This window comes from Cryptomeria japonica, chromosome 9 (genome assembly GCF_030272615.1).
Source record: "Cryptomeria japonica chromosome 9, Sugi_1.0, whole genome shotgun sequence".
Taxonomy (NCBI): Eukaryota; Viridiplantae; Streptophyta; class Pinopsida; order Cupressales; family Cupressaceae; genus Cryptomeria; species Cryptomeria japonica.
Window position 1 is genome coordinate 127,084,062 of NC_081413.1, and position 72,089 is coordinate 127,156,150.

General features: G+C 36.9%; 1 protein-coding gene across 2 annotated transcripts; it reads right to left on the minus strand.

Annotated features, from left to right (window-relative positions):
• Nucleotides 1-2,994: 2,994 nt before the first annotated feature.
• Nucleotides 2,995-32,254, minus strand: LOC131031397 (ubiquinone biosynthesis protein COQ4 homolog, mitochondrial). Of its 2 annotated transcripts, none has more exons than XM_057962514.2 (3): nucleotides 32,077-32,254; nucleotides 15,571-15,773; nucleotides 2,995-3,667 (listed from the first exon to the last, which is right to left on the minus strand). In XM_057962514.2, exons 1-3 carry the CDS (start codon nucleotides 32,102-32,104, stop codon nucleotides 3,170-3,172), a joined length of 729 nt encoding a protein of 242 aa, XP_057818497.1. In that variant the 5' UTR covers nucleotides 32,105-32,254; the 3' UTR covers nucleotides 2,995-3,169. The 2 variants fall into 2 exon arrangements, with proteins under 2 accessions (XP_057818497.1, XP_057818498.1); XM_057962515.2 differs by lacking the exon at nucleotides 32,077-32,254 and adding an exon at nucleotides 31,820-32,068 and having other exon boundaries at nucleotides 15,571-15,854.
• Between the last annotated feature and the right edge of the window lie 39,835 nt (nucleotides 32,255-72,089).

Below are 72,089 nucleotides of genomic sequence, written 5' to 3' on the forward strand. Positions count from 1 at the left end.
CTCATAATATGCATACTAATATGATATACAAGACTTGTACTTTTTTAATCCTTGTAATACATATACTATCCTCATTGAGAATATTTTAAAACTACATGAGTATCGTGACTTGACCATGTTTGACTTTTGTCAAGTGCTCTCATTCCCTTTGTCCTCTCACTATAAGACCTTGTGATTTGGTAACAAAAGAGGAAAGCTATATTTGATAGAACATAGTATTATTAAGGGTCTTTTCCCTTGTGCTAAAGGTTTTTTGGTTGCTTCTTTTGTTTCTTTTGATGACCATAATTTGGCTCTAAGCAAGTTGTGGGCTTGGGGTGTACATTCTCTCTTCCCAACTTTCCCCTCCATTTTTGGGAGAATTCTCATTTTGAGGCCATTAGCAATTATATCAACTGCTTCTTGAAGGTTGATGATACCACTTCCTCCATGGGTCTTTCTACATTCGCACACATTTGGATCGATATTGACATCATATATCTTCCTATGGATGTGGTTCTTAAGGTTGGGGATAGGCTATGTACTTGGTCGCTAGATTATAAGGGCCTCTCCTTCCATTGTCTTTGTTGATTCTCTACTTGCCACTTAGCCACAGATTATTCTTTTTCACGCTGTACAGGGGTTGCCACTTGATGGAAGGACGCTCATGATGATCACTTATTTGTCATGGCTTTTGATTCTTCCTTTGATGACTCTTCACGAGATTGTGATGATTCCTCGAAAGATTATTCTCTTGCTACTAGTATGGCCTCCTCAAGCCCCGTGGATCCTCCTTCGCCTCATGCTACTGGTGTGTTCTTGTCTATACTTGTGGACCCTTCTCCACCTATTGCTCCTATTTTGCTCCAACCTTTAGTAGTAGATTTGTTGCTTGGTCAACATCCTACACTTGGTGCTAGCAGTCCCACTAAGGGGATTCCTCTCCCTTGTGTGGGTGTTCCAAATGAAAGTGTTGCATGGATTGTTGTTCATTGATAGAGGAAAGATTGTTCTTCCTCTTCTTCCCAAACTTTTCCCCAAGTCATGGGTGAAACTTCTGCCCACCATTGATTTGGGTACTAACATTTTGGTAAGGGGTTTTTTGGCCTTTGTTGCTAGAGGTTTGTTCTTGATCAATTGTATGTAGCCTTTTTGGTTTGTCTTTGTATAGGGTTGACACCCTTGTTTTTGCTTTATTAATACTCTAACATTTTTTATATTATTTTAAGATAAGATTATAAAATTGTTGCAAATTGAATACTTTATAAAGCATACATTATTTATACGATTAATAACTTAATAAATTATTAAATTATTTATAATGATTGTTTTGAATAAGTGTGAATAATACATTTATGGGTATTTTGCCACCCCATCTATATTTAAGGAGCTTCTTTCTCAAGAGAATTTTTAAATCAACAATGAATTATATAACTATGCACAATAAGTATTATTGTTCATGTGAAAGTAAAGAGAAATATTTCCCCAAGTTCAACCTATATTTTGACAGACTATTCAGTTAGTGTTTTATAATAGAATGATACTTTATGAGACATTTACTTTGAAGAGTTCTCGCCATGCATATATAATATAACAAGTTTAATTTGTGTATCTTGTAACCATCCATTTTATTTATTTGTAAAGATTAGCAACCTAAGATTTTTTTATAACATATTGCAATTTCAATAGAACACGCTAAGCAATTGTATTTCTAGAAATAGAGGATGAGAAAGCACCATTTTGATCACTTTGATAAGCTAAAAGGTCAAGCATTAACCGTGCATAGCACAATTTGAAGAGAAAGATGCCCATAAAGAACATAGCATCACAAGTTGATTGCCTTATCAAGGATAACTGCTTGGCAAATGAACCATATCACGCAATGCCCAATTTTGAGCATTTTGTTGCACCAATTACTCAAAACATGCAATTAGTGAGTGACAACAAAATTATATATATAATTTCATCCAAGGCCCATTGAAATAACCTATGTTCCATAGTGCATTCAGTATAGGGACGGATATATTTATAGACATCCATAAAATGTATCAAATTCACTATTAAAGTTAAATAAAAATGTAATTGATGTAACTGATAACAGTATAGCAGCAAATCTCCTACCGAATCTGCTCCTAATGCCGCTATTGCTACTGTATCTGCTCCAGATGTTGTACCTTTGCAACAGGTGGTTGTTGTTTCACAGCACCCTGTTGAGGTTCTACAGCAACACACTGCCGCGACTTCTCACATCAACTCGATGGAGTCACTCCCGCTTGACCTCTCTCTTGATGGTCCTAATGATTGTATTGCCTGGACTGTGGTTCGTCGCAGGCAAAAGGGGAAGTCCTCCCCCCTTTCTCAAACCCCTCCTTGAGTTGGGACTGTTTAGTATGTTGGTCTGACAGGCTTTCCTGTTTGCCTGTTTGATCGTGTTGTTTGTGGGCTTGCCCCCATGGTTAGTTTTTTCACTGCCTGAGGGCTGTTGTAAGGGTCCGCACCCTAGTTTTTTGCTGCTCTAATAATAAAAAACAGTATAGCAGCAAATAAAATTATAATTTTTTTATTTCACTTTCAAATTTTTGCTAGGCATAACAGTATAAAAGTCTGCTACTAAACTTTTGGACAAACGATATGATTTTCATCCAGAGATTACATGCAAGGACTTTTAGGTCTAGAACCTTGATCCACTTTTTGTTTCCCTGCAACAGCCATCACAACCTCACTTCTTTCATTGATGCAGTTGCCTATACTCTGCCACTATTTAATTAAAAGAAGAGTCGAGGGGGTAAGAATTACCCCTCCTTCTACTCATCACAAAAATCAGGAGCACCCAGACAATTTCATGTTTTCCAAATATAAATTCAACTGATATTCAATTTAAAATGCCATAGTAAAAGTAATTAATTGTAATAATATTTAGAACAAGCCAGATTATAGTGTGGCCAATAGCAGTTATTTATATATATTATATACGAGTAAAACTGATGACCTCATTGAATAAGCCATAGACGCACATGACTAATGACTATATTTTTTGAAAGTTTTAAAATATCATAACATGTGGTAGAAGAATGCCCCATTTTATCCAAGCATAGGAAGTTCTTTACAGCCATCTAGAGGAATCGTGCCAGCTTTTCCTTCAAGTTAAAGCAATGATTCATTATATAGAAAACCAGAATTACAACAAAGATTACAAATTCTTCACATCAGGTGCAGGCAAGATACCCCATTTTTTTCGCACAACTTCCAAATCCTCATCAAAATGTTTTTCATAATATATTGACATAATATCTGTGCAATTCATCCCAGCTCTAATTGCCCATGGAAAATAATGCTTAAAAAAGATTTCCCGCCGCTTTCCCTTTAACCTTATTGAACCACCAATGATGGAAAGAAGGCACATAGGCAGATGCATTTGCTGAAATTCTACAACTTTAAGAGCTGATTCTCCTAACATATTCGTGGGCAGATTAAACAGCACATGCCAAAAGTCATGAATTTCCCTTGCTCGTGTTGCGATGTATGCAAGCTCTTCAGTGTCCATAAAACGAACAGGAGGACGATCATCAGGTGAGAAGTTTCGGGAACCCATGAATTTAGCATAAGCTGCACCAAATGTATTTTGTGGCAGATCCCATGCATGACCAACAGCTGAAGATATCACTCGAGGCCGTTCTGCAAGAATTAACTGCACACAAAAAATACAATAAGAATTAATGAAGTCTCAACCATGGCATCTATTAATTAGGCATTTTGGTCTGCAATTGCTATGCCGAAGAGATTTTAACAGTTAGTGGTCAAAATCCAAGTATATTGCATGAATGTGAATCTGTATTACAGCACTAGCTGATGGAATGTTATATATAAAACAAATCAAGCTACCCTTCAGGAGTACAGAGAAACAGAAGATGCAAGCACATGAATGATAGGAATTTTATCTGATATTCAAGTGATTTTAGTATCGAGGTTCATGTACGAATGGAAAAGGTTGCTGGCAATAGTCAACTTTTCAGCAATCATTTCCTTGACATTCTAATACTTAGTCAACAGCACGATTCATTTTTTTCTGATTCTGATTACAGAAATTTCTTTTATACTAGATCCCTTCAAAATTCAAAAGACTATAAAATATGAATACATGTGAGCAAGACTAAAATGCACAACCTTTATTAAAATCCTTCACTACCATGTTATAGAGGAAACACATGAGCTCGTATGAGCAGTTTAATAAGCTCATCAATCACTAAAAATTGGTTTTATAATTTTATTCAGATGAAGTGGTGCGACATAGTCTTCATTGTATCATACCCAGGATAAAAAATTTATCGTCAAACATTTTAAAAATATATAAATATCCTCTCTTGAATATGTCAGCGAAATAAATTTTCATTTTCTTTGCCTAGCCTGCAATTTTTATTTAAATAGAACTTTGTGAAAGAGAGCCATTGCTGGTCGGCATTGAAAAGCACATGCCACTAAATTGCATCCCGAATGCCCATATCTTTCTTTGTAGGAGAGAATTTCATAATCTCGTTAACATTCCTTGAAGAGCACATGCTTATAGTGAGGGAAGGTGGGGTGAATCCGTATAAGATGGGCTTTTTAATTATTTAAAATTTAACCACCACAACAACAGCAAGCACACAATCATCCACACAATTAAGAACACATGAATACAAGATTTACATGGTAACTCTTTTGGGGTAAAAGCTCAAAGGAGGACTGCTTGGATCTACTGTCCAAATCCAATCACAGCAAAAATAAAATGATTTTACAATATTTGCAGGAACCAACCTACTGGAGACGCCAATCCTCCACTTACAGAATTTGCATACACCAATCCCCACGACTAAGCAATAACTTGGCAAGAGACATAAATCTTTTTCATTAGGAGGCACCAACATCTTCTGCTTTCAGAGAATTACTTCTTCAGTGGATGATGAGGATTTAGCTTTGCTCCAACAATCTGTTCATTTGAATGATACCAATTTTTACTCCATACTCTGCATTTCGATCACATCTTCTTGCATCAAGTCAGCTCAGAACTAGATCTGCTCTGCATTAGTTCAACTTTGCTCTCAAAAGATAGAACATTCTCAAACTTAATCAATCATGACTCACAAAAAACGCTTCTTCTTTATATGCGTACCCCTTTGGGTGCCAAAGTTCAATGCTATAAAGTATAAACACATAGGTCAGCCACTCTTTTCAAAAATATGACCGTTAACATGCTGGCTTCTCTTTTTGCCTTAAAAAAATTCTAACTTAGACCAAAGCAGGTCAGCCAGTCAGGCATCAGGGGTTGCCACTACTGCATACCAAAAAAAAAATCACTTCTTCAACCACCGACAACCAAAGGCAAGGAGCTTTTGACCACTTAAAGAAATTTTTCCTGTTGGTCTATCAAGGTTCGAGGTTCATCCTGACCTTGTTCCAGATGAACTCAAACATGCTAAACCAAACCACCAATCGGCACAACCCGATAGCCTTAGCAGAATTTGCAAAAAAAAAAGATAACAAAAAGGATTGGTGTCAGCTTTCCCTCTTTCCACTTACCAAAAAAAATGCATTCAACAGAACATAAGCATAAAGTCCAAACAGAAATGAACATTGTGCTACCAAGGGTCAACATCCGAGGCTTCATCATACCATGTTCCATCAAATCTTGAAACAAGCTAAGGCAGATATCCAATCAGCGATGCCTGATTCAACATACAACAAACTACACATTGACACATGGTGGTCGGTGGTTGAGGATCCTCCCTACCGCTTTCCAAACATGAAATTCACAAGTGTTAAGTGCAATGTCTGAAGTTCTGAACAACAATGAACAAGAAGAGCAAATCAGTGGTCAGGGGATGGAGCTCCACCATGCCACTTTCATCAAACAAAAAGTTAGGAAGGAATCTTAAATGCTGAGGCCCTATAGACTACAAACGACTAAGCCAGGAGCCTAATAACATTTTGATGGTTATGAGTTGGCCATTCTCCTTCCACTTTCCAAAAAGATGAACTCGCAAGCATTAAACAACCACACTGAATGCTGATGAGAAGTTAGTGCATTTTGAGGGTCAGGGGTTGAGGGTCGGCCCTATCTTCTTACCATCTGTGAGAAAACGCAAGCACTGCTAAGTCAAAAGCCCAAATCTCTAGGCCCAACAGACTTAGAAACTTTGAAGCTATGTTTAGCAATCAAATCATCTTTGATATTTTGACATGCTTCCTGCAATCTCATTCTTGCTACTATCTCCCTCTTGCTTGATCATGCCCTAGTTTGACATAACAGCCTTTGATAACCTTTGACATCAATGACAACCTTTCCAACAATCTCTCCCTTTGTCAACCCTACAAAGAAATAATCATTAAATACAATCAAGAACATACAGTTCTTCACCTCTAGGGCACCATAAACTAAAATCCACAATGCCCTTTAGATACTTGAAAATTATCTTCACTACTTGCACTAGTCACCCTTGGTGCAACTTGAAAACGTGCTACCGTGCCTATTGCTTGCATGACGTTTGGCCTTGATGCCATTACATATAGTAGATTTGCTATAAAAGATTCATATATACCTTTGTTAGATTGAAAAATTTGTAAACGAAGAAAAAAAGACAACTCACCAAGCATGGACATTTCAAACTCCTTTTGCATGTCCTCAACAAACTGTTGACATATTTAGTCACTATTGCCTCCACAAATGATGACATATATATATCAGCAATTCCTCTCTCAAAACCTTCTTTTTGTAGGTATTTGTCTAGTCTTGAAGACAAGGCCCTAGGGGCTTGCTTTAACCCATAAAATGCTTTCTTAAACTTGCACACATAATCCTAATCTTCTAATAGTAGGGAACCCTTCTAGCTGTTCAATGTTAACTTCTTTCTCTAAATTGCCATTGGGAAAGCAGACTTGACATCCATTTAAGACTTTAAAATTATTGAAACAAGCAAATGCCAATAACATTCTAATGGCTTCTAATCATGCAATAGGAGAAAAAATTTATTCAAAGTCAATACCTTCGACTTGAGCATAACCTTAACAAACTAACCTTGCTTTATTTCTTATCACTTGACCTTCTTTATTTGTACAAATCACATTTTTATCCTTTGGTCTTGGAACAAGTTCCCATGTCTCATTATTTTCAATTTAATTCAATCCTTCTTCAATAGCATCAAGCCAATGCTTGTCTTCACTTGCTTCTGCAAAGTCCTTTAACTCTATTTGGATGGTAAGAAGAGATTTGCATGTTCAAATGTTCTTTGTGGTCTTCTTTTAGTCAGTATTCCAAAATCTAAATCACCAATAATTAGATCTTCATAATGATTCTTTTGGACAAATTTAGATGGCACCTTTCATCTCGTCTTTGTATCTTTTTGTTCTACTTCTACTTTTTCTTCTTATTCTTCTTCCATATAGTTTGATTCTTTTAATTGATTATCCTCTTGTGATTTCTCCTTTTGATGCCTCGCTTCATCCATTTTTACATTGGCACTCTCTAATATCTTTTGCAATTTTTTGTTGTAACATCTAAAAGTCTTTTTTCTAGAAGAATAACCAAGGAAGATGTCTTCATCAAATTTGGAATCAAATTTACCCAAATCCTCATCATCTCTTCTTCTGTGGCACTTACTCCCAAACAGTTTGAAGTATTTAATTGTTGCTGGTCTGCCCTTCCACAATTCACAAAGTGTTTTGTTGTTGTTTACTCTATTTGTCTTGTGTTCAAAATGTAAACAATTGTGTGAACAACTTCTCTCCAAAACATGTCTAATAGTTTGGATTCATTCAACATTGTATTGGCCATCTCTTGTACAATTCTATTCTTCCTTTCTACAACTCCATTCTGTTGTGGAGTCTTTGCAATTGAGTAATGTCTCTTTATTCCAAGATGCTCACAAAGTCTTCAAATTCATTTGAGGTAAACTCACTTACTCAATATGATCTCAAGCACTTAATCTTTAAACCAATTTAACTTTCGACTAGGGCTTTAACAATTTTCAATTTCTGAAATGCCTCAATTTTTTCTTTCAAGAAAGTAAACCATGTCATTCTAGAGTAATCATCAATAAGCAACATAAAGTACCTTTCACCTTGTAAATACTTCATTTGTAGGCCCAAAACAATCTGTATGAACAAGTTCAAATGGTTTTGTTGTTGAGTACTCCTTTGTCTTGAAGCTTGCTTGTCTATTTCCCATGCTGGCATTGCTCGTAGAGAGTATTTTAGGATTTAGCAATCCTTGGCATGTCTCTTACAGCTTTTTGGTGTTGATCTTCGATAGATTATTAAAATTTATATGGCCCATCGTTCTATGCCATAACCAACTTTCATATTTTTGTCCTATAAAATATTCTCTCTCCCTTGATCTTATTAAGGTTGTATAGATTATTTGTTCTATTTGCATTTACAATTAATTTTCCTATACTTGTCTTCCTGATTTCACAACCTTGAGCATGAAACGCAAGAGTATGTCCTTGATCACATATTTGATTAACACTAAGGAGATTATGCTTCCAACCTTTTAACATACAAGACATTTTCTGTTTTGTCTTTCCATTATCAAGGCTAAGAGTACGTTTACCAGCTATCCTTGTTGCAGCCTTATCACCAAATTTCACAATGACTGCATTTATTTCCTTCAAGGTGAGATACTTGCTTTTGTCCCTTGTCGCGTGGCTTGAGCATCCACTATCAATGTACCATTGACTTCCTTCATCTTAAGCATCAAATACAGTTTGCACAATCATAGACTTCCCCTTATTCTGTTTTTCTTACTCCTGCCTCCTTTTCCAAACTTTTGCTTGCTATTCCTTTTGTTTAGCAGGGACATCCACTCTAGTGTTCTGTCTAAAAGATCCCAAAAAGCTGCTTCTACAAAAATGTGCTATATGACCAAAGTTGTTGCACTTGTAGCATGGTGTAATTTAAGAAGCCTACAAATTTATGTTCTTGTTCATATAATTATTTCTTGCAATTTCCCTACAATCTACTACCTTATGACCAAATTGATTACAGAAAAAGCAATAACCAGAAAGAGTCTTAGAACCCGGTCATATGAGATTGTCTTGGAGGAACTAGTCTTCTGAAACCCTTGTTATCCTTGCTGGTTTTCTGAAGAATATCACCTTCTTCCTTCTTCTTGTTCTTATTGTTGACAGATCAATTAAGTGCATCCATATGGCTGTTAGGCTTTTCTGCATTCAACCACTTTCATGTTTCAATAGCTTTGGATTCTGATATTCTTTGATATTCCCTTGATAACCAAGACCAGTCATAATGAATGGTGACCTTTGGCAATTGACAATGTCATCTAGGATCTCAGCACTTTTCCTAAACTTCAAGCTTTTGATTAGCTGAGCATTAGTTTTCTCAAATTCCTTCTTCAAGAAAACAATTCCAGACTCTAACTTCTCACAATCTTCTTCCTTTGCCTTCAACTGAGATATCACCACCTCCTCTATCCTCTTTGCTTCTTCTAGCTGAGTCTTCAGGTTGATGATAACCTTTTCTAATTCCTCCAGGCTTCGTGACATTTTTGCCTTTGAATCACAGTCCTCTCCCCTTCAAATTTCTGAAGCTACAAATTTTGTTTCTGAATCTTTTTCTTAAGCTTCAAGATCCACTTCTCCTTCAATTTCAGCATCTTCATCCTCTTCTGAATCCATCTTTTTTTTCATGCAGCCATCTTCACCTTCCATGACATCAACCTTTGTTTTTGTGGCCATGAACAAAGTTTCTTCTCTATCACTTTCTGAAACACTTTCATTACTCATCTCAGATGAGCTTTTATGAAAGTTCTTTTTGTATTGATGTTGTTTGCTCCCTTTCTTCTTGTTATGATCTTCATCATTATCAATATCATCCTTTTTGGCATATGAACGCATAGCAGCAAAATGTCCTATTTTACCACAATTGAAACAATTAAAAGGTAACTTGCCTTTGTATTTGCCAAATCCTTTCTTTAGCGATCTCACAAAATGGGTTTCCTCTGCATTTGATCCATTACATGTTTTAGGCTTTGCATTGGAGGTGGGCATTCAGGGGTTCACCATAACATGTTCCATCAATCTTCAAACAGGGTAAGGTAGACATCCAATCAGCGATGCTTGATTCAACATATTTCAATGCACTACACTTCAACGCATGGGGGTCAGGGGTCAAGGATCCTCCCTACCACTTTCCAAACACAAAATTCACAAGTGTCCAAACAGGGATGAACACAAAGCGCAAATTGATGGTCGAGGGATGGGGCTCCACCATGCCACTTTCATCAGACAAAAATTTAGGAAGTGATCTTGAATGTTGATGCCCTATAGATTGAAAATGATTAAGCCAAGAGCTTGATATCATTTCAAGGATCAGGAGTCGGCCATTCTCCCTTCCACCTTCCAAAAAGATGAGCTCACAAGCATTAAACAAACACAATACCAATGAGAAGTTGGTGCATTTCGGTGGTCGGGCTCAATGTTCTGCCCTACCTCATACAATCTGCCATAAAACACAAACATTGCTAAGTCAAAAGCCTAAATCCTTAGGCTGGGTCCGACTTACAAATTTTGAAGCTATGTTTAACAATCAAATCATCTTTGACATTTTGACAAGTTTTCTAAAGAGTATCATTTCAAGTTGCACACACAATAAGCCAACAACCTACATGTGTACCCAATTCCGGGGATTCTCATCCATTGGGTCATCTCATTTTGAAGGGGAGACACTGTAGATATAAAGGATTGCAAGTAGCTAGGAAGCCACGCCGGTAGAGACACCCCAAGTAGGATCAGGAGGCCAGATAAAGGTAGTCATCTTGTGCTTATAGGCTGGGTGGAACGGCTTGAGGCGCTTTGTATGGTCTCCCAACTGGTGCTCCATAATGATGATGAGATGGTTGAATAGAATTTCTGAGGGAATTCCATATGTACATCTTGGATACTAACCTGATTGAAGGCCCTACATTAGGATACTGAGATAACTATTTCCATTTCCAAGCATTATTCAAACCCTAATTGAAGAATTTTAGAGCAAATTATGTTAGGTCCAAGTAGGGGACAATACAACCCTGTTCAAGGATCGTATGCACTTCAGCTATTATGTATATGAATAGTTACACTTAGCATGCATTGAGTGGTTACAAGTACCGGAAAGTTTTCCATCTAGCTTCACAAATTTGAGTTATTCCCCAATGGTGGTTATGAGATGTCACATTGGCCATACCCATGGTACTCGATTAGAGTACGGTTTTCCATTATTTTGTTCAGTAAATTACCCCAAATATTGTGGTTGGTATTATACCAGAAGCCTACGCCCTATGTGGATACCCAGAAAATGAGTGTTAGAATGTTTTATGGAAATTTGTGTTTTTTTCACAAGTTTAACTTGGAAATATCAAATAAGTTTTTACAATTTTAAACTGTAAATTAATGCTGAAAATGAAACATAATTTTAAGTGTATGGTTAACTTGCAGATTTTTGGAAAATGATGGTAAAGGAAATTATTATTTTCAAAAAGTGAAATTGGGTTTGGGTTAAAAAGGGTAAAGAGGATTCATTTTAGACTTAGCATGTTTTGGGGAGCAAAATTGGAAAGAGTGAGAACCCTCTTCAGCTAGAATCTTATTTTTGTGATTGGGAATTCGATTGAGCCCGAAATGACAAGAGATTAGTGGGCATTGGAATACAAATCATGAAGGGAAATTGTATTTATGATAGCTCATGCATTCATTGGTTGTGTTCTAAGATCTTTGAATTTAAAATTTTCACTAAAAATTGAGGTAATTTGTTGATTCTTTGTTTATGCTCATTTTTAATGTTTTGAAAGGTTAGTTTAGTATTGGTAGGACCTCACTATTCTCTCGCTTTTCATTCCATTCAATTTGAGCATATAGAATTAAATATGAGGATTTTTTATGAATTTTCCAAACAACAAGGTTGTCATGCCCCAAATTTTCAAGACATGCTTAAAACATAAATTTTATGTTAAAAAGTGGGTGTTGCGCCTTCCTTTCCAAAGGGGTATTCTTAGAATTTTGATTTCATGACTTTCAATTTTAATGGAATCCAATGGAAATTTATGGTTTTTTAGTTTTTGTGAAAATCATAGATCCGAGACTCGTATTCTTAGAATTTTGATTTTGTAGCTTTCAATTTTTAGTAAAATTTGAAGCTATTTTAACGGAGTCCAATGGAAATTTTTGGTTTTTGAATTTTTGTGAAAATCATAGATCCGAGACTCATTTGAACTCACCTAAGACTTGGCGAGTCCTGAGCCAAGTGACCCTTGGTGAGTCCCAAGGACTTAGACTCAGACGAGTTCCGATGAGACTCGCAAACTCGGTGAGTCCAAATGCCAAGACTCAGCTAAACTCAATATTTTTTATAATCTCAAAAAATAACAACAAACGTTTTTTGACCTTTTTTTGCATCCAAAAACTCTAAAATGTCCCTAAAAGCATCATTTCACCCAATACAAAGATCAATTTGCTCTCTTCGCTCTCTCTTTTCTCTTTTTTCTCACATCTAACCATAGAAACGGGACTCGGACTCGGCAAGGCCGACCTGGACTCAAACTCGAACTCGGGACTCGAAGTCAAACTCAGCTTCAAACTCGGCTGGACTCGGGAAAGTGAAAAACTCAAGAAATTTAGAGATTTTTAAAGATTTAAAACTTGTTTCATGCACCCTTTATTGAATACACCTTAAAGACGCAATAACATCATCAAACTCAGCTCATTTGATTACATACACAAGTATACATCAATCACATAAGCATAAACGCAAATTGTAGCTGAAGGAAATAACAAACATAGATATATAAATATTGTCAAATGTATACAATATTACAAAACTCATGGAATAAAAAATCCATGTCATCGTATGATCATCATCAAATGTTCCATACAAATACCAAAGGTAAATACAACTACAAGCCTATGGCTCAGAGGAGCCTGCACCCTCCGGCCCCGGCCCCCTGCGAAGGCATCTAAGGTTAGGTCCTGGATGATTCGACAACCATAGCCGCTCCCCGTGACCCCATGCCATGCTCACCAACATCAGGAACATCTATGTCACTATCTGCCTTTGAATCTCCTCTCTGCTCGTGCTCTTCGCTCCTCCTCTGCCATGGCTACAGTCTCAGCCTCTATATCTACTCGGTCGATCCAATCAGTGTCAGACTCGGAGGTTGAATTTTCCCTACTTCTATCAATGTAGTTTCCCCCCATATTTTTCAACGGGGGTTTGGGGGCAGCGCCCCCAAGGTGGGGTCAAGGGGCATCGCCCCATGCGGGGTCAAGACTTTTATTATTTAATAAACGTGTCGGGTGTTATTTTTCTATTGGTTGACATGTTGTAACCCTAATTTTTCTCATTCTCAGGTGGAGGTTGTAGTGAACAAAGACGAGATCATTCATTTAAAAAAAACTTTTTAAAATGTTTTTTTTTTGTCACTTTATTTAACCCAGCCGACGGCCGAGTTTCAAGCACTGGACTCGACAAGTTTGGCGATTTTAGGCCAAATTCGCCAACTCGGCGAGTCTGGCGATTTTGCCTCCTGGACTCGGCCAAGTCTGGCTCTGCAAACTCAGGAGGCATGACTCTGACCCGGACTCGTCGAGTTTGGGTGAGTTCGGGCGATTCTCGTTTCTCTGCATCTAACACCTTATGCAGCTTATCATTGCTACCCCTCAAACCCATTAGCATCTCCACTCTCAATCCCCCACTAGTTAGTGGGACCTACCTTAGATGCCTTCTTAGGAGGGATGCAGGCTCCTCTAAGTTGTAGAATTCTAGTTATTGTTTTGTTATTTGTTTTGAACATTTAATGTCATGGATTTCATATTCCATGAATTTTGTATATATTTGACAATATTTATATATCTAAGTGTGCTATTTCCTTCAACTATAATTTGTGTTTATAATTATGTGATTGATGTATACTTGTGTATGTGATCAAATTAGCTTCTATTTGATGATGTAATTGTGACTTAAAGGTTTATTTAATAAAGGGTGCATGAAACAAGTTTTAAATCCTTAAAAATCTCTAAATTTCTTGAGTTTTTCACTTGCTGAGTCTTTGTCGAGTTCCGAGTCAAGTCACCCTCGCCGAGTCTGCACCGAGTCCGAGTCTCGCTTCTATGGTGAAATTTGAGAAAATGGAAAAATTGTGATGAATAATGATGAATTATTATATGAGAACAAAGGTATACTTTGCATTTTATGAAAGAGATCTGTGGGATCCCATTGTGAGGAATATCGTGAAAATGGATTCATGTTAATGCATTGTGAAAGTTGGAAATTGTACTTTGAATTTATTCCATGTTCGTTAGAGGACATGATGAGCCTAAAAAATAGGTACAAGAGAGGCTTATGGGAGTTGGCTCCCAATGTATCTTTGGTCCTAAGTGGTACTGGAGAGGCAACCACATTTGGGGAGTCAATTAATCAAGTGAAAATTAATGAAAACATGGGTAATTAACTAACCAAGAAAATGGATGTCCCTCCCATACCTTGAGTGTTCACATGATGACTTGGGAAGACATGCCCGCTCATGAAACTTTGAACTTGCATGATCGAGTATCCTTGTCCACAAGAGAGGAGCACTCGATTCCACATGAGGCCATCCCTTTGAGCTTCATGATGACAATCCCTAACTAGCTCTCTAGCATCTAGTCCTAGTGTAGCTTGAACAGCGTTTGAAAGACGAGTTATGCCTTTCTATGTTGGTGTTGACTTTAAATACATATTGAATGTCGTGTATTATAAGTGTATACCTTCTCTCCATGTGTTTAATGTGTGTGTTTGGGTCGTGTGACTATCTCTTGGCACAATGGGGTAAACCTACGGGTTCCACATGGTAGGGGAGCATTTTGATACTCTCTTGCCTCCTTATTGTTATTTTGTCTCACAATTGTCTTCTTAACAATATGGAAAATGGCAAACTACGTTTTTTGTTTTTTAGTTATGTCTTTTCTAGGTTTAGGGTTGGTGCGAAGGGGTGGAAGGGTCCTTGTGGGCTCCCTCTCCCTATTTTTGTAGGCACTTGAAAAACATTTCTAAAAACAATTGATGATTGGGAACAGAAGGGGGTACATTACAAAAATAATTGAATAATTCGGACTTAATTCAGCATTAAGAAATATGCTAAATTAAAAAATTGGCAATCCAATCCATCCATTCCTTATGTCATTTAGTCACACTTTATCATGTTTTTTGCAGATTTCTGCATCAATAAAATGATACCATGTTTTGTTCTTAATTTTATGGAACTCTTCATCATTTCTTGAGGGTCATGTTTATGTTGATACTAACGGATCAGCTTCTATCTAATTGACATAATATTTAGGAAAAGAAAGTGCACACCTAGATAAGTAATGTAAGAGGATATAGAATCATATAAAAACAATAACAATAGCAACAATCTGAGCTAAACTAGACTGAAGCAAGCAAAGCATAGAACATCCCAACAATCTAAGTGTTGGCTAAAGGAACATAATAAAAAGTATGCTATGGAATTAAATGCCCCCAATCAAGCAACTGCACTTTAAATCAAAAAAATGCATAACAACAATTACCACACAAAAGCAAAAAGCTTACTCTTCCCTCCTGACTCCTCTTCATCTGATCAAGAAGATTTTGAAATGCTGCTTTGCCAGTTGTCTCACCAAGAGCAGCAATAAGATCTGCTCTCGCTGGATTCATGAGGGCCCCAAGAGCTGATCCTACAACCACTGCTGCCCGTTGCCACCCCTTTAATGGAACACGAGCCCCTCCAAAATTATCCATAATATCCTTCATACCTTCTCAAATAAATAATTGAATCTTAAATCTCTAACCAAACTAAATAAGGAGAATCTCAAAATATCATCATTGCACAGCTTCTGCATGCAAAACACCAAGAGTTGCCATGAGAGACTATTATTCACTCTATTCATACTTAACCACCAATTTCTTAAGATCAAGATGAATACAAATCATATAACTAATATTATATGACCAATGGAGTAAACAAGTTATATAATCAGTTAAACCACACAAACCCATGCACAAATGTCAGCAGGCTTCTATATGAAATCGACAGCTGATCAAACAAAACAGCAAACAATTTGCAGAACCTAACAAGAAATTAATAACATTAACCATTACTTGCAGCGATAAAGATCTAAAGACTCATGCAAACAAATATATATGCATAACCATGGATGGAGATTATGCACAACGAGCATTTAATGAAAGAGAGAAGCTACAGATAAGATGTAGGTAATCAAATAATATTGATAGCCAGCTTTTACAATAAAGTATATCCACCGTTGGAGTGGGATGCCTGAAGTGAAAGTTGAAGCATTCATTTTTCATCAAGTAAATCGAAACATGGGGCAAAGAAAAAATTTTATTACACCGATTGATGATACTACTGACTTCACCATTTCTGGCCCAGACAGTGATACTCAGTTATTTCTGTTGTTTGTAATTAGGGCTGGCGGATTCCAATTGCCTTGGGCAACATTGGAATCCACCAAAGGGGGCCAGCCCCTTCTCCAACATATAGGGCCAGGCCCTATACCTCTCGGCTACTCCTAAAAGGTCCCCACGCTACAAACCCAACACGCCACCATGATAGGGCCGACCCTATCCACTTCGCACAAAAAAAGATAAATTAAAAGGTTCATTTGCAAAGCAAGCCGACTTGATTAGAAGTATTGCCGCTCCTATAAATAAGGCATATACTTCACATAATATTAATCCAGTTCAGTTTTATGTAAATGCGAAATACATCTGGAGGTAGCGAACTTCTTTAGAGGCAGCAGATCATAGCGAACTTCATTAAAAGGCAGCAGATTACCAGTCAGATCACAGCGAACTTCATTAGAGGCAGCAGGTTATCATTAAAGACAGTGATCTCCATTGAAGGCTCAAGCAAATCCCATAAAAGGACTGCGAACTAGTTGAAAGGTGCAGCTAACCCTTGTTATGCACAGCAAGTCAGATTACAAAGACTGTAAATCATGATCTCTGTCAGTAAGATGGTTGTGTAGACTTCTATGTCATCTTCCTTGTAACTGCAACATCTATACTCCAGATAAGTGTGTAATTATCAATTGAATCTAAAACCATAATCAGATCTGAGGATCTTTTCTGGCTGGGTTTTTCCTCCTAGGAGGTTTTCCCAGGGTAACTTTGTCTTGTCTTTATGCATTCATTTCTTACTATGCTTAAATCTGGAATACAATAAATCTAATTAACCTAGTTAGAAACAAATTCTGATTTTTTGAATTTTATTTAATATGAAAGTACTAAAACTAACATGGTATCAGAGCTATAGGCTAGATCAAACATTCAGATTTTAGAATTCAGTACTCCTTTATTTCCAGATTGTTGTCGCACTTGCAGGTTAAGTCAATGGGGCTGAAAGTTGAAGATAGGCTTGATGGGAATCTCAATTTTACTGCATGTTAGGTTCGAATCAAGTTGGCTCTAGAGGAAGAAGACCTTCTCCAATTCATAGAAGCTTAAGAGCTAACTGAACTTACGGATGCAGCCGAGCTTAAACAATTCAAAAAGGATGTTGTTAAGGCCGGAAAGATTCTCATTGATTCAGTCAAAGACCACCTAGTCACCTCTATTGCCTCATTCACCACTGCAAGGGAAATGTTCACCCATCTACAAGGTACATATGAAGTTAACAATCTCAATAGGGCAATTACTTTAAGAGAGCAACTACTTAATATCAAAATGGCAAAAAAAGATTCTATTATTTCCTACTTTCTGAGAATTTCAGAACTAAATAATCAACTAGGTTTAATTGGTCATAACATGGAAGACAAAGACCTTGTCATGATTGCCCTAAATGGTCTACCTCACTCATGGGAGTCATTTATCCAAACCATAAGTGGCAGGACTAAGTTACCTACCCTCGATCGCCTTAAGAATGATTGCATCCAAGAAGAGTCTCGCCTCATCTCAAGAGGGCAAACCAAAAGTCCCCATGTAGATGATCATCACATGCTTGCAGCTCAATGCAAGAAAGGGGGAAATTGGAAGAAGCCTTATCCAAAAAGAAATAGGGAATTCAGACAATTTAGTTCCCAACACCCTTGGAAGAAACCAAGAGATACCTAGCGTGTCCGATGCTTTAGATGTGACAAATTTGGTCACTATGCTAAAGAATGTCAGAATAACCCTAACCAAAGTGAAGCCAACCTAAATGAAGTCTCAGAACAAAATGATGACTTTTTATTCATCTCCGCTCTGTCTAGCAGTGTTCCTTCAAATAGCAATACATGGTTGAATGACAGTGGTGCCTCCAGAAACATCACAGGCTACTGTGATCATCTTTCAGATTTAGTAGAAAAGGATACCAGCCTTCACGTGGTAATTGGTGATGACGCTCGTTATTCGGTAAGAGGTTCTGGCTCTACTTCTCTAAATTTAGACTCTGATATTTCTCTGCACCTCAGTGATATCTTGTTTGTTCCTGGAATTAAAAGAAACCTAATTTCCATTTCTGCTCTAGAAGATAAAGGTTATCAAATTGCATTTTCTGAGGGAAAAGTTCTTGCTAGGCCTAAGAAATCTAGTTTTAAATTTGCTCGTATAATTGGTCATAGATATGATAGTCTTTATAAGCTCTCTACTAACCCTATTCAAGCCCTCATTAATGAGGCCCCTGAATCCTGTGAGCTATGGCATAGAAGACTTGGACACTTGCATTATCAAGCTCTTCCATCCCTTGAAAAGTTAGTCAAAGGTATACCTAAACTCAATCAAATCCATGATAACACTTGTAAAGGTTGTGCTATAGGTAAAAGTGTTAAAAGTCCTTTTCATAAAAGTGAAAATAGAGCTAAAGTCAAACTAGAACTTGTTCACTCTAATTTATGTGGTCCTATGTCTATAGCATCTCCTAGTGGATTTCTTTATTACGTAATCTTCATAGATGATTTCTCTTGGAAAACTTGGATCTACTTCTTGAAATCTAAAGAATATGATGAAGTCTTAAGTAAATTTAAAGAGTTTAAAGCATTAACTGAAAACTCCTCTGGTAAAAGAATTAAATGTTTAAGATCTGACAATGGAGGTGAGTACACCTTCGGTAGCTTTTAAGATTTTTGTGTTGAGTCAGGAATTAAGAGGGAGTTTTGTGTTCCATACAATCCTCAACAAAATGGTGTTGTTGAAAGAAAGAACAGGACTATTGTGGAGGCTGCAAAGGCTATGATTCACGATCAAGACTTGCAGACCTTCTTATGGGCTGAGGCTTCTAGAACAGCAGTGTATACCCAGAATAGATGTCCTCACCGTGTTCTAAAGAACATGACCCCAGAAGAAGCCTTCACAGGATCCAAACCAGACATCAGTCACCTCAGAATTTTTGGAAGTCCCATTTATGTTCATGTGCCCAAGGAAAAGCGATCAAAGTTGGAACCCTCTGGAAAGAAAGGCATGCTAGTCGACTACAGTGAATCCTCCAAGGCACTCAGGATATACATCCCGGGTCAAAGGTATGTTGAGGTAAGCAGGGATGTTACATTTGAAGAAGACATTGCTTTTAAGAAATCAAAAGGTTCTTGTGTTATTGATGAAGCTAATGACAATCAAGATATAAACGTTGATACTAACCCTGAGATTCAGAGGGAGCTGGTTGAACCTCCACCTCAAGAAGAACATAATGATCCACCAAAGCCCATGAATCCCACTGATATTCCTAGTGACATTGTCATTACCAAAAAGAGGCCTTTTTGGGTAAGAAACACCATTCAAGAAGCCAAAAGATTTGCTGCTCCCAGTGGCACCTTCCGTGAAACTAAGAGACCTTAGGTATTCTCCAACTACGTTGCATTGATGTGGAATTTCATTGAAATTGAACCTTGCAATGTTGAAGAAGCCTTGATTCATCATGCCTGGAAGCTTGCTATGGATGAAGAGTATCAGTCAATCATCAAGAATGATGTGTGGGACATTGTGCCCAGACCCAAAGGTAAATCTGTTGTTTCCTCTAAATGGTTATTTAAAATTAAACATAATGCTGATGGTAGTATTGAAAAATATAAGGTTAGATTTGTAGCTCGTGGTTTTTCTCAAAAGGAAGGCATAGACTATGAAGAAACATTTGCTCCTATTGCTAGATATACTTCTATTAGAATGATGATAGCTATTGCTACTGCTAGGGGTTGGAAACTACATCAGATGGATGTTAAGACTGCCTTCCTCAATGGTGTCATTGAGGAAGAGGTCTATATTGAGCAACCTGAGGGTTATGAGATTCAGGATAGATTATCTCATGTGTGTAGGTTGAAGAAAGCTCTGTATGGCCTTAAACAAGCTCCTCGTGCTTGGTATGAAAGAATTGATAAATACTTGCTAAGTCTAGGTTTTTGTAAAAATGATGCTGACTCTAACATATACTTTAAGGTAGCCAATGATGAAATGCTAATCCTAGTTCTATATGTGGTTGACTTATTCCTTACTGGTAAAGATGAACTTATTATTAAATGCAAGAAAGAACTAGCTTCAGAATTTGAAATGAAAGATTTAGGTCTAATGCATTATTTTCTAGGTCTAGAAGTATGGCAAAGATCTAACGAAATTTTTCTAAGTCAAGGAAAGTATACTATTAACATTTTGAAAAGATTTAGAATGATGGATTGTAAACCCATGTCTACTCCTATGGAATCTAACTTAAAGAAGTTAAGTGTTTCTGCAGCTAACTCTAATTTTGCAGATCCATCCGAGTACCGGCAGTTGATTGGATCACTGATGTATCTAGTTAACACTAGACCAGACATGTTTTGCTGTGAATGCTCTCAGCCAGTTTATGAGCATGCCCAAACATGTTCATCTTGTTGCAGCCAAGCATATCCTAAGATACTTGCGAGAGACACTTGGTTTTGGGCTGAAGTATCCAATTAACACTTCAATAACCTTGGAAGGTTATTCAGATGCAGACTGGGCTGGAAGCGTCAAAGACAGGAAAAGCACCTCCAGTATTTGTTTTAGCTTGGGATTTGCAATGATCTCTTGGGCTTGCAGAAAACAATCCTCAGTGGCATTGAGTACTGCTGAAGCTGAGTATATTGCAGCAAGTGTAGCTTCCAGAGAAGCAGTGTGGCTAAGCTTCTTGCTGGGCTGTTTGGTCAGCCTTGGGATCCTACAGTTATTCACTGTGATAACCAAAGTTGTATTAAAATGTCTATCAATCCAGTGTTTCATGACAGGTCAAAACATATGGAAACACACTATCATTTCATTCGGGATATGGTGCAAAGAGGTGCTATTCAGCCGAAGTATGTCAGCACTGATGAGCAGGTTGCAGATATTCTTACCAAGCCTCTATCCAAAGTGAAGTTTGTGTACTTCAAAGATAGACTTGGTATTATGGAAAATGAAACCCTAATTGAGAGGGAGTCTCAATCTCAGTGATACATTGTGTTGTATCAAACCACCCTCTACGGGCAATGTAAGGTGGTATTGTAAACTTCTCAAGGAGAAGTATAATTATTAACCATCCTCTGCGGGCAATGTAAGATGGTATTGTAAATCTTCTCGAGGAGAAGTGTAATTGTTAAAACATCCTCTGCGGGCAATGTAAGATGGTATTAGTGTAATTGTTGACCATCCTCTACGGGCAATGTAAGATGGTAGAAAAGATCCTCTCCACCCTCTACGGGCAATGTAAGATGGTAGAAAAGATCCTCTCCACCCTCTACGGGCAATGTAAGGTGGATCCAGTCTATGCTCGTGTGCAAGCTGGAAGATTATGATTATGTAGTTCCATACTTTGCTTGTGTGCAAGATGGAAGATTATGGTTATGATTCTCTTCCCTAATTAAGAGGGAGTGTTGTTTGTAATTAGGGCTGGTGGATTCCAATTGCCTTGGGCAACATTGGAATCCGCCTAAGGGGGCCAGCCCCTTCTCCAACATATAGGGCCAGGCCCTATGCCTCTCGGCTACTCCTAAAAGGTCCCCACGCTACAAACCCAACACGCCACCATGATAGGGCCGACCCTATCCACTTCGCACAAAAGGAATTAAATAAATTAAAAGGTTCATTTGCAAAGCAAGCCGACTTGATTAGAAGTATTGCCACTCCTATAAATAAGGCATATACTTCACATAATATTAATCCAATTCAGTTTTATGTAAATGCGAAATACATCTGGAGGTAGCGAACTTCTTTAGAGGCAGCAGATCATAGCGAACTTCATTAAAAGGCAGCAGATTACCAGTCAGATCACAGTGAACTTCATTAAAGGCAGCAGGTTATCATTAAAGACAGTGATCTCCATTGAAGGCTCAAGCAAATCCCATAAAAGGACTGTGAACTAGTTGAAAGGTGCAGCTAACCCTTGTTATGCACAGCAAGTCAGATTACAAGGACTGTAAATCATGATCTCTGTCAGTAAGCTGGTTGTGTAGACTTCTATGTCATCTTTCCTTGTGACTGCAACATCTATACTACAGATAAGTGTGCAATTATCAATTGAATCTAAAACCATAATCAGATCTGAGGATTTTTTCTGGCTGGGTTTTTCCTCCTAGGAGGTTTTCCCAGGGTAACTTTGTCTTGTCTTTATGCATTCATTTCTTACTATGCTTAAATTTGGAAAACAATAAATCTAATTAACCTAGTTAGAAACAAATTATGATTTTCTGAGTTTTATTTAATCTGAAAGTACTAAAACTATCATCCTCCAGTTTTACTCAGCTTTTACTCAATTAGGTTATTGTTGCCCCTTCTTGGCTATTCGTAATAGTTTCTTGGCCACTTGTGTTAGTGGTCCCCTATTGTTTTGTATTTATTTATTTTGTTTTTGTTCTTCTGCTTTGTGCAGCCTTTTCTAGGTTCTCTTCCTCGAACTTTCTATTGTAAACTGATGTACTCTTGAGTCCCATTGACCTATTTTTAGTCATCCATAGACATTAATACAATTTCTTTCTTTCTAGCATTGTCTATGAAGATCACAATGCCACTCAAAAAAGCTTTCAGACACGGAATTGGGGAAACAAAAAATCGCATTAACACCATGAGTGTGCAACCATGTACAAATGTTCAGTAACTAGACATTGTGTTCACCAGAGAAAATTTTAACAAGACTAACTAAAATAAATAGCATACACTAACCATATAATCTATAGGTGCCAAGGGTACAGGCACATTGATGGTAATCCTATGGGGTGCCTATATGCCTAGTTTGTGATGCAGGACAACTAAGTTTTACCACAATTCTTTAGTGGGTTCTGATCCCTTTTCATAAAAATCAAGGTGAGGAATGCAGTTCATCCAAAAATCACTTTAAAAGATGATAATTGAATTCTCAAGAAATAAAATATTTAGTTTTACCCTGTTTTCCAGGATGCTTGATCAACAATCAAGTTCTTGTCTTTTCAAAATATCTAGTAATATTCCAGAGATTTAGCACCTTTCACGACCATTTGAGTGGAATGCCTGAGGTGAAACATTCATCTGTTGCTAGTTAAGTGGAAGTGGGGGGCAAAGTGAAATCGCATCACAAAGATCTTCAAGTGTTGTCTATGAAGTACATAGTGCCATGCAAGAAAGCTTTATTGAAATTATTCTTGTTAAAATTTCCTCTGCTGAACTATGTTCAGTTATTACCCATATGCACTGGCATAATAATATACTGTCAAGCAACCTTACTACCACATGAATGCACACGGATGATGTTAATGCAATAATTTGTTTGCTTCCCCAATCCATTCCTTGAAGGAATGCAAAGCAAATTTCAAGGTGTAAATTATTTGCATACTTGTGTTTGTTTCCACAGTTGGAATTGCAATGATTTGTGTGATTAATCCAATGTTTTAAACATTAGGTAATTAGTCATCATGATTGGAATTTGAACATGGTAGGGAAGCTTGGGGTTCGAAAACCACAAGGGCGAGAGGATAATTAGCACAAAAAGAAATCGTGTGAAGTCACAAGCTAAAGATCAAAAGCAGATTTGTATGGAAATCATGGAGGATTTTCTGCTGAAAATTATGCCCCTTTCTTTTGAGATACCAACCTGTTCAAGTGAAAAACTGCTGCAGATTTTATTGTAAAAATTCATGGCTCTGTGTGGATGAAAATTGCAGTGTTTGAGGATAGATTAGCGCAGCCAGAAAAGAAGATAAATTGCAAAGTTCTAACTCTGAAGAAATTGTGACTTTTTTTTAAAGAAATCAAAGGTTATTTCCTATAAAAATGCACTGTTTTTCAACAATTTAAGGAACACGTGCCTCTTTTTAAGCTGCAGCTGGTTTTCCCAAAAATTGCCTAGGGTTTCCGAGGTTTTTTTTTTTTGCAGCACAACAACTAGAGCACATTTTACCCATTGCCAGGGTTTTAAATTTGACATAGGAGGCAAATAGTATAGGCCATGGTAGGAAGCACAGCTAGAATTTACCAGCAAGATAGGGGTTACAAACATAACCTAAGGTTTTGTAAAAGGCAATTTTTTATTGAACAGTTTTATTATTTCTAAATTTGTGAGTTTGTTTTACAAAAATAAAATTAATTCTGTGTAATTGATTTTGGGATTCAACTGTGAAAAATTTTGCATCAACATTATGGATCATAGTCCATGATTTTTCTCCTACAGCTGTTCTCTTACATCCTGATGATGGATAATGGAGTGTGATCCAAAGCATTGATGCAAAAAAATTCACAGTTGAATCCAGAAATCAATTACACTCAGCAATATGGACTGTGGAAATCTGATATATTTAAAATTTAATGCTGTTGCCTAGTCTCCACTTGAGGATAGGCTGGGAGGTGCAATAAATTTCCTACCTAGGAAAGTCAATGTGACTTTGTTACTCAAGGAAAATGATGATTGGGATACCATAAGGGATCGATTGACTCCACAACAAATTCATAGGATTTGGCAGTTCATAAAAGGAAAGAAATAAAAGCTTAAGCAGATGATCTTGGATGCAGTGAAAGATCATTTAATTGCTCACTTATCAAAGAAGAAAACAACCAAGGGAATGTTTAATGCTCTAGTTTGTCTTTTCCAGAGGGAAAACATGAACAGGAAAATAATATTGAGAAACAAAGGCAAGTCCATAAAGATGTCTAGTACAAATATTGTTACCAATTACCTGATGAATGTTACTCAGCTTTGGGACCAGCTTGCAGTAGTTGGAGAGAAGATTGAAGATGCAGAGATAGTGAACTTAGCTTTGAACGGGTTCTCATCTTCATAGCATGCTTTTGTTCAAATCATTTGTGCCAAGGAAAAGGCTTCTTCCTTAGAAATAATATTAGATGATTCTATCCAAGGAGGAAACTTGGATGGAGTCAAAAGCCAGCAAGAAAGGTGGTGACAAGAATTTGGCGCTCTTTGGACAAAGCAAAGGAAATAAAGGAAAAGAGAACAGCAAGGGTAAGAGCAAGGATGAGGAAGGATCCTCAAAATGGGAAAGCATGATAGGGTGTCGGGAAACTGTCCTCCTCAACCAAGCCCAAGGGCATAGAATGAGCCTTCAAGTCATTTGGCCCCTTGGCCCACAAGCAAACCAACTTGGGGTGGAATACTTGATGAGGGGACCTGTACTGCAGCATCTCCCTACCAAATGTTTAACATTGATTCCAGATATTATTACTTGATGGAAATCAGATAAATAATTACTAATCTTATAATTCTTGATGGATTGGTAAGTCCATTAAATAAGTAAATTATAGTTTCCTAAAAGGTTCATGAATAAGGCCCGTTCATGGGCCTAGGCGGGATGATCCATCTTTAGGGACTACACATGTGCATCTAAATTGCAAATGGACTCCACCAGAGGAAGGGTGGATCAAGGTTAATTTTGACAGAGTGTCAAAAGGAAATCTGGGAGAATCTGGTGCAGAGGTTGTGTTTTGGGATTGGAAGGGTAACATTGTTGCATGGGGTGCCAAACGCTTGTAGAGGAGCACAAACAATGAGGCTGAGGTGCAAGCAGAACTCTTGGTGGTTGAGTGGGGATTAAAATTAGGTTTCAAAAGATTGCATTTGGAAGGCGACTCATTAATTACAATAAATGCAATTATTAATGGGGAGATACAAGCTTGACTGCTAAATAAGTATGTTCAGAAAATCAAAGGTGACTTGAGTTGTTTTAATGACTTCAAAGTCACTCATGTGCATAGAGAAGGAAACAAAGTGGCTGATGTTTTATCTAAATGGGCTTGCTCGTTTGAAGTAGTACCAGAATATCAATTGGAAGATATTCGCAATCTACCAAATGATGACATGGGTGAAGTTATGATGTCTATGGCAACCCCAAGAATGGTGGAAGGACGAAGCAATGGATGAAGGACAGGGTAATTGGCACAATTTAGAGGTGGTTTTAATACTGAACCGTGTGGGCAGAATGGAAGGAAAAGCTCGGACAGAGCATTTATGGAAGAGCATTGATGATCCCGGCCTATGGCAGTGGTATAGGATGTTGGTGTCGGGCATAGTGTATGGTGTATTGATGGTTATATTGATTTTGATGGCTCTGCTTTTTCATTTTCACATATCGGTTTCTTTGAGAGAGATTTGCAGAGAGTGGAGAATGCGTTCTCAGAGGTGACAGCACTGTAGCAGGAAGAATATGGAAGCAAGTTTCACCTTCAAAACGGCGAAGAAATTAGTGCCATTTTTGGGTAAAGTTTCGAATAGGCATATACAAAGCCTTTTTCTATACAAAGATGAAAGACTCATGGAGGCAGTTAAACTAATGCTGGGAGAAGATATTGTGTATATTGGTCACAGATATAAGACCAATATGGAAGTCTACTCTTTAATTGCTGCTTGGGGTTTAGAATTTGAAGACGTTGTGGATAAGGTAAAACAAGTGCTGAAGGAGTTAATTGCAGAAGAATTTCTGGGAAACATGGACTCAATTTTTGAATGGGCTGTCCTGGGTGTTGGCATTGATATTTCAGAAGGGATGGAGGAACTTTTGCAGATTTTATGCAGGTTGAAGAGGCTATTAGAGCGGCGCATGAAGTGGCGCGGGTGGAGATGGGGTGTGAGCTGAGACCGAGAGCATGCATAGAGGAGGCCATGAGAGTATTGGCCAAGTTCAATGAGGAGCATGGAAATGCTAGTTAGTAGCTTAGTATATTATAGCCTGTGTTTATTTTAGCAGTTTCAGGGATAGTGAAATAGATTTCATATTTACTGTTTTTTGATCACTGCTGGGCTGAAAATGTGCCCATTAAACTGTTTCATTTCATCCACTCATTTTTTGTAGTGGTTCTTGGGTTGCTATAAGGGTCTAATTATGTTTCGACCTGGTAGGTAGCATGTTCTGTTGATGTTTGGGATGGAGGCTATTTGAATTATGTACTTTTTTTTTATGAATTATATCAATAAAAAACTTTATTACTAACCAAAAAAAAAAGGTTCATAAATAAATTTTAAAAAATAATAGATACAATCATGTGGCATACCAATCACTTATCGAAGAAATATTGATTGTTGTTCTTTCTTGAATTATAAATCAGATTTCCTTGTTTGGTTCCTTGTATTTGCAAAGGACCAATTTGGTTGACCCAATGTTTGCACAATATCATAGATATTTCTGTGTTAAAGCAAGGACAAGCTTACACATATTAAGATGAGAATTAGAAGTATGACACACATCTATGACCTTAAATGCAATGTTCTTTTCTAAAATAAATTTATATCTTTTGGTTCATTTTCATTATTTTCACATTCTGTAACTAGTCCAATCAGAGAGTTTTCAAAATTCTTTTCTTCCTGGTTACAGTTTGGCTTCACAGTTTTGACAGTAGCCTATTACAGGTGTAAGAATGTATATTGAGAGGGTACATGGGCATTGGCTATGTTTTGTTAGTTGAAGTAATGCCCGAAGACAATTTTGTGATTTAAGAACCATATTAAAATATCAGTAAGCTTTTATTAGCTTGGTTTTATAATCTTTAGGGGTGTGAGAATTAAGTGTTCAAATTAGAGAGAGATACTTCCCTTAACTTGGAGAACAAAGATACATCCCATCACTGACTAGAATCATTTCCAAGGTACGGCTGTAAATGTTAGGTAATTTAGCTCATTTTGATCCTTTGAGAATCAGTTTTTGAGAATTATTTTCAGATTATTGCATGGGTTGCATGGTTGGTGTGATAATGTTCTGTTATAACTTATCTCTTTGGGTAATCCAGTTTTATGACATCGATAGTTCAGTCTAGAATTCTGTTTATAAATTTGGGAGTAGCGAGCTGGTTATACAATTTTTGTAGAGGTTAGCACAGAGCAATATCTTGCTAACTTGTGGGGTATGACAAAAAAATAAAAGACCCATGATAGAGGAACTACAAACAGACTTGTTTCAAGACACCAAGATTTGATCTGTAATTCGTGGGTGAATGTTCATATTGAAGTTTATTGCCTTGGACTAAGAGATCTTTTAATCTGAGATTGTTGTGAGCTTTTAAGCCTTGATCATAATGCCTACCAACTTGATGTAATTTATTGTGAATGAGATAAATACAACATTGTCTATATGCATTTCTTATGTACATGGAATTATTCTGTTATGTGATTACGTCCAAGCATCAGATGCCTAGATCTAAGGATTAGGACCACACAGCTGGACAATAATAACTCCAAAGCAAAGAAGTCTTGTGTGTGTATTGCACTGCAGGTGGCTCACAAGATGTCTTCCAATATTGTGGTGTTGGATTGACATTGTTGATAAAAAGCCAACTACGACACAATCTGCAAGGAAGCATCGAGTAGAGGGCAGTGTTCATCACCAGATAGAACCAATCGATTGTGAGGCAATATAGAGCCACCAATTAATAGGCAACCCATAGGCAGAGAGCTGAGTAGATAGAATTGCTGAAGCTGAGGCAATCTGTAGAAAGTGTGAAAACGAATTGCTCGATTAAGAAGTAACTCTGTGTGACTTGCTAGCAAGATACCGAACCAAGGTCTAATGATTTGGGACAGAGTTTTGGTCCTTTGTTTTGAAAGATCCTTGGAGAAGCAAAAGAAAGAACTCGGAAAAGAAAATTGATATGTTCAAGGATGTTGTGTTCAGAATTGAAAGGTTAATGGGCCAACAGAGGAGTGTCCAAGAATAAGAAAAGCTGATGGACATGAATGCAAGGTGTGGCATGGAGAAAGCAAAAGAGGATTTCTGATAGACGCCCAATGTCAGGAAGAGCTGCTTCAAAGCTTTATAAATTGTATGTCAGCCTGGTGACTGACCTGTTTATGGTGAGGATGTAAAGTTGTCCTAAAGTGATTAGTTGAAAAAATACTACTTTATCGACCTCTTTAGAGCAAGCACCAAATATGACAATGACTCATCAATGATTAGCTGATGAGTAGATCATCTTTGACTGAAGAGTGTTGACACCAATCATTTTGAGAGATGGCCCTGCACATAGTTCAAAGATCATCGGATTGGAGAGTGACGTCTTTGAAAACTTGTCAGCCATATTTATGGTTGCATCAGAATTAGGAATGCAATTGCATGAGTGGTTAATTGATGGCCATGCTAGGAGCAGCATCATAATAATTTACTTAGGATCGATATTTTATTTCTGCCAAAGTTGTAGTTTTGTCAGTGTCAACATATGCATTCAATGGTTTGAGAGTTTTAAATATAATGAGAAAAAGAAAAGAAGGACGTGTCGTTCACATTAGACATGAATAAGTCTTATAACAAGTTTTGCCCTTGCAGTTGATACACACGCCACACTCATCCCTGTCTAGAAAACATCATGGAAGGTTTAGATATCTTCATTATAAACTTCTGTAAAACACCATGAGATATCAACCTTAACTATTAATTTTCTCAATAAGATCAGGATTCATGGCAATATTTGATAGCTCTTATAGAGTCTAGATTGATTTGGCATTTTCATAATTGTTAAGCATAGAGTAAAAATGCTAAAAATACATTAGGCATGAAGCAAACACATAAATACACATAAAGACACATAAGACACGAAACATACACATAAATACACGTAAGACACAAAGCATAAATACACACAAGGCACAAAGCATACACATAAATACCAATTGTAATGTCCCCTTTTGGAGATATACCTGATTTTTGCCCAAAATAACAATTCCAACAATATAATTTGTTTATAAATAGTATTCTATAAATAAATGATACAATTGCAGTTAAACTTAAAGAGAATTGTAATTAATTAACACCAAGCACTATGATCATAAATATTCCCTATTGAAAACAAAGTATCCTAAATTCATAGGGATCCATTTCTTAGCTTATTTCTATCAGCCAACCTTATTAGTAATGCAATGGTAATGCACGATAGGGCGTAGGGAGACTGTACTCAACCAAGCCCATGGGCACAAAATGAGTCTTCAAGTCATTTGGCACCTTGGTTCACAAGCAAACTAACTTGGGGTGGGGTACCTGATGAGGGAACCACTACTGCTGCATCTCCCTGCCAAACGTTTCACACTGACTCCAGATATGATTGCTTGATGAAAATCAGATACATTATTACTGATCTTACAATTCTTGATGGACACGTAAGTCCATTAAATAGGTAAATTATAGTTTCCTAACAGGTTCATAAATAAATAAATAGATACAATCACATGGAATACCAATCGCTTCTCTAAGTAATATAGATTGCTGTTCTTTCTTAAACTGTACTCAGAATCAGATTTCCGTGATTGGTTCCTTGATGCCCATTTCAAATGAATTCTTCTTCCTTTTATATCTTCCAATATGAGGAAGAAATCATGCCTCTTCAATATTTCTGTCCTTTGAAAGAGTCACAACTCTTCCTCTTAATCGCTGGCTTGAAACTTAATTGTATTTTAATTATCTCTTATTCAAGGAAATCGCTGCCTTTAAGTATTTTGAATTTATTTTAATGATATTCCTTTTTCGTATCACTGGCCATCATTTCCCTTAGATTAATATTAAATGACTCTCTTATTTAAATTGCTGTTATCTTTAAGCCAGCCATCTGGAATATAGTTTAAATAAATTAATAATTTAAAGACTGCGACTTCTTATTTCGGTGGGGGCATGACATCAACACATTCTTATCAAGCCAAGGGACTCTAGCACAGTTATAGCACAGGTTATAAGGGTTACAGGAGACAATCTTTATAGGTTACAGGGTGAACCCATTTTAGCTATAATTTATAACAATGATAATCTATAATAGTTATGGCACAAGAGAATGGGGCATCTGCATCATGCAGCATTACCTATTCTGAAGGAGATTGTCACAGGACTTCCAAAGTTCAACATTGAATAACAGAGAGTTTGTTAAGGATGCAAACTTGGCAAGCATGCCAAAGTTGCTTTCCCAAGGAGTGAGCATAAGTCTAAGGGAATTTTAAACTTAGTGCATTCGGATGTGTGTGGACCGTTGTCTGTACAATCAATTGTCGGAAGCATGTACTATATTTCCTTCATTGATGATTTCTCTTACAAGACATGGATCTATTTCTCATAGACCAAGAATGAGGTCTTTAGCAGGTTTCAGGAGCTCAAAGTTAGTATTTTTTTGTTTATATTAGGGTATATGTAAAATAAACAAAACAAAATAATCAGAAAATTAAAAGAAAACGAGGTTAATTGAAAATATAAACAATAAGCAAAATGATCACACAATTGAAGAAGCCCATTTTCCTCTAAAAAGGTGGTGTAGATACACATCTTTAATAAGTATTAAAGTATCCTAAAAATCTGAAGAGGAGGGTAAGGGTAAGGGGAAGGGAGTGCCAAAGCAAAGAGAAGTGAATGCAAATGAAACCATCAACATTCAAAATTCAACAAATGACCAGTATTTAACTGCTCAAGTGTGCACCAATACACAAAAACACCATTTTGCTCACCAGCTTATTTAATCTTTCCAACGGGAAGACCAATGATTTCTTGCCTGACTACCAGCAGCCGATGAAAAAGCAATTACTCTCTTTTTCATATATTTCAGTGTAAAATCCAGTACACTTTCACGACTTTAATTTTGAGATGAAAAATAAATTTACAAGATTCCAATGAAGTTGAATGTGAAACATCAAACTTCAAGACTGGTAGATTTTGTTGAAGGCGATAAATAAATTCGTATCTCTCAATCAGAAAAACAACTTACCCATTATTTTGTTCTGACAAATCATCATATAGGTGAGCCAACAAAGCTTTGCTGAATGAGACGATGAGCCACCAATTTTAAAGCTATTCCTTTCTCAGCTTCAATTGAAGAAAGGTCGTTTCCTCTCCCCAAAATAAGTAAGGTAAAATTAGGGTTAGCAAATGAGTGCTTAATCATATCAAGTTTTCACAATTCATATTGAATTAATTACAAATGCTTTTTGATTAGATTGTGAATTAATTACAAATGCTTCTTGATTAGACTCTGTAGAGAATTTTTTGCATCAACATTTGGAGTGCTTGCTCGCAGATTCACATTCCTCATCATTCTCTTTCTAAAGTGGGAGGCAAACCACGCGTCAACGTCTCTCCAACACCCTTGCTCTTCAAACATTGTTGGGCCCTTGGAAGATCTTATAATTTAAGGTTAGGTTTAATACTGTAGACATTAAGTAAAATATTTTGTAGTATTTTTTATATATAATAACTAGCATATCTATATTTTAAAAAATCTATGTAAAATATGTCAAGAAATATAAATTTGAAAATATTTAACATTTATAAATATGAATAAATTATTAGAGAGAAGAGTATAAATAAAGAAAAAATAAGATAACTATCCAACTTTATACAATCTTTCTATTGTAGGCTTGGCGACCACCATGTAATGGTTCTTTAAAGATATCAACTCATCTCCTCTAACATTTCAACAAGTTTACATTATTTTTATCTTCTTAGATTGAGAAGTTTGGGTCTCCCTATTATCTACGTATGTGTTTGCCCATTTCTCCAAATTCATTTTTTTCTTACACAAAACCAATGCATTCACAAAAAAATGAGCAATTTTCCCAGAAACATTGATATAAAAACTTCCACAGTTGTTTCCAAAAGCATTTTACATAAACGACGAAATTACTTTTTTTGACTGCCTAGGAGTTTTTTCTCTTTTGGTATAGAACTCTTTGTAGTTGTCATTGTTCTTTCTCATGTTGATGATGAATCACAAAATGTGATCCTAAATATTGATGTAAAAATTGACTCTTAAAATAAAGAGAGTTGTAGCAAGCTTGCAATAAACCATGTGAAACCTCGAGAGAAATCTAGAATACTTGGATTGTGTGGTGGTGATTTTGAAAACATATTGAGATATCTCAATCCTAAGAACAAGAAGCTCAAGTTGGCCATTAAAAAACCTATCATGTAAAAAGAAATTCACTATCATTGTGGTGGATAAGAACTCCTTGTGATCAATAGGTCATCAACGTAGAGAACCAAAAGGATTGAATCATCCTATTAAAAATGTACACATTTAGATTTGAATGGTAATGAGAAAACCCAAGTGTGTGAAGGAAGGAATCCATCTTGTTGTACCAAGTTCTAGAGGCAAGTTTCAAGCCTAGATAGATTTTGAATCTTCATGCCAAAGAAGTGTTGGACATAACCCTAAAGTTTTTGATGTACATCTTTTCCTTAAAATATATATGAAGAAAGGTATGAGTTGTGTCAATCTAGTGAGCCTCCCATCAATGTGTTATAACAATAGCAAATGTGAGTCAAATGGATATCATTTTAGCTATAGGTGCAAGACCTCAAAGTAATCAACACTAAGAATACAGGAAAAAAAAAACGTAACTAATCATGCCTTATACTCATTCATTAACCCAACTAATGTGAATTTTGTACTTGAATTGAACAAGTTGTTTTTCCCTTGGGAAGGGGCAAAAATTGCTAATGGTGGTTCCTAATCTAAAAACTATACTTCTCCTACATAGTTGTATCCCATTTGAGGATACTATAATCCTCCTGAAAATATTATGAATCAAAGGTGGTAGCAATGAAGAAATGTGGACACCCCTAAAATTGTGAACAAGTCTGCCTACTGTCTAATGGATCCTCCAACCCAATTACCTATAGCCTATAGTGTTTGTCAACCTCAAAGTGGACATAAAGTCATCTAGAATCTGCTGGAGAATCATCGACTATTGAATGATAAATACTAGATGGAGGTAAATCCCCATTATTCACTCTCAGCATCTAAAGTGGAGGAAGGAGACTTCTTATCATCAAGAATCTACCTAGATGAATCTAAACCCTCAAAAGATATGTCATCTAGCCCAAGTGACTCCGATGTGGATGAAGGAGGAGGTGGAAAAGTGACCAGAGTGAAAGTCAAAGACCACTCCTCAAAATAAACACTCCTCTCAGCAAATAACTCATGTAGTAGGGTGGAGAAATTGACAAGCCTTTACACCAGCTAGATACGCTACAAAAATACAAGGTGTGTCCTACAAATTCATGGACTTATGTTTCTCTACAAGAATGTGGGGTCGTGCAAGAGAACCAAAAACTTTAAAGTAATTAACTAATGGTTTTTAACTACTCTAGAGTTTAAGAGGAGTGACTCCCTTCAAGGCTCTACGATGAACATAATTCTAAAAATTTAACAAGCATAACTAATGGCCTCTACCCACTATTGTGATACAATAGATTTAGAGTAAAGTATACAAATGCATAACGAAATGCTACAAATCAATCCCCTGTGAAGTATAAAATTCAGTGCACAAAACTTTGTTGAATTTCCCTAAACCATTTTTGTGTAAAAGTTTTGCATTCCTAAAAATGCTAAAAGACCTCAAATTTCTATTGAGAAAATGCATCCAAGTATATCAAGAAAAGTCATCAATGAATGTCGAGAAATATCCAGCCCTACTAAAGGAATGGTATGGAAATTGACCGCCTACATGATCATTGCATACAAAATCCAATATCTATGAAGATCTTTATGCCTTCCCTTTGTCAAACTTCTCCTTAGGATGCCTACCAAGATTGTAACCTTCACAAACACAATCAAAAAAGTAAATTTAAAGCAACCCTATGATTATGCTCTATTGGTTGAGATACTACAAGTAGCGGTAGTTAAGATGGCCAAATCATTTGTGTCGTAACTTACTCACCTCACCAGAATGAATGGGCAAAACAAACAAAGGAGGATTGGAAATGAAATTAGAAAAGAGAGATTCAAAAATAACAATTTGTTCTCCCCACTATAGCTATACAACAACTATGGATCTCACTAATAAACATTGAATCAAGAGTGAACTCAAGCACCTTACATGAACCTATGTGAGTGATCTAATAAATTGAAAGGATATTAGATGAAAATGGAAGCACGCAAATAACATATTGAAATATGTCACCCCACACATCAGCAAAGCCTCTTCCACACACCTCAATAAAAGTGTTGTTACCCATTAAAATGGTTATCATTAAATAAGTCTCCAGAGATGTGAACCCATCTTGAGATTAAGTCATGTAGTGTGAAGCACTCAAGTCAACGAGGCAAGTGGATGGTTGTAAGCCAATTATCATGAGAGCATTGCCCTTTTTCTTTCCCCTTACTATTATATTTTGTTTTATTATAATGTGATTTTTTCTTAACTAACTCAAGAACATTGATATTATTATTCGCTAGAACGTGTGTTAAATGATCTATCTATTTCTTCAAACATTTATGTTCATTATGACTAGGCCTTTTGCAATAGCCATGTTTGACTTTCTCTTTCTTAGGCTTGTCACTTTTTGAAGATTAAGTTTCATTAGCTACTTTTAAGGAATTTGGTTTCTAATCCATTTTCTCATTATCACTTTTTTGTTTCTTAATCTTATTAGATAATCCTTTATATTATTTTGTGTCTTGGTTGGCAACCAAGGCATTTGACTTATAGGATTCAAGAGTGTTCATCTTGATGAACTTGTCTTCTTCCCTGGCGAGAGTGTAATGTCCCCTACTAGGAGGCTGCCAATTTCCCAATAATTAACACACATCATTATATATTAATAAGCCTTAAATCAGATCATTCAGCTAGAGAACCATTAGTATTCATAATACAATCGATAGTTACTATATTAAAGCCCCCATCCTTACTTCTTCCTAATCATCAACCCTGACTAAAGATGGGGAATGCTTGTTAGGGTGCTAGGAAACCACCTCCACAAATAGGCCCAAGGGTTTCAAGAACACGCATCCATACCACCTCTTAAGGCTCACCTATTTTGGGATGGAATTACTTTGCCTTTCCCTTAGAAAAAACAACCTATTCCATGAGGGGCAATGGAGAATGTTTAAGGATTAGGCTATGAATATATTAATACCTTATGTATTGTGAACATACATACATATATAGATAGAATACAACATAACCAGTATATAAATCTGATCCTTTTACTTTTAACTAATATAACTACTACAACATATGTATTAGACCCTATATTGGCCCTTAAATTATTCTTAATAGAAATCAGATGTAACATTCCGTAAATCAGTATTAATTCATAGGTTAAAACATACCCAAATGGCTCCCACATGATGCTTGCTAGAAAATTTTACGTGTTTCCTTGTTGAACACAGCTGATGTGTATACACACTTATGATCTCTTTGATGCTCCTCTCATTGGAAATGGGGTCTCTCATCAATTGTAATTGTAAGAATTGTTCTAATTGCTCCTATTGCAATGTCCTAAAGTGTACAAACCTAAAATTTTGTCCTCGCCTAGGCCTCATTTAGGTATTCCATCTTCCAAGGTTTGATTGCAATGTTGATTAGGCTCACACAACTTACCTATTCCACATTTTGGCCCCAAGTTGCACCCCCCTAACAGTCATCATGAATGGGTGGGAATTTGGATCCTGTGTCAGCATGTTGCAGAAATTCAATTTAATTTTTGACAGTCAAATATAAAATGAGTTCTACCCCTCTCATTTCAAACCTAACGAATTGAAATCAAGATCTACAATCTAGCGAATTCAAGTGAGCAAGCAATCAATCATTCATCAAACATTGGAGTAGAAGTGAAGTCAAGTTCAAGTATTGAAGATGGCATTCGTGATCAATATTTTATGAAGACATCCTACATAAAACCCTAATTTCTTTGTGTGAAGACAAACAAAACTTCATCATGGTAAACATTGTGGTTTCAAGCATTACATTTCAGATTCAACCTTTCCCTCAAAAGAAAAATACTTTACTTTAGTCTTTCATTACATTTGTCAATTCAATTTCATGGTTAATTCCAAAATCGAGGTTTAACCTAAGGCAAACCCATATTCCCAACATATTTCCCTTTATCTTTGTGTGCAGGAAATAGGTATAGAGCTATACTCAGGAAATTTGGCAAAGTCAACAATGACAAATAGGTTTAGCTTTCAACAATGGAAAATTCGGAGGACCAAAGCGAATCTATGCTACCTGGTCCCAAAAAATCAAGCTGAACTTCTGGGAACAGGTTCGACCATGTTCTTTTGCCCGAATCCAAGTTTGTGGCCCAATGGCATATCTATAGCTTATGGTTTATGTCAGATTGTTTTAAAAATTCACTGTTTTACCCTAATTTCACAACTAATCCAATTCAACTTGAGAAAGATGACTAATCATATCAAATCTAGTTGAATCCAATCAGAATCTCAGTCTCTTTCCCACAAGGATTGAGCCTAGATCTATTGGGTTCAATTCTCTTTCAATGTATGTGGGTTAATTGGGCTATTTAGTGGTTTTATTATCTTAAACCCTAATTCTCAATTTTCCTCCCATTACACCTATTAATATCTCTTCGAGACAAAACAAAGGTGAACTTTCCATATATTGATTAGAAGCATGACACACGTCTATGACCTTAAACATAAAGTTCTCTTCTAGATAAACTCAAGGTCTTTTGATTCTTTTAATTGTTAAGCATTAGTCTTGGGCACACATAAAAACACATAAAGTATGAACCAAAATGAAGTGTACACGTAAAAATACAGAGCATACACGTGGATATATGCAAACCCAGAGTATATACATGAATATACATATTATTAGATTCATTTTCAATGACTAGAATGATTCATTTATTCATTTTTACCGTTCCATTTTTTAATGAACAAATTGTTCCTTTACTTGACAAGGACACTTTGGAGTCTTATGAAGAGATTCCAAGTTGACATATTACAATTTTTTTATTGTGGAGATTTTGTTTCTAGATCTTAAGGATAGGAGGGCATCACGATTACTAGTTTTGTTCCTCCATAAGGTTCCATTTGTTCTTCGACTCTTTTTCTTTTGATTGCATTCTCTTAAGATCTGCTTCGTCACACCTATTTTCTTGCTAGGATTCTCTTCAATCTCTTCATCGGTGGTTGCTTCTATCTAATGAGCTCGACCTCTCATATCACATCTATGTCCTGGTTCCTATTTCTCCTTACATTTGTATCATAAGTTTTCCTTTTTAAGTTTCCCTTTATGACAAATGTGCCCACATTCCCAAGGTTTCTTGCATTTGTAGCATAGGTTCTTTTTCTTAAGTTCATCTCTCAAAGAGAAGACTTTGTGGAATCTATCTTCCTTGTAGAAAAGTTTTTGTATTCTTTTTTAAGGGTTTGTTACTTGTAGATTATGCTTCTAGTCTCAAAGCCTTTCCAATGGCATCATCCAGAGTTATTGGATTAAGGACACTTACCAATCCCCAGAGTGAACCTTTCAATCCTTCAACAAATAGATAAGTGCCTTGTCCCATGAGATATGTTCTTGGTTTCATGGCTCTTTAACAATGTGGGATTTTAGCTATGCTTCATCATTCCTTAATGCAACCAATAACAATTAAAGGTTCCCTTTTCTTTTAATCAAATATTAATCCCAACGTCAACAAATATTACTAACAGATATAATTGATCTGATTTCATTATCATCTGCATGTGGCCTTACTATCCATTTGACACTTGAAACCGATCAGGGTGAATTAATCCATCAACTAGCGTAAGTCCATTTCCGACATCGTTGCTTTGATAGCGATTTGTAGGTGAAATCATGAGGTCTTACCTTGTAAGACTGTTTCATTTACACACTCAGGGGTATGACAAAGAGAGATTAAAAAAAGTCATCCAAAGATGACATGTTTAAGACCTAATAGCACTTGTTGGGTCCCAAAACTATAGCTCCATTTCCTATAATGAAATCTCACGCACAAGGCTAAGGTTATTATCATGCAAGTTGAATTGACTCATTAAGAAATCATGAAATATTGAAGGTCAACTCCATGAGAATGGTTTCCATCTCCTACTCTTTGAGCTCAACTTAGACTTGGGAGGGTGATTCCAAGGGTATCACTTAACATGTATTGAAATCAAACAAAATGGCCAACCGAAAATACTGATAGCCAAACCCAGCTTGTTGACTTGGCCCCAAAGATTATCATTGAGCCAAAAACAACGAGCTGCCTCAAAACCCTTATATAGCTTATTAAATTGTCCAAGCATAACCCTCATGAAATAGATTCATTTCAAAACTCTCTTGAAGATCAATCTCTAGTTACATTACAAGGCTTGAAGGCATAAAAGGTGGTTATGTTCGTAAATTACTTATTAATGTTTTGATTTGTTTTAGTGGTGTGAGATTGGTCAAGTGATCCCAAAATTGGTATCTATCTAATTAGACCATAGAGTAATTGTTCACCAGCAATAATGTAAATTAAAATCACAAGGAACATGAGTTGTGCATTTTATTTAGATTGAGGATTATAAATATAGTAGTGCATACTTAGTTACCAAAAACATGACTGCACATATACATATATAAAGTAGAAATGCCATTACAAGGCTTGTAATATTTTCATAATATTGTCACACTCATCTAACTCAACATTACATGCATGCCAGCAAACCCGACAAGGAGAATTCTAGTTGCAATTTAGAGACCCTTCTGGAAATAAACCTAATTAGCACTTGCACCAAAAGTTGGTGCGATGGTTATGCTAATTCTAATTCATATAGAATATCCAATAAATTTTATAAGAGATCTATAGTTGAATTTAGAAAATTTATTAAAAAATTGATACAACATTAGAGATATGCATCAATCATTACTTATCATTTACAAGTCTTGATACAACATTGGGCTGCGAGTCTTGACATGAGCAATAGCATTTACATGACTTAATAAAAAAATTAAATGGTAAGTGTTGACATAAGTCATTGTAGCAATCTTGGATGTTATGCCCATCGATATTTTGAACATAATTTTTTGTTGAATATAGAATTAAAACATTGAACATCATCTAAATGGTGTTATAAAATCGAGTAATATAAAATTCGATTAAAAAAGGAACTAACATCTATTACTTGTAGTTGATATTGACCTTTCGTAGATGAGTTTGTCATGCATCACTTCCTTGTAATTCATTCCATTCCTATGGATTGGAGTAATAATTTTTAGAGGTGAATTATTTTAGCTCATTTTGTGAAAAGATTTACATACTATGAACAATGAGAAGTTATGTTATTTTAAATGCTAAGTTGCTTTATTCCAAGTAATGTAAATTAACTAAAAATAAATAAATTTGAATGAGGATGACAAATCTTTTTTGTATTGGGTTGTGATTGTCAATTGTCCACGTGCACACAAAAAATACTTAAATGAGTTAATGCCGAAGGATATTTTTAAAAATATAATAACAATATAACTTGACATTCACCATACCACATTTGTAAAAGATAGCATGGTATTTCTTTTTAGCAAAAATTGAAAATAATTCTTAGTTCCTATATATAAAAAATTCACTAGCAAAATAATTGAAAATACAAAAAAAGCAATGCTTGTAAAATAAAATAAATCTTCTCATCATCAAAAAGCTATGTTATCAATTGCCCATTTCTAAAGACACACCCTACCAAATCAATCTAGCTACAGATGCCAAGTCGATTCCATCCTATTTATGGGTTAAAATTTCACACCCAAAAAGATAATATTTTCTTCCTAAACAACAGATTTCAAGGACCAAAACAAGCTTATGTTTTTAACCATAGTTGAACTACCAAATTTATTTTGATAAATAATTCTTTTAATTGCTCGTAAGCTCTGTAAATTGCTCGTTAATGGGCTTTCAAGGGTTAATCCTTCCCAAATAATGGAAAACAAAGTTTCATGATCGCTACAGGAGAAAGAGTGGACAAAGATCAGTTTTGATGGTGTGGTGTGTGACAATCCATGGTCGCTATCGGAGAAAGAGTGGATAAAGATCAATTTTGATGGTGTGGTGCGTGAGAATCCATGGTCGCTACCGGAGAAAGAGTGGATAAAGATCAATTTTGATGGTGCAGTGCGTGACAATCCTAGCCCTTCATGTGCAAGATGTATTGCAACAGATAACAAGGGTAGCACTATCGCTAAATGTTATCAAATTTTAGGAGTGGGTACAAACAATGAGGCTGAAGCCAAAGCCATACTCCTTGCAGTCCAATTGGTAGGAAAATTGGGAGTGGAAAATCTTTGTCTTGAAGGTGATTCCCAGATTATCATTCATGCTATCCTCAAGGGAAAGGCGGAATACTGGAAGATTGATTGTGATATTCAATGTTTTAAGCACCTCCTCACCGCCTTCCAAAGATACAAGCTGACTCATATCCAGAGAGAAGGAAACAAAGATACAGATACATGTGCTAACCAGGCTATTGATCTTCAGGAAGGCAAAACTTGTGTGTCTATTTCGCCCAAACAGTCAACTTATTGAAATCTTTTGATATCAATGTCGACAATCATCTTTATGTGAAGGTTTTTTTTTAATTTGAATGGGCTTTAAGGAATATTATCATCTCTTCAATACCACTTGATTGTCATACAAGCATGTCAACACTTAAACAAAACATGGATGCATAAATAAATCATGTAAACTATTTCATATGATTATGCCATCTAATTTTTGAGTTCTTAAACATTTAGAGACTACATACAATCTATTCTTTGAGTGTCCATTATGATGTAGGAGCATCCAGGTGAAGCGGTAACTACCATCACCCAAAAACATTTTTAGGTTTGATTTGGTTTGGTGGTCTCTGACATCTCTCGATTTTGGAAAGATATGGCTCAGCCAAATTTGCAAGGTTTCAGTTTCGCACAATTTTGGTCCCAGCACACAACGAGCTCCCATCATATAAATAATTGTTCAGAGAGATCTATGAGGTTTGGCAACAAATCCTTGGAGAGAAATAATTTTAAAGACATCACATAATTAATGGCAAAAGTTTCATGATCAAATTCATCACTATTTCAAAGAATTTAAAACTCTCTGATCACAACCAGCAATTCACGGGAAATTTAAAATCGGGGATTTCTTGAAATTTCATCTCAAATAATCTAGTAGGGGTGATCACGACAAAATTCCAGGCGTGCTAAAAAAAATTATACAAATTGGAGCACTTGATTTTTTTCACCTGTATTAAGTTACAAAGTAACACAAAATCTATCTTTCTTAAATAGAAATTAATTGTGTGCAGGAGGAATAAGAAATTAAAAACACCTCACAGGAGGCGTTTAACATCAGAAAACACCAAAATAAGGGAGGTTGCATGGAGAAAGCAATTTATTTTAAAAAAGGACAAAATGAAACACTCTTTGGGGTGGTTCAGTGTTTTTTGGAGTTGTTTTGAAAACAAGAATGAGAGTGTGAGGGGCTGCGTGAGAGAACGAACAAGAGGAAAGAAGCAACGATTGGTTGCGTGAAGGGAAGTGAGAAGATAGGGGGAAATGAAGGGAGAGGTAGCACGAGAGTGGGAAAGCTAAAGGTATTGGGTAGAAGTAGAAATAAGGGAGAGGAAAAGGCTACACACATTGCTATTGTGAGCAAGGTGTAGCGCGTGGAGGAAACGAGAACGAAGAGGGAGCTTGGTCTCAAGCCGTGAAGGAAGGATGCCAAAGTTGTTAAGGTTTGTAACTTCGGGAGACATCATTTCCTGCAATGTTTGTGAGATTCATCTTGCTCTTTGCATCCTTTCTCAATTCGTGATTTTGCTCAACCTCTTGAGCTCGTTGTTTGTTGTGGATTATTTCCTGGCTTCCAAGTTGCTAGAAGTATTTTCTTTCTTGTTTATATTTGTCACCGGCCCTCTTGATCATTCACTTATGGATGCTTCATGTCGCCAACTGTTTTTTTATTTTCCCTTCGTATTTCTTTTGGGAAGAAATTCTTTCATCTAGCCTTTTGTCGGTGTATAAGACTTATGCGCCTCGTCGACTTTGTGTTTACTGTCTGTGCAAGATGAGTTACGCATTCTTTAGTAACTAATGTTGAGTTTATGACGTCTTAACTCTCCCCCTTCCATCATCTCTAGCTATCTACTTGTTCTTTTTCTTCCTTAACAGTGCTCGGTGTAACAACTTGTATGTGGAGTGTAGTATAACAAATTATATGAAAAGTGCGGTGCAATTTTTATGTAGACAATTTATTATATATACTTCAGTGATCATCCATGTTGGGTTGGAAGAACGCTATATCTGCAGCTACTGTGATTTATTTGGGCCTTTTCTTTGTTATCTTTGTATGTATGCTTGAGGTGCTAATATACATTGTAAAAGGAGCATATGTTGTGTGAATGGGGTAAGCCATTCTCAAAAGTTTATTTTTATTTTGTTGGTTGTAGTATCTATCATTTCTTGTGAAGTATGACAACACTGTATCATATTTGTATTGTTAATAAAGCTCATTTTAGTGTGGCTAGGTTTTTCACCCTGAGGTGGAGGATTTTCCCATGATAAGATTTTGTGTTTTTTGTGTTCTTGTAAGATTTCTTGTTTCAAATTTACGAGTTTTTATCTTTTTGGTTCTAAATTTAACATGGTATCAGAGCAAGTCTAAAGAAAAGATCCAAAACCAGATTGTTTTAAAATATTCTTTGCTTTAGATTAGCTTGTTTATTTCAAGTTTCCAACAATGGTGAATGGACTCAAAGTTGAAGACAGATTGAATGGTGCAGCTAATTACACTTCATGGAAATTCAGGATCCTTATTGTGCTTGAAGAGAATGATCTTCTCAACTATGTGAAGTCTATTATAGATGAACCTTCAGATGACACCGAGAAAGCACAACGGAGAAAGAATAATCTCATGGCAAGAAAGATACTAATTGATTCTATTAAGGATCATCTGATACCTATTATATCCAGGTTGAATTCAGCAAAAGATATGTTTGAGTGCCTTCAAAGTTTGTATGAATTCAATAGTACTACCAAAACTCTAGCATTGAGACGTCAACTCCTTAATATCAAAATGGCTAGAGGTGAGTCTGTTGTTTCTTTCTTTATGAAGATTACAAAATTGAAGGATCAACTCAATATTATTGGAGATTCTATTGAGGATAAAGACCTGGTTATGCTGGCCATGAATGCCTTCCTCATATTGGGAATCTTTCATTCAAGGTATTAGTGGAAGAAATGAGCCACCCAAGTTTGATCGGTTGAGAGCTAATTGCATTCAAGAGGAATGCAGATTGGAGACAAAAGGAATTGGTTGAAAATCTCATCATGAAGAAGATCATGTTCTCGTTGCCCATACTTCTAGAAGAAAAGGGAGAAAAGGTAACTTCAAAAGAAACAAAATAAGAATTTTGATTTAGCTCCCAAATCTAAGAAGAGAAAGGATCTCTCTAGAGTTCAATGCTTCAGATGTGACCAAATTGGTCACTTTTCTAGAGAATGTCCTTCAAGGCCCAAGCATCAAGTTACTGCAAAAAATGTTGAACATGCTTCTCCTCTTAGAGAATCAAGTGAAAATTCAGAGGGTTTCTTATTTGTTTATGCTCTTTCAAGTAATGTCCCCTCTGATAGTAATACCTAGTTGATTGACAGTGGAGCTTCTCACCATATTACTAGATATCGTGAACTTCTCTCTAATCTAATTGAAAAACATTCTCATTTGCATGTTATCATTGGTGATGATGCTTGTTATTCTCTGAAAGGAGCTGGTACCACTTCTTTTCATTTAGATTATGGAATTCCCCTTCATTTGAGTGATGTGTTATTTGTTCCTAGAATCAAGAGAAAATTGATTTCTATCTCAGCATTGGAAGATAAAGGATATTAGGTTGCATTTGCTAAAGGCAAAGTTCTTGCGTGGAAGAAGAACACTAGCTTCAAGACAGCTCATGAAATTGTTGTTCATCATGATAGTCTATATAGACTTTCAGCTCATCATATTCATGCCTTAGCTCATGATTCCAGGACTTCTAATGAGTTGTGGCATAAAAGATTTGCTCGTCTAAATTTAAGAACTCTTTCCTCCATGGAGAAGATGGTCATTGGTCTTCCTAAGCTTAATAAAGATCGTGATGTTTTCTAAAAAGGACGTGCTCTAGGTAAGAACATTGAAAGTCCTTTTCACTCTAGTGAAAGTAGAGCAAAAGAAATTCTAGAGCTGATTCATTCTAACTTGTGTGGTCTTATGTTTGTTGCTTCTTTAAGTGGTTTTTGGTACTATGTTACTTTCATTGATGACTTATCTCTTAAGACACGGATTTATTTTTTGAAATCTAAAGAATTTGATGAAGTGTTGTCTAGATTTAAAGAGTTCAAAGCTCAAGTAGAGAATTTGTCTGATAAGAGGATCGAAGTTCTAAGATCTGACAATGGGGGTGAATATACTTCTGGTTTGTTTCAAAATTTATGTATTGAAGCTGGGATTAAGAGGGAGTTTTGTGTCCCTTATAATCCTCAACAAAATGAAATTGTTGAAAGAAAGAACAAATATATTGTTGAGGCAACGAAAGCTATGATCCATGATCAAGGTCTTCAAATATTTCGTTTGGAAGAGGCTTGCAGGACAACTATTTATGTTTAGAATCGTAGTCCACATCAAATTCTAGACAATATGACTCTTGAAGAAGTATTCATAGGTATTAAAACCGAAGTTAGTCATCTCAGAATATTTGGGTGTCTAGTTTACATTCATGTACCTAAGGATAAAAGGTCAAGTTAGAGCCTTAAGGCAAGAAGGTAACTTTTGTTGGGTACTATGAATCCTCAAAAGCTTACAGAGTCTACATCATGGGTCAAAACATAATGAAATCAATAGAGATGCTTCATTTGAAGAATATATAGCTTGCAAAAGATCTAAAGAGACTTCTATGGAAACTGATAGCGAAGATCTTGATATTTCTCAAAATATGGATACTGCTGCTCTTGATTTCCCTTCTGAGATTCAGAGGGAGTCTCCTAATTTAGAAGTTCCTATTGATCCAGTTGATCCTATAGATACCTCTGTTGAACCTAGTAATGTTTCATGTGGAAAGAAGAGACCTTTGTGGGCCAGGCATACTATGCAAGAGGCTGAAAAGTATTCAGCTCCTCATGGTACTTTCAGAGAAAGTAAGCGACCTCATAAATGTGCAAGATATGTTGTTTTAATGAATCATATTATTGAATCTGAGCCTTCAAGTTTTGAAGTGGCTTCAAAACAACAAGTGTGGAAAGATGCAATGTTGGAAGAATATCAATCCATCATAAAGAATGATGTTTGGGATATTGTTCCTAGACCTCAAGGTAAATTTGTTGTTTCTTCTAAGTGGTTGTTCAAAATTAAACATGTAGCTGATGGGAGTATTGAAAATATAAAGCTAGATTTGTAGCTAGAGGTTTTTCTCAAAAGGAAGGTATAGACTATGAGGAAACCTTTTCTCCTTTAGCTCAGTACACTTATATCAGATTTATTATTGTTATTGCAGTTGTTAAAGGGTGGAAATTACATCGGATGGACGTAAAGACAACATTCTTGAATGGTGTAATTGAAGAAGAAGTTTTAATTGAGAAGCCAAATGGTTTTGTGATTCATGGGAAAGAATCACATGTATGCAAATTGAAAAAGGCCTTGTATGGCCTCAAGCAAGCTCCGTGTGCATGGTATGAAAGAATTGATCATTAATTGTTGAGCTTGGGTTTTCTAAAAAATGATGCAGATCCAAATATCTATTTCAAGGTAATTAATGATAAAACCTTAATTCTAGTTATATATGTTGATGATTTATTTCTTACTCAAGAGGATGATTGCATTGCTAGATGTAAGGAAGAGTTAGCTTCTGAATTTGAGATGAAAGATCTCAGTCTTATGCATTATTTTCTTGGCTTAGAAGTGTGGCAAAGGTCAAATTAAGTCATATTGAGTCAAGGGAAATATGCCATTGATATTTTAAAAATATTTGGTATGTTATATTGCAAGTCTATGGCATCTCCCATGGAAGCAAATTTGAAAAAGTTACATGATGTTGCAGCTACTTCAGATTTAGTTGATCCTACTATGTATAGGCAATTGATTGGATCTTTGATGTATTTAGTCAATATAAGGCTTGACTTATGTTATGTTGTTAACACTCTCAGTCAGTTTATGTGTGAGCCTAGACAGATTCATTTTGTTGCAGCTAAACATATATTGAGATATGTGCGTGGTATAGTGGGATATGGTCTGAAATATACTTCTTGTGAAGGTTTGAAATTGCAAGGCTTTTCTGATTCAGATTGGGCAGGATGTGTACCTGACAGGAAGAGCACCTCCGGTTGTTGTTTTGGCTTAGGTTCGACTATGATTTCCCGATGCAGCAGGAAGCAATCATTTGTGGTCCAAAGTACATCAGAAGCTGAAACAATGTGGCTTCGAAAGCTTCTTACAAGATTGTTTGGGTAGCCTTTGGAACCAATTGTGATATTCAGTGACAATCAAAGTTGTATAAAGCTTTCAGTTAATCCTGTTTTTCATTATAGATCCAAGCACGTGGAGATCAAGTTTCATTATTTGAGAGATATGGTTCAAAGGAAAGTTGTTGAGCTCAATTACATTTGCACAGATGAGCAGATAGCTGAAATTCTCACCAAGCCACTTCCTAGAGTGAAGTTTTCTTTTTTCTAAGATAAGCTTGGTATTGTGGAGAATGATACTCTTGCTGAGAGAGAGTCTTAGCTTCAATGATTTTAATTTCATGTTGTAATGCATTTTTCTCTGTGACGGAGAAATTTGGGGTGAAAGCCCTTGTAATGCATTTTTTCTCCGTGACAGAGAAATTTGAGGTGAAAGCCCTTGATGCTCTTTCCATTTATGGGGGTATCCATAGTGGATGTCATGTTGAGAGACTCCATGACAACATCGCGTTGAGCGACTCCGTGATGAGAGCTTATGTTTACTTCACTCGTGGGAGTAGCCATGGTGAACATCATGTTGAGTGAATCCATGATGCTATCACGTTGAGAGAATTTGTGATAAAGTTTTTGTTATTTAGACATATGGGTGTAGTCGTCGTGTTTGTTTTGTTGAGAGATTCCATGACTTGAAAAATCTATAAATGATTTCTCTTCTCTTTTGTTAAGATGGAGTGTTACAGTTTGTAACTTCAGGAGTGTGAGATCTTGCCAAGATCTAGAGGCAATGGATAACACAAATAAGAGAGAACAAAATAGATGATAGGAATAAATTGTATTCTATCAAGATGCAAAATACAATCAACTGGATCATTACAAGATGTTCAATGATTGTCCGTACAATGTAGATGAGCTTGCTTATATAGGCAAGGCTATATGGATATGTGAGCACACAAACATGACATGTGGCTCAATATGAAACAAGGGTAGGTAGGAAATAAGTGTGGGTAGGTAGGAGAAACAATACAATATTCCACATGAGGTGGATCACCCATCCAAGGTGGAGTGTAACAACAAGATCAAAACCATAAAAGGTAAAAATTCTCCTACACACACTATCCCAATGTGGCACAAACACCCAAATGTCTCATACCCAAACTACTATGAAATGGATGTACCTAAGTAAACTTAAGTAAGGTGTAATAATATCCAACATGAATAATTATTTACACCAACACCCCCCCTTAAGTGAAACTTAGGGGAATGCACTTAAGTCTGCAATGCAACCAAGCAATGCAAGATGAGTCCCGACTATGAGGCCATGTTAGGTACCCATGTACAAATGCAAATTCAATCTCCCATAAAGTGGGGAAAGAGAGAAAAATCCAATAGGAAAAAACTCCCCCCAAAAGAGAGATGATGAAAGCACACAATGCTCTCAACGATGAATGAGAAGAACAAAATATGTCCCCCCCATAAGAGAGAAGAACCCCATAAGAGATAAGAGGAGACCATGAAGCCTTCCCTCGATGTTGAATCTCCTGCAAAGATGGTCCAATGATAATGACCAAAATACCTCCCCATAAGGAATAATGAGAGTCTATGTTGCACCAATAATGTCAAAGTGTGACAAAACCAGGTACCAAGTTGATGCCGATGAATCACTCGCTGCAACAAAATGAAGATCAGGCATGGAGACAACCTGCTTTGAGCATCATCTGGCTACTCGTAAATGGCAGAAATACTGGTACAATCCAAGTCTCACGGGAGCCATGCAAAAATGTGTACAATCTAAGTCTCAACTGGAGCCATGTACCAAGTCTCACAAGATATTCCTAATCTACGTGTACAAGAGGATTACATCAAATAGTCAACAATGACAAGATACAAAGAGGTATGGCACTTTATGATAGTGTGAGTACAACATTTCTTAAGAAAGGGCATACATCATGATAAAATATTCAAATGTGGAAACATGAAAATGATGCCACCAACAAAGAAGCCTTGTAGAATACTGTAGATGAAGATGCCTCCGAATGAAATTTCACCAAGAGATATAAATGAAAAACTGACCCCCCCATAAAAAGATCACGTTGGCACTTGAAAATAATGGCAAAGTGGACTTCTAATTTCAATGATTACAACTTCTCAAAATGATATATAAGAGACTTCAACAAATACTGCTAGTGATCTAAACTGAGATCCAAGCAAAATACAAGTACCAAATAGGCCAAAAATGACCAAATACTGAAGCATAATTTCTACTCAAAACCACTACAAACTAATGGTAGATTATGAAAGTAGACAAAAAATTATGCACTTAAAAAAAAACGGCACCTGAAAAGGAATCCATATGAGCCCAAACGAAGCCTCCAAAGTTGTAAAAACTGGGATTTCATGATTTTCGAAAAACCTGTATCTGAAAAATAGAAAACTTCTGCACCACTGTACATATCACAAAATTCTACCCCCCAAAAAAAAAAATTGCTCGAAAAAAGGAGTCAGGATGAGTGAGATGTCACTATTTGAAAATTGCTTGCAAAATTATAATTTCTAGAAAATTTTCGTCGCAGCTTCAAACTTCAAATGGCTCTAGATTTGGCCTTTGAAGTCCTATTTGGATGAAACAAAAGGCAAACCTGACTTTCTTGGACCTTCTCAATCCAATGGTAACCTCGGATTTGACCCATCAAGCTTCAATAATAACCTGCAATAGAAAGCTTCAAAATACACAACCTCGAATGGAATCAAATTTCTCTTAATTGGCAAACCAATGACACTTTAATGGCTCTGATACCATGTGAGATTTTGCCAAGATCTAGAGGCAATAGAAATCACAAATAAGAGAGAACAAAATAGATGATAGACATAAACTGTATTCTATCAAGATGCAAAATATGATCGACTAGATCATTACAAGTTGTTCAATGATTGTTTGTACGATGTAGATGAGCCTGCTTATATAGGCAAGGCTATATGGATATGTGAGCACACAAACATGACATGTGGATCAATAAGAAACAAGGGTAGGCAGGTGCTGAAATAATAGCTAGCTCGGATACCTATATTGTATTTTAATGTTGTCAATGGCAATTAAAATACACATGTATTATCTATTATGTAAATCAAACTTAGGGTTGGGCCCAAATACATGTAACTTGTAATTATGTCTTGCTTGGGCAAGACCTATATATAATGTAACTTGTGGATAAGACAAGCCCTATAAATGTAACTTGTAATTTGGTCTGACCCTAATTGGGTGATGTAACTTGTGGTCCTATATTGAATGTAACTTGTAGATAGGGTGGGCCCAATATGTATTTTGAGCGATCATGTAATTGGGTTGGGCCCAAATTCATGTAGCGCATGGTAAAGGCAATCAAGCAATGATATCTTAATAGGTCAAGACCTATTTGGATGATATACATAATATTATTATTAAATTAACAAGGCAAGTTGACTTGAGACTCGACACCGCAAGTCAAGTATATAAGCAAGTCATTTGCACAACATAATGAATCAATTAATATGCAAGGCGAATCATTCTTAAGGCTATCAACACATGTAATCTGCTCTCCAACATTTGGTGATCTCTCTCTCTTGTGTGAACTTGCTCCTCATCCATTGTGTGAAGGTTGGCTGTTAGGTGACGCTATAAAGATCTTGCGAAGCTAATGAAGACTTGCCTTGAGAGAATTTGATGTTGATGATAAGGGTTGTAATCTCCATTATCATATAAAGAGGAATTCAGATTTGCTATCTTGTTGGTTGAACAACAATCTGAGATAAACACACTTGCCTTGTAATTTCCTATATTTGAGATAATACACATTGTACTTTATGGCTGGGTTTTTCACCTCCAAGAGGGAGGTTTTCGTAGGGTATTGGTGTGTCTTGTTTTCAGTTTTTATTGTTGTTACTATTATGTTGTAACCTGATTATTTGAGATTAACATCTCATTGCTTCAAATTAACATGGTATCAAAGCTTTAGGTTCATTCTAAATAATCAAATTATTAGTTGTCCTTCACTTTCAGTTTGTTGTTAGTTTTGCAAGATGGTTACAGGGCTGAAAGTCGAGGACAAACTTGAAGGTGCCCTAAATTTTACACCATGGAAGGTCCGTTACAGTTTGTGAAAGATAAGGATCTGACTGACCTTCAGATCTGGATGAGCTAAAGAAATTCAAGAAGTCTACCATGAATCATAAAGTTCAACAACAATGTCTGCTTGACAAATTAAGGGCATCGATGGGACGATAGCAAGAATAAGATTTCAAGTGCTCTCATTCCTCTATTCTCAACTATAGGGTCCACCTGGTTGGAGATTTGCATCTGATTACCTTATTATTATTAGTGTCTTATCTAGTGCACAAGGTTCTCTTGCTTGTTAAATACTTCATCTGAGGGTGCTTTCATATGTCGGTTTGTGCACTTGTTTTCAGATCTTAGTACTGCCTAACTTTCTTCCTAAGGTTTGGAACAATCACCCTAGTTCGAGCCTTTATCTTGTGTTAAGAATTTGTTCTTATCTAGTTTGAACTATTGAAGATCGTTATGCCCTACTCTCTATTTTTTTTTTATGTATGTTTAGCTCTCAACCTATTTGATGTGGTGATCCGAGTTGATGCATTGATCTAAATACATTCTTGGCACTTAAAACTTCAACATGTGTATTCAGATATAAATCTAGGAGTATTATGATGGCAAGCACAAATAGAAAGATGAATAAATTTATAGGAGATTCAGAAACATAGAACCTCAGTCATTGGTGTGATAGACATCCTACTTAGTATCTATGCCCAATGTTGACCTTACTATCTTCATATTATGATCTAATCCCTTATGATACTTGTTGCATAGTTTTGATGCACTGTATTCTATCTAAGCCTTCAAATTCTCAATAGTCTTGCTGCTCTGGAATTATATACTCTTATAGTGTGTCTCTTGATTTGCATCAAATCTCTTAACATCGTATGGACTGCATTTTTTGTTATGTCTTATGTTTGGATAAGGTTGTCATGTAGGGTTGTGACTGTGTAACACTTGGTTCTCTTCAGCTCTTCATAATAGGCCCTCATGTTCTTTTTTATGATGTTATTATAACCTTGCTCTGCTCCTCTTGTGTAGAGGATTATCTTTAGCTCTAATGCATTTTCTGTCATGGCTTTCATCACCCTTACATAATATTCATTGCGACACCATCTCTTCAATTTAAGCATATTGCCTATTACATTATTTGAAGTAAGTATTCTCTTGATTATGAAACCTAAGATGAATGAGGTATCTAACTTATTGAATTTGGCTTTCGATCATACACTTGTGCTCAACTACAATGTCTATCCTTTTGAGTGGTCGATACTCATATCTGATTTTACACATTGGCTAGAAAGACAATTAGGCTTATATACCTTGCTTATGGATTTTGTAAAATATTTTCTGAAGTCATATACTTGCCTTAGTTTTCTAATATAAGCTAACTCTATGTTATTCAACTATGGAAAATAATTTTAGACTGTTGTGTAGCTTTACTCTATGGTTGAAGTTGATCATAGACTAGCAATATCCTTTTGAGCAATCTTGGCATATGTTATCAATAGTGGAAGTCTAGATGAGATACTTTACATGTTAATTCATTCTATTGGGATATTTTCTCTTCAAGAGTTTCTTGAATTACCATGCCTTCAAGCTCAAGAGGGAGCTTGGTTTCTTGACTTGAAGGTATGCCTTGATCACAATGATTGTACTATAGGTCCATTTCATAAAAGTGAAGTAGGGAAAATGTTGGCATTTCTCATCTTTGATTTATGGCTGCCTTCCTTGATTGATTCTTAGTTTATGCAATCTTCATGAGACTTGATTACCATCATTTATATTAAGAATCAAAAGAGAGTTCCATATGGAAGTTTTTGAAAATATGAAGCTAGATGTAGTTAGAAGGAAACATTTGCTCTTGTTGCTAGATATACTAATATTAGAACCACTATAGCTAATGTTGCAAGCTGGAAGTTAGATATAAAGACTGTTTTCTTAATGTTGTCTATATTGAACAACCTGAAGGTTATGAGACTCATAATAGAGAAACTCATGTGTGCAGACTGAAGAAAGCTCTCTACGATCTCAAGCAAGCTCCCAGGGCTTGGTATGAAAGAATTGATAAGTACTTATTTAGTTTAGGGTTTTATAAGAATGATATTGATCCTAACATTTACTTTAAAGCATTTAATGGTGAAATGCTAATTCTGGTTTTATATGTGGATGATTTATTTCTAACGGGTGAAGATAGTCTCATCATTAGGTGTAAGAAAGAATTATTTACTGAATTTGAAATGAAGAATCTAGGTCTAATGCACTACTTTCTAGGGTTAGAAGTGTGGAAAAGACCTAATGAAATTATTCCAAGTCAAGGAAAAATATACTATTGATATGTTGAAAATATTTGGTATAATGGAAACTAACTTGAAGAAGTTGAGTATTTTTTCAACTAACTCTGATTTTGTAGATCCTTCAAAGTATAGGCAGTTGATTGAATCTTGGACGTATCTAGTCAACAGTAATTTGCTATGCAGTGAGTGCACTTATCCAGTTCATGAACTAACCAAACCATGTTCACTTGGTGGCAGCCAAGCACATCCTGAGATACTTGTGTGGAACAATTGGCTATGGATTGAAGTATCCAATCGACACAGTAATCAATTTGGAAGGCTACTCTGATTCTGATTGGGATAGAAGTGTTACTGATAAGAAAAACACTTTAGGAATCTGTTTCAGCTTGGGTTCCACTATGATCTCTTGGGCTAGTAGGAAACAGTCCTTAGTTGCATTGAGTACTGTAGAAGCTGAATACATTGCTTCAAGTGTGGCAACTAGAGAAGCAGTTTGGCTTTGCAAGCTTCTTGTTGGGTTGTTTGGACAACCTTGGGAATTCACTGTTATTTATTATGATAATCAGAGTTGTATTAAAATGCCTAATAATCTCGTGTTTCATGACAGGTCAAAACTAGTGGAAACTCATTATCACTATATTCATGATATGGTACAAAGAGGTGCCATCCAACTGAAATATATCAACACTGATGAACATGTTTCTGATGTTCTCACCAAGCCTCTAGCTTGAGTGAAGTTTGAGTACTTCAGAGAGAAGCTTGGAATTGTGGAGAACACAATATTGATTGAGAGGGAGTCTCAATCCTAGTGATGCAATTTAGACTGCATCTTCCACCCTCTGCGGGCAATGCAAGGTGGAGTCACCCTTTGCGGGCAATGCAAGGTGGCAGTGTATCCTTCTCTGGGAGAAGGCTGAGGTGTAAGACCTCTTCCACCCTCTGCGGGCAATGCAATGTGGATTCATCCTCTGTGGGAAATGCAAGATGGACATCATGAAATGAGTTCATGATATTTATGTGTTTTATTGCAGGTATACTCTATGGAGCTTATGCATTCATCCTTGCGGGAAATGCAAGATGAAGGCCATGAATGGATTATGACAAGTGGCAGCTATCCTCCCTAGCTAAGAGGGAGTGTTGAAATAGTAGCTAGCTCAGATACCTATCTATTATATTTTATTGTTGTCAATGGCAATTCAAATACACATGTATTATCTATTATGTAAATCAAACTTAGGACTGGGCCCAAATACGTGTAACTCGTAATTATGTCTTGCTTGGGCAAGACCTATATATAATGTAACTTGTGGATAGGACAAGCCCTATAAATGTAACCTGTAATTTGGTCTGACCCTAATTAGGCGATGTAGCTTGTGGTCCTATATTGAATGTAACTTTTAGATAGGGTAGGCCCAATATGTATTTTGAGCAATTATGCAATTGAGTTGGGCCCAAACTCACGTAGCGTGTGGTAAAGGCAATCAAGCAATAACATCTTAATAGGTCAAGACCTATTTGGATGATATACATAATATTATTATTAAATTAACAAGGTAGGCCGACTTGAGACTTGACACCACGAGTCAAGTATATAAACAAGTCATTCGCACAACATAATGAATCAATTAATATACAAGGTGATTCATTCTGGAGGCTGTCAACACATGTAATCCGCTCTCCAACATTTGGCAATCTCTCTCTCTCTCTTGTGTGAACTTGCTCCTCATCCATTATGTGAAGGTTGGTTGTTAGGTGATGCTATTAAGATCTTGCGAAGCTAATGAAGACTTGCCTTGAGCGAATTTGATGTTGATGATAAGGGCTACAATCTCCATTATCATATAAAGGGGAATTCAGATCTGCTATCTTGTTGGTTGAACAACAATCTGAGATAAGCACACTTGCCTTGTAATTGCCTGTATTTGAGATAATACACATTGTACTTTGTGGCTTGGTTTTTCACCTCCAAGAGGGAAGTTTTACCAGGGTATTGGTGTGTCTTGTTTTGTGTTTTTATTGTTGTTACTATTATGTTATAACCTGATTATTTAAGATTAACATATGATTGCTTCAAAATAATAATAGGAAATAGGTGTGGGTAGGTAGAGAAACAATAAAATATTCCACATGAGGTGGATCACCCACCGAAGGTGGAGTGTAACAACAAGATCAACACCATAAAATGTGGAAATTCTCCTACACACATTGTCCCAATGTGGAACAAACACCCAAGTGTCTCATACCCAAAATATTATGAAATGCATGTGAAGAGGGGAAAACAGATTTGAAGGTCAAATGATCAAAACATGATGAAATAAACATGCAGAATGCTAAAATATCATTAAAAGACCATTTCACCTTGCTATTTTACCTTCTCCTTCGGATTGAGCTTGATGAAGTGAAGGCGCCCCTTGATAATGCTCCAATTAATGTGCTCCTTTGATTGCTGGATGTGGATAGCTCTCCAATGTTGTGCACAAATGGAATGGATTTGAAAAATGATAAGAATGAGATGATCAAGTTGCCAAGATGATTTCCTGGGCTCAAAAGGGCAGCATAAACTTATTGGATTTCAAGATGTGTAGAATGAAGGGATGGAGCCCTATTTTATAGGAAGAGGAGAGGAAAATGGATGGCTAGGATGAATTCGAGATGAAGGGCTAAGATTTACTTGTGAGCTCACACAAGCTCCAAGAGAGGGTGTGGAGACCAAGAAATATGCCTTAAAGGCATTTCGTATCTCCACACTCCACAAGATGCATTGGAGGAATTTAAAATTCTCCAAAAAAGGATATCATGGGGATTGGAAGAATAAAAAGGAATTAAAAATTCCTTGGGAGAGGGGATGCCTAGAGGAATGTGTGATTTCAAAAATCTTACATTCACCTAGAAAAAGAGCATTTAAAGCTAGTGGCTGGATGAAAAGGACAAAGAGTTGACTTTGTGACTAATCGTGATGATTAACCATTAACGACTCATTAGGAGGGGGATTAGAGGAAATGTTAGGTGGGATTAATATTTATAGGAGAATTTGATTTGGAGAGAGAATGAGTGGAGGGAATAAAAAATTCGAAGAATAATGTTAAGTAAGTTTAGGGAGTTTCTAGAAGAATGAATTAAGAAGATGATTTGTAGGAATCATGTAGGTTAACTAATTAATTGAAATTAATTAGCTAAGAGGAAGATTTGTGAGGATTTGATTTTTTTAGAAGAATAAAGAAAGGGATTGATTTATTAAATAAATCATTCATATGATATAGTGATAATATTAATTATATTTAATTAATATTGAGAGGAATTTGAATTAACATAATTAATTAATTAATTATGCGAGGAATAATTAAAATAATTATTTTTAAGCGTCTACATTTTGCCCCTCTTTGAAGCGAGGTGTGATGACACATTGATTCAAAGAATAATCTTGTTTTGATGCTGATATTGGTTTGATAGGATGCCCCGGCTCTTGATTGATAGATTATGGTATGGTTATGCCCCCTCGGGAGATCAATTGAGGTATTTGATCTTTGGAGTTTTGCGAAATTGATATCCCGATAGATTTGATTTGATTCGATTGATAAGATCTAGATTTAGTCTGGTTTCAAGAAGAATTCATCCTGTATAAGACAAAGATGATCAAAGTGTCTGGTTTCAGGAAGGATTCATCCTGTATAAGACATGATTGATCACAATATCTGGTTTTAGGAAGGATTCATCTTGTATAAGACATGATCGGAGTGTCTGGTTTCAGGAAGGATACATCCTATACAAGACATGACTGATCACAACGTCTGGTTTCAAGAAGGATTCATCCTGTATAAGACATGATCGGAGTGTCTGGTTTCAGGAAGGATACATCTTGTATAAGACATGATTGATCACAACATCTGGTTTCAGGAAGGATTCATCCTGTATAAGACATGATCAGATCACAACGTTTGGTTTTAGGAAGGATTCATCCTATATAAGACATGATCAGAGCGTCTGGTTTCAGGAAGGATACATCCTGTATAAGATATGAATCAGGATCAGGATTGATTATGTGAGGAAAAAAAAATAGAGGAAGAAAAATTAAGGTGGAAGGGATAGATGAGGAACAAATATGAAGCAGTCATGAGGTATTTGGAAAGAAGAATACGAGATGTGAGACCGCGGAGGAAAATGGGGGCAATTGAGAACTCCATGGGATTATTGAGTTTAGGATTTGATGGAATGATGGTGAGATTTTGTGCACAACAAATGTGGAGAGCCAACCTAGTTTGATGTTGCCCTGAGTGACTTGCACCATTGATTATAGAAATCAGGATGCCATGAGAAACGCAGGGCGTGGACTGACTCTGTAGACAAATGGAAATTTCTTGCACACAACAATGCAAGTGTTAAGAAACACTATTACAGAGTTGTGGGTTCGTGCAAGGAAACCCTCAAACACACCAATACCTCTTGTACACGAGAAGGTAAGTGTTGATAAACACTAGTACGAGGTCGCTGATTTATACAAGAAGGATCCAAAACATGCCATACTATGAAATATGCCCCAGTATGCACCTATCATAACGTACCTGGATATGGAAGAACCCAGGCAGTCATAAATAGTGCCAGTCGTAGGGCAAAAGATGCAAGCCTATATGAAAAGATCTAACAAAATCTAACAAGTCTCTTCCCTGCAACCACATGATACCTCTTGTCAAGAGTAGAACTAGGATGGACTTGGGATTGTTTCTCAAGACTTCTTGAAGCTTACACATAGAGGCATGAAATCTCAGTTTCAATGGGACATTCCTTGTTCATGACTCAGGTGAAGACTTCATCATCATACGCATGTTTTATTAGGAGGCGGAAAAGAAGGAATGTTGCGCATGGGTGGGCTGGATGGCAGATGATTTGTAGTATCAACATGATAGACAGTGGATCCGGTTATTTACCTTGGCGTCTGCACAGAGGTTTTCACCAAGGTACTTGTCCATAGCGCCACCAAGTGGTTTTCACTAATGGACGAATTGTTTTTTTTTTCTTTTTCTGATTTTTAAAAAAAAAATTGTGTCATAAGGTGCCTGTTTGCCAGATTTTCACCAAAGTGACGATTTTTTCAGGATCTTTTTCTCATTTAAAAAAAAAAATTCTTGATTTTTTTTTTTTGTTTTTGACAATTTAAGACTTTCTGAGGACTAAGCATAACATCTTTTGAGGTGCATGATATTCATTGGATCATCCAAAGGATCACCTTCAGGAGTAGCCAACTAATAAGCTCCTAATCCATATTTCACTGTGATTACATATGGTCCAAACCAATTAGGCTCGAACTTGCCTTTCTTTTCTTTTTCTTGTAGATTTTTCTGATTTTCCATGAGGACAAGATCACCAACTTGGAATTCTCGGGTTTTGACTTTTTTATGATAACTCATGCGCAGATGGTTTTGATATACCCGGAAATGATTCAAGGCCTTGAGGCGTCTTTCATCTAACAATTCTAGCTCTTGTAAGCGGGCAATTTTGTATTCTTCCTTTGGTAGGATGTTTTGCAGCGATATCCTTAGAGAGGGGATCTCGATCTCAAGGGGAAGGATGACTTCGGAACCAAATACTAGGGAATAAGGAGTGGAGCCTGTGGGGGTGCGGATGGAGGTGCGGTAGGCCCACAATGTAGGATGGATTTGGAGGTGCCAATCACGGCCCGCTTCATTGACTGTCTTTTTGAGGATTTTTATTAGTGTTTTATTAGAAGCCTCAGCTTGGCCATTGCCTTGGGGGTAATATGGAGTGGAGAAGCGGTGTTGGATGTTGAATTTTTTGCAAAGTTCTTTGACATCCTGGTTCTTAAATTGTTTACCATTATTTGTGATGATAACTTTTGGGATGCCATATCGGCAGATTAGGTAGTTTAGGATGAATTTGGATATTTGCTTGGCAGTGGTGAAAGTAAGAGGGATAGCCTCTACCCACTTGGTGAAGTATTTGGTGGTGGTGATAATGAATTTATGTCCGTTGGAAGATGAAGGGTGGATTTTCCCAATGAGATCAAGCCCCCACTACGAGAAGGGCCATGGTGTAATGAATGGTTGCAATTCTTATGACGGTGCATGAATCTTGTCGCCATGTTGCTGGCAAGGGATGCATTTCTTCACATAATTGTATGCATCTTCTTCCATTTTAGGCCAATAGTATCCTGTTCTCAAAAGTTTTTTAGCCAATGTGAGTCCACTTGAGTGTGCCCCACAGATACCCTCGTGTACTTCATGTAATGCCCATTCTGCTTCTTGTCTATCTAAACACCTTAGGAGGGAACCATCAAAATGCCCTTTGAACAAGGTGTCTATAAGGATGGTGTAACGGGCACATCGGCAGATGAAGGTTTGTTGTTGGGTTTTGGTGAGGTGTGGGGGAATGGTGTTGTCTTTGAGGAAAATGAATGTTTCTTGGTACCAAGGGGACTCGGGACCAACGAGAACACACACCATTTTAGACTTTGGTAGGTCGTATACCAATATAAAAAATTGCTCGACCAAGAACTCACACTTCTAACTGTGTGCTGGCATTTGAAGGAGGGAGCCAATGGTGGCCATTGCATCTGCATCCCTGTTGTTTGTTCATGGGATTTGGTCAAACTCGATTGCCATGAAATGTTGCTTAAGATCTTCAACCATGGTATGGTAGGGAAGGAGTTTATCATATTTTGTTTGGTATTCATCATTGACTTGTTTTATGATGAGTTGGGAATCGCCATAGACTTGTAATTCCTTTATTTTCCAGTGGATAGCCAAGCGTAAACTTGTGATGAGGGCTTCGTATTCTGCTATGTTATTGGTACATGTAAAGGCTATCTTGTATGATTTTGGGATGCCATCTCCTTGAGGTGTGACCAATAATATTCCTGCCCCCGATCCATTTTGAGTGTAGGAGCCATCAAAATACAATTTCCATGTGGAGGATGTGGTAACAGTCATAATGAACTCATCTGATAATTCCGTGAGAAGAGGATGGTCGCCTGGAAGTGGAGCTTCAGCCAACTGATCTGCAATGACATGTCCCTTGATTCCCTTTCTATCCACATATTCAATGTCAAACTCACTTAAGAGCATGACCCATTTGGTGGTTCTGCCAGTGAGAGCAGCTTTGGACAAGAGATATTTAAGTGGATCAATTTTAACAATTAATTTTGTCTTAATATTTAGCATATAGTGTCGTAGTTTCTGTTTGTTGAACACTAATGCCAAACATGCTCTTTCAATGGGGGTGTAATTGAATTCATATCCTACCAACGTCTGACTGATGTAGTAAATGGCGTGTTCCTTCCCTTGATCATCTATTTGCACCAATAATGCCCCCAATGCCACTGCAGTAGCACATATATACAAAATAAGGGGTTTTCCATGAGCAAGAGGCATCAATACGGGAGGTGATGCTAGATATTCTTTTAATTTCTTAAAGGCCTTTTGACATAGGCAATCCCATTTAAATTTTGTGTCTTTACACAACAAGTGTGCAAATGGATGGCACTTGTCTGCTAGCTGTGAAATGAAACGCCTGACAGACTGGAGTTTTCCCTGGACACTGCACAGTTGTCTGAGAGTTTTTGGTGGAGGCATTTCCATAATAGTTTTTAGCTTTGCAGGATCAACCTCGATGCCTTTGCAGGAAACAATGAATCCTAATAGTTTTCCCGATGTGACTCCAAACACACTTTTTAGGATTTAGGCGCAGCTTGTATTTTTCCAATCTTTCAAAGATCTATTTCAGAATGGGGATGTGTTCTTGTCTTGGATTTTCCTAGCAGATCATCCACGTAGTCCTCCATAATTTTGTGCAAAAGGTCATGAAAAATTGTTGTCATTGCCCGTTGATACGTAGCTCTAGCATTTTTAAGGCCAAAAGGCATGACCCAATAATAGAAGGTACCCCATGGTGTTGTGAATGCAATTTTATGCTGATCCTCATCTGCTATCCTGATTTGGTTGTATCCAGAAAACCCATCCATTAGCGATAACATTTCATGTCCTGCTGTAAGGTCCATAATCATGTCTATATTGGGGAGCGGGAAATCATCTTCAGGACAAGCTATATTTAAATCTCGGAAATCTGTGTAGATGCGGATGCCCCCAGCAGGTTTGCCGACAGGTACAATGTTGGAGACCCATTCAGCATAATCTATTGGTTTGATAAATTCTACGTCTAACAACTTTTGGAGTTCCACCTTGACCAAGAGTGCAATATGTGGGTGCATTTTGCGCAATTTTTGTTTTACAGGTTTTGCATCTGGGCGGACGGCGAGATTGTGAACCACTAAGGCAGGGTCCAACCCTGGTGTATTGGAATAGGACCATGCAAAATTGATTTTTACCTCTGTAAGGAAGTTGATGAAGTCTTGTTTCTCGATTTCTGTGAGGGATTTGGCAATGAGCACATTTTTCGGAATGACCTCGGTGCCTATGTTGATGTTGTCTGTTTCTTCTATCAACAAATTTGATTTGTTTTGTGGAAGGTAACCAATAGTAAGGAGGTCAAATCCCTCATCGTCAAGTGCCTTTTCCAGGTTTTCACTTTCAGATACGCACTTTGTTTTTATTTCTTATTCATCCAAAGGCGCCTGAGGGAGGTTTTCACCTAGGGAATCATATCTTGTTCTTTTATTATCTTTTTTGTGGCTAAGGGCATCGACTTGACTACCAAAGTATCCCTTTTCGTGTAGTTGAATACCCTCGATTCTGCTACAATCTTCCATATTTTGCGTTGTTAGGAGAGCAATGAGAGCATTATCGTCGGCGCAGATATCTAAAGTGGGTTTGTCTCATTGGCCCCAGTCAATGAGTTTAGGATGGACAAGATGTAGCTCATGTGAAGTGGGAGGGGTTACGAGGGTGATGGTATTGATGTAAGCGTCCAAGAAGATATCTTTCTCATATTCATAAGGCATTTCATGGGATTCCTCTTCGTCAGTGCTTTCGATATCCGAAGAAGGACAAGAAGGGGCACCAGCGATAGTAAGCTTAGGCACCAGGGTATACCCCAAGCCTCTGTTGTATCTGTAGGAGATAGGATTTATGGGTGTTTTTCTTCCTTTCTCCTCTGGTCCCAGGCTGTGTCCTTTGTAACCCATTTTTTCAATTATGGCAGATGCTTTTGGGTACATTTCTTTGGATATTCTTGTTGGATCTTCATCTTCTTCCCGGTACAGCCATGAAGAGATATCTGCTTCAAGGCTCTCGTTATCAAGTGGGCCCCATTGCTAGAAGGTGGTGTTTTGGCATTACATGACTAGTTTTGGGTCCTTTTTTATCTCTTTTGGTTTTCCAAATGACTTAGGAGAGAGAGGGAGGTTCCTATTAATAAGACGTCCTCCAATTTGTATTCTCCATAGCCATTGTCCAAGATCTTGATTTGATTATCTGGTTGGGATGATGTGGAGGCAACATTTGATGTGTTAGATGGAGGCATTGGCGAGGGTCTATTTAGTGGGCAATGATACAGATGCTTCCCCTCTAATAGTTTGCAATATTGAAAAGGTTGGGGATCACCTTTGATAGTGATCTCTCTTCTGTTATAGGGGAATTTGATGCATTGGTGATAGGTGGAGGGTACGGCCTGCAAGGAATGAATCCATGGCCTCCCAAGGAGAATGTTGTAGGGGAGGTCAACATCTAGTACTTGACAAGGGGTTTCAATTGTAATGGGGCCCACTTGAAGAGGTAAGGTGATCATGCCCTTTGAAATTGTTTCTGCATCATCATATGCCTTTATTGTGATCCTTCCTGATGTGTCTATCAGATCCTCAGAAAGTCCCAATTGTTTTATTAATTTGTATGTACACAGATTAAGCCCGGATCCACCGTCTATCAGGATACGTTTGACCTTGTGCTTGTGGATAAGAGCTTCAATGTGCAAAGGTTTGTTATGGTCTTCATTTGCGGGAGTATCTTTGGAGTTAAATACAATGTGTTGTTGAGCAACAAGGTTTCCTATGAGGGCTTGGAATTGGGTGGCGTTGATGTTATCTGGAACACGTGATTAGAGAAGGGCTTGTTCCAAAATTTCTTTATGGACCGGGGAAGTCTTGAGAAGTTCTAAAATGGAGATCTGCGCTGGTGTCTTCCCAAGCTGATCAAGGAAGTCATATCGGCGGGTGGAAGACATGGGTGGGGGGTTTGGTGGGGGAGGGACTCCTTGGATGGTGACCCTTCCTCGGCATGTAGTTGCATTGCAGTCATTCTGGAAATGGGAGGTGGAAGGCATGGCGCCTTGAATGACTATCCGAGCAGGATTTGATCTGCTTTGGGAAGAAGGAGGATTAACTCATTGGATGGTTATGACATTGACATTATTGTCTGCAGGTTCAATTCGACCTACCAAAAAATCAAAACCGGTTACGTGATTAGTGTAGTCATAACCCATTACGTTAGATGATGAGCCTTTTCCTTTATCATGCTTTGGGAAGGGTTCCTAGTACATTTTGAGTTTGTCATTGTTATTACCAGGTTTTGTATTTGCTATCTCAATCTCACCTCTATCAATGAGATCTTGTATGTAGATCTTCGGTTTCATACACTTTCGTGTATCATGTCCCTTGATACGATAGTATTCACAATACTCATTTTCATTATACTATCTTGGTTTAGGTTGATTGGGGTCAAACAGGCGAGTGATTGGAAAAACCACTATACCTGCTTGGACAAGTTTTTGAAACACCACTTCAATAGGCTCAGCCAGAGGAGTGAAATCTCTTGGAGTCTTGTTATTTGATCGGGGTGGTCGTCCCTAGATTGAGACATTGTTGTGAGGTTTTTGGGATTGATTTTGGTTGTCTCGATTATTGAATTGATGATTATTGGTGGTGGATTTTGGGGGAGCGGCCACAGTTTGGACCCGCTTTGCATTAGTTATACCATCATTGACCACATTTTTGTTTTTGGACTAGAATTTTGGCTTGTCGTTATAATAAGAGGAAGAACTTTGTGTCAACTTCTGGTAATGTTTCAAGGTTCCTTCTTCCAACAAGACACGTTCGAGGGCGAGGCCCTTATCGGTCAATTTTTGGAAGGATTTGATGCATTGGGATACTAAAGGTCTTGAAAGTTCAGGCACCAAGTTCTTTTAAAATAGCTCAATTTGATGTTGTTCTGGCATGTCCCATTGGAATTTCTTGATAAGATGTTGCCATCGTTGTAGGAAATTAGCGAAGGTTTCTCCGGGCCTTTGTTTTGTATTACATAGGTCCATCATAGAAACATCATTACCCATGTTGTATGCATAGTGGGCCACAAATTTTTCTGCCAAGTCTGGAAAAGAGACAATGGAACCTCATGGTAAAGATGAGAGCCATGCCAAGGCGTCTCCCGTGAGACTCTTGGGAAAGAGTCTGCGAAGATAAAGGTCGCTATAGGAGACTTCCTGACATAAGATGTGGAATTCTTGAATATGATCGCGAGGGTCTCCTTTGCCTTCATACTCGGTGAATTTAGGAATCTCAAATCCCGGGGGATATGGTGCAACTGATATAGACGGATCATAAGGACAAGGGCAAAACTCTTTGAACGAGTAAGTTTTCCTTTTATTAGTCCTTTGTTTCATGTCCTTGATGATATTCTTCATGTCTTGAATTTCCTTGATGAGGTCTTGTTGTGGGCTTTGATAATGATGAAGTGGATTTGCCCCAAGAATTGGATGAACCAAAGAAGGTGCACCACCACCAATATATTGATATGATGAGGAGGTGGGAACGTGGGATGTGATGACCGATGTCGCTGGGGTTTGAGGGACAATTGGTTGTGGTCCACCAACTATTGTGACGGGATTGAATACGGCCCAGATAAAATTTGTGACATTGTTTGGAGGAAGAGAAGTTGGTGGAATAGAAATATGTGGTTGAATAGAAGGAGGTGGTATAGAAGTTTGTTGGAGAATAGATGAGATCGGATTTGATAGTGGTATGGATGGTAAGGAGGAAGAAGGTGGGAGGTACCGCGGGTGGCATTGATTGAGCTTGGATGATTGATGGGGCTGCAATTGATTGAGTTTGAATAGTAGGTGCAGCACTTTGTGTGGGAGCAAGGTCTCCTTGTGGTTGTTGGGTGAGAGCGGATCTATTAAATTCAGGCGGAAGTTGAGCTCCATGTTCAAGGAGAGTTTTCAGAAGTGCAGTAGGATTGTGTTTAATAAACTTTTCCATCATCTCTTGGTTATAAGAATCTGCTAGGAAAGTTTTCACTTCCGAACAAAGTTCATCTTGGTTAACCATGTCAAGATTTTGACTTTGATCTTGATCGCTAGGTTGCCCACTTTGTGTATGATCTTGCATGGGATCTTCATATAGGACATCAATATCCGACATGCCATATTGTTGTTCAGCCATCTTTTTCTTTAGGGATCGAGTTGCGACCATACACGATACTTGTGATGAAAGGACGTAAAAAATTTGTAATGAAAGGACTTAGGAAATTTGAGGATGATTGATGGAGGAGGTATGGTAGTGATGGTTTAGAAGAAATTTGATGACTAGGTTGTCTTTGGTATGAACATGAAAGATCGATTCGAATCTCAAGTTGTATGAAGGGATACGACTACCCTGATTTGGATGATAGTTGGTGTTTCAAAGGACAAACTTGAATGTTGACGGAGATGATGGACTCTTAGCTTCTCTCTTAGGCTTATGAAATATGGAATGGACAGAGCTTTGACGCATTTTATTTTTTTTGGACTTGGTGTGGGTAATGACTTGGACAATTGTTTGTGTCTTGACAAGTGTTTTTGCAAAGTGTTTGAGGATAGTGATGTGTTTTTAGTCTACTCTTGTCAGGTATGTATCAAACAAAGCAAACACAGTGATCAAATGCATATTATATCAAAGCCACTCATGATCATATACAACATTCTTAAGGTTGGCAAGGACAATAGTCATTGAATCCCAATTGGTTTCCCATCTACGCTTACCCAGAGTAGACACTTAGATGCTTGACCCTATTGGCTCCCCTCCACGACACTCACTTCTCAGGGCAGCCAAGCATCAATTCCCATGAAAACTCCTCATGACGAACTTTGTGTCTCTACTAAGGGTCGTAAGAATATGGGTCACTTCAGAGGTCCGACCTCCTGCACCAATGACTAGAAGGTTTTTGGCCACTATGAACAAGGTGTTTAGTAAGTCTTCCCATTAGGAGCTACCCTTCGAAGTTGTGCAAGCACAATTGAGGCCTATAGCCCAACGAAACACCAAGAACTTAGTAGTCACACAAGCGTGATTGAGATCTCTAGGATCCTACTAAGCACCCAATGTGAGAGTGAACTCTCATATAGCCCCAACCATTAACCCTTTCGTAGTCAATGGCCTATTTATTATAGTGAGTTGGGAATCCCAGGTCCGGGTGTACTCACTTGGGTCGTTCCCCTCTTACCTTCTCAAAGAGCAAGTTGGGAGGGCAGGCCCACTAGAGGTAAACACACAATCAAACAAGAAAAAGTTGGAGGGTCTGGATTTCTGATCGTCTAGTAAGACAAGAGCATACTTTCTTACCTTTACGCTTTCTTAAAGACACATAAGACAATGGTTCATTCCATTTTAATTAATATTTAGGTGCCTAATTTAAATAAATGCACAATATTTGGTTGAATCAGCTAGGCAACCTGCAAAACCACTTGATTAGTAGTTTGAAAAATGGAGTCTTCAAAAAGCGTCTTGCAAAACAACTTGATTAGTAGTTTGGAAAAACAAAGTCTTCAACAAGCGTCCTGCAAAACAACAAAATGACCAAATATATATATATATATTTTTGGAATGAATAGAAAAACATGAATAAAAACTTTTACTAATGACAAATGTGGATTTGAAGAAAGCTTTGATGGGTAAATGGGGTTTGACTAGGTTTTTGCCACTTTCTTAGGGATAGGCAAGCGAAAAATGGGGATTTCGGAGGAGAGATGAAGGAATGGGAAAATTTGTCCAAGAGGGACAAAGAAGCAAAAGTTGGAGATGGATAATATGAGAAAAAATTGGGAGTGATTGGATAAAAGGGGAAGAAGTTATGGTAAACCCTAAAAATAGAGAAATATGGGATTTTGAGCTTCAAAAAGTGGATTTTTGGGATAAGGCCTCCAAGGAAGGAAATGTGGAAAATGACAATGTAGAGAATCTGGTGAATTTAATAGAGCAGACAGAAACCCTAGATTTAACAGAGTAGAAACCCTAAATTTAAGAGAATTTAAAAAAAATGTCAAAGGTCCGGATTTCTGATTGTCTAGATAGACAAGAGCATAATCTCCTACTTTCACACTTTCCTGCGGTTAGACAGATTATCTTTAAACAGAGCAAATAACAAGGAATGAAAAAAAAAAGAAATGCAGACTACAGTTAGAGCCTAAAAATTTCAGACAGATTAACAGAGCAGACAATAGCACTAAACAGATAGAAAAGTGTCAAAGGTCTGGATTTCTGATTGTCTAGATAGAAAAGAGCATACTCTCCTATTTTCACACTTTCTTGCGGTCAAAGCATACAGTCGCGCTAAACGGAATAGAAAAGTGAAAGGTCTGGATTTCTGATTGTCTATATAGACGAGCATACTCTCCTACTTTCACACAGATTATAATTAAACAAAGCAGATAACAGAGCAAATAACAGATCGGATAACAGGAATTCAAATTCCCACCAAAACGCGCTTGCGCTAATCGCAGAGCTATCGTACTGAAACTGAAACAGAAACAGAAAAAGAACAGAAACAAAAACGCAACAGAAACAGAAAAGAAGCTATTGCGCCGAAATACAGAGCTGCTATTCTGGAACCTACAAAAAGATTTTTTTTTTTTGCAATCACGCTATTCTGGAACCTACGTCTCACAACTCACAAAAACCTAAAAAAAAATTAGTTCTTAGGGACGTGGGTCCCATCGGGCGTGCCAAAATGAAGAGGGGAAAACAGATTTGAAGGTCAAATGATCAAAACATAACGAAATAAACATGCAGAATGCTAAAATATCATTAAAAGACCATTTCACCTTGCTATTTTACCTTCTCCTTTAGATTGAGCTTGATGAAGTGAAGACGCCCCTTGATAATGCTCCACTTGATGTGCTCCTTTGATTGCTGGATGTGGATGGCTCTCCAATGCTATGCACAAATGAAATGGATTTGAAAAATGATAAGAATGAGATGATCAAGTTGCCAAGATGATTTCCTGGGCTCAAAAGGGCAACATAAACTTACTAGATTTCAAGATGTGTAGAATGAAGGGATGGAGCCCTATTTTATAGGAAGAGGAGAGGAAAACGGATGGTCAGGATGAATTCGAGATGAAGGGCTAAGATTTACTTGTGAGCTCACACAAGCTCCAAGAGAGGGTGTGGAGACCAAGAAATATACCTTAAAGGCATTTCGTATCTCCACACTCCACAAGATGCATTGGAGGAATTAAAAATTCTCCAAAAAAGGATATCATGGGGATTGGAGGAATAAAAAGGAATTAAAAATTCCTTGGGAGAGGGGATGCCTAGAGGAATGTGTGATTTCGAAAATCTTACATTCACCTAAGAAAAGAGCATTTAAAGCCAGTGGCTGGATGAAAAGGACAAAGAGTTGACTTTGTGACTAATCGTGATGATTAACCATTAATGACTCATTAGGAGAGGGATTAGAGGAAATGTTAGGTGGGATTAATATTTGTAGGAGAATTTGACTAGGAAAGAGAATGAGTGGAGGGAATAAAAAATTAGAAGAATAATGTTAAGTGAGTTTAGAGAGTTTCTAGAATAATGAATTAAGAAGATGATTTGTAGGAATCATGTAGGTTAACTAATTAATTGAAATTAATTAGCTAAGAGGAAGATTTGTGAGGATTTGATTTTTTTAGAAGAATAAAGAAAGGGATTGATTTATTAAATAAATCAATCATATGCTATAGTGACAATATTAATTATATTTAATTAATATTGAGAGGAATTTGGATTAACATAATTAATTAATTAATTATGCAAGGAATAATTAAAATAATTATTTTTAAGTGTTTACAACATGTACCTAAGTAAACTTAAGTAAGGTGTAATAATATCCAACATGAATAATTATTTACACCAACAAGGAGACATCATTTCCTGCAATGTCTGTGAGATTCATCTTGTTGTTTGCATCCTTTCTCAGTTCGTGATTTTGCTAAACCTCTTGAGCTCGTTGTTTGTTGTAGATTATTTCCTTGCTTCTAAGTTGCTAGAAGTATTTTCATTCTTGTTTATATCTATCACCACCCCTCTTGATCATGCACTTATGGATGCTTCACATAACCAGCTATTTTTTTTTGTTTTCCCTTCACATGTCTTCTGGGAAGAAATTCTTTCATCTGGCCTTCCGTCGGTGTATAAGACTTATGTGCATCATCAACTTTGTGTTTACTGTCGGTGCAAGAGGAGTTACGCATTCTTTAGTAACTGACGTCAAGTTTATGACGTCTTATCTCTCTGCCTTCCATCATCTTTGGCTATCTACGTGTTCTTGTTCTTCCTTAACAATGATCAGTGTAATAGCTTATGTGTGGAGTGTAGTATAACAGATTATATGAAAAGTGCGGTGCAATTTTTATGTAGACAATTTATTATGTATACTTTAGTGATCATCTGTGTCGGGTTGGAAGAACACTATATTTGCAGCTACCATGATTTGTTTAGGCTTTTTCTTTGTTATCTCTATGTGTATGCTTGAGGTGCTAATATACATTGTAAAAGGAGTATATGTCGTGTGAATGGGGGAAGCCATTCTCAGAAGTTTAATTTTATTTTGTTGATTGTAGTATCTATCATTGCTTGTGAAGCATGACAACACTGTATCAGATTTGCATTGTTAATAAAGCTCGTTTTAGTGTGGCAGGGTTTTTCACCCTCAAGTGGAGGGTTTTCCCTGGATAAGATTTTGTGTTTTTTTTATTCTTGTAAGATTTATTGTTTCAAATTTCAGATTTTTTATCTTTCTGATTCTAAATTTAACAAAAGCAGTTGTAAGAGGAGAGACATAAGTAGGCCTAACACTCGTGAGTTAGGATAGATGACTTGGAAGTTGCATGGACAAAAAGATGAGACGAAGTTGTATAGAGAATAGGAGAGACGACAAGGGTAAACAAACACTTGTGATGTGAGGATATGAAATGGTATGAGTTGCAAGTTAGATTAAGAATACAGACCTAGGAGAAATGCAAAAGAGATTAGCAGAGGGGAGAGTTTAGTATGAAGAGATAAATAAATACTGAGTAAAAGAGAGGCCAATGAAAGGCCATGATTGTGAATAAAGTGTTTTCATATTTGATAGAAATTAAGTTTCATTTCTTGTGCCAATCTTCATGTTAGATTTAAAGAATAGAGAGTTTATGTTTTGTTTTGTTTTTGAGTTTTGAAATTTGAGGACAGGAAGGAGCACCCCTGCATCATATTTGCTAAATTTTTATGGAACTATTTTCTTCCCTCCTAGGCTGCATATGTTAATAAATCTCAAATTGATTGGTTTGATGTTTTATTTGATCTATTTATTTTGACACTTTGTTGACTAAGTTATTTTTTGTACTTAGGTTAGTTTCATCATCTAAAATTTTATGTTATATATAGAGGAATAAAGAGGTTTTTCATGGGTATAGGAAGTTTCTCATTGGATTCTCAATTAAAGTCATGATTTATTATGTTTCTTGGCACGTTGACTTGCAGTTGCATAAAATGGAAGATGTTTGGAAACAAATTCAAGCTTGCCCATCATTCCCTTACTATCAAATATTGACAAAGATCATCATCTGTTAGATAGTGCTCAAAATGAAAACTTTGATTATGTTGTTGATGGTTGGTTGGCTCATGACGATGTTCAAGATGATGTTAGCAGTTTCAAAGATGTTAATCCTATTGATTTTGTTAGGCTCAAAAACATATGGTAAAGAAATTGCAGTTGATGATGATGTCTTTCTGAATCAAAATAAGAATGAATTTGATAGTTCATATGACATTGGTGAAAAGGATGATGCATCTGCCCCCTATCCTACTGACCCTATTCATTCTTACCCAAATTGTTGGCTTCATGAGCATTCTTTACAAAGCCAATGCTTCAAAGAAATAAACAAAAAATGTCATTAAGAACATGGATAAGAAGACTCATAAGAAGTCCAAAAAAAAAATGCTTGTTTGTTGGTTACTATTGTCTCATGGCTAATCTAGACTGTCATTCTTTTTTATTGTCAATTTGTATTAGGTATTAAATGTTGGTAAT

Bases quoted from the DNA above. Each gene is read 5' to 3' on its own strand.
- LOC131031397 (XM_057962514.2), bottom strand. From the start codon at position 32,104: ATGATGATTTGTCAGAACAAAATAATGG. The intron at 15,774-32,076 runs GTAAGTTGTTTT...TTATTTGAGAAG, and splicing joins TTGTCAGAACAAAATAATGG to GTATGAAGGATATTATGGAT. The intron at 3,668-15,570 runs GTAAGCTTTTTG...TTTTGTGTGCAG, and splicing joins AGAGGAGTCAGGAGGGAAGA to TTAATTCTTGCAGAACGGCC.